This window comes from Rousettus aegyptiacus, unplaced genomic scaffold (assembly GCF_014176215.1).
Source record: "Rousettus aegyptiacus isolate mRouAeg1 unplaced genomic scaffold, mRouAeg1.p scaffold_m13_p_7, whole genome shotgun sequence".
NCBI lineage: Eukaryota > Metazoa > Chordata > Mammalia > Chiroptera > Pteropodidae > Rousettus > Rousettus aegyptiacus.
The window spans coordinates 95,966,624-96,036,914 of NW_023416310.1; the positions used below are offsets into that span (position 1 = coordinate 95,966,624).

Genomic DNA, 70,291 nt, shown 5'->3' on the forward strand with positions numbered 1-70,291 from the left:
AAGCAGCAACAGCCACTTGGGAACTGGCCCAAGCACAACAGTAGATCAGCTCCAACAGCAGATCAGTTCCCATCTCAGGTAGCATCCTGCCTCCCAGAACAGCATCCCAGGGAACAGCTTCTCATCTCCTAGGCAACGTCTGGGCTATGGCCCCCACACAACAGTGGTCCGGCTATACTACCAGGAAATGGCCTCCCAGCTACACTTGAGCTTCAGAGCTATGGCTGCAGGCATAACAGCATTTCAGCTAGAGTCCTGCACACGGTAACAGCCCAGCCACAAGCCCGGGTAACAGCATCTTAGCTATAGCCAATCCCTTTACACTGTCATCACAGCTATAGCTTCAGCACCAATAGCATCCCAGCTACAGTCTTATATACAATAGGAGCTCTGCTCTTATCCCAGGTAACAGTCTGTCTCCCAAGTACAGGCTCCTAGCAACAGCCTCTCATCTCCTAGGTCCTAGGCAATGAATCCAGCTACAGCCCCACTTTACGTCATAATAGAGAACAGCTTTCTCGACTATCGCCAGTTTCAGGTGTGCCAGCCACACACCTATAGCTTCAGGTCCAACAGCATCTCAATTACAACCCTCCTCTCAACATGTACACACACACACACACACACACACACACAGCCTGGCAATCTGATTGTTCTGGCTCTAGCCTAGGCACACCAGTATCACAGTAACAAAAGTGTCCCAGCTGCAATAAAAGGCAACAGCCTTTCTGTTGTAGTGCCAGAGCCTACAGAATCCCATTTCTCTTCGATACATGCCAAGAACACACATGTCACAGCAAGAGCCTTAGGCCACAGGTATTCCAACCCCTCCCACACCTAGCATCCCCTAGGCTCTAATCCCTGGATTCAATTTCAGCTGGAATCTCAGGTACCATCAGTTTCAGGATTCCCCCCAGTGCTCTACTTGCCAACCAGGTCCTCCTCTCATTTGGTATGGGACCAGAAGCATGGCTTTTCTCCTTTTCAGATGTCACATCCCAGTTCCTGCCCTTTGCCTGCCCTGCCTCCTGGGGAAGATAGCCCCAATTCCCATATCTACATTGTAGGCTCAGGAACTCAGCCTGGCAGCCGGGTAGGAGGGGATGGGGGCAGGGGAAGAGTGGGCACACCCTGGTTTGCCCTCACCCAGTTCTGCTCCTACCACTTGGTGCCGGAGTTGGATTTGATAGTGGTGGAGCAGGGAGGACTGAGGAGAACATCTGGGAGATTAGCATTTCCTGCCCAGCTCTGCGGCTGCCTATCTTGCTCAGCCCTGAGCAAGGGAGAAGAACAGAGGAGCCTTTGAATGGCTCCCAGCAAGCAGACTGGGGAGGGTTTGCTGCAGTGGGCAGCAGGCACATGCTGGGGGCAGGGAGGCTGGGGCTGCTCCTCTGTGGAAGATTTCTTCTCTCTGGGCCACTGATTACTTCCTTGGAGCTGTACTCCATGCTGGGGAGAGTATGAGTTTTGAAGAGGACAGAGAAAAGGCACTTAAAGGACAGATCCCCCTTTGCTAGTTCACCCTACCTCCCACCTAAACCCCCTACCTGGGCTCCTGGGGCTGAGGGCTGGGGGTGAGGACTAGATTAGGGCCCAGGCCAGAAAGGGAGTCCAGTTGAAGGGGGCTGTTCTGGGAACAAACAATCCTGGGCAGTCCTTGCTTGCCCCTTAGCAAGCCTTAGATCCCACCCTTATCCTGAAGAATTTTCCACAGAAAGGCCAGGTATGAAAAGGGGAGGAAGCAGAGAAAAGAAACAACAAAAGAGTGGTTAAAATGGGAAAATGGGGGAGGACAAGGAGGAGGAGTTAGAGACTATGACAAATAGAGGTCCAGCAACCAGTCACCCCATAATAGGCCTTTCCATATCCAGCGCCAGGCCTTGCCAAAGACAGCTTTCCTCATTCTTCTGACCTAGAACTCCCCACGGAGGGCTCTAAGTAGGGAAAGTCAAATTGAACTGGGGCACTTGGGAACCTGGGGTACCAAACCTTGAGCGCAGGAAAGGGAGTTCCCAAGCTGCTCCAAGACCTCTAGATGGCGCCAGAGAGCCAAAGCTGAGTGAGAAACTGAGTATCCGAGTGTGAGACACTGCGTGTGACATCGTGTGTGACTCGGTGAGTGTGAATGTGACAGGGAGCGGGTGGCACTGCGAGGGCGTGTGACACAGGCCGTGACACTGCGCGGCCTCGAGGGGCAGGGTCCTGTGTGACTCTGCGTGAATGTGTGTATGTCACTGGTAATGCGTGGGCCACAACTCCTTGCCGCCCTCAGGGCAGGTGTTTGGGGGGGACCCTTGAATAGCCTGACTCGGGCGCGGCACCTCATTTCACACGTGCATATCTCCCCCATCCTCATTCTAGAGGAGCTCCCGGGTCTCATTACCCTCCCCCCTTCATGGTCCCCTCCATAGCCCCACCTCCACGGCTTGCTGCGGCCACCGAGGCTGACCGCTCTGCGGCTTCGGCTTCGGCCAGAGGGGGAAGGGTGGACTTCCTTGGAACGCAGTGGGAAGGGAGGGCCGCACCGGGTGATCCGAGGGTCCTGTCGGGAAGAGGGTAAATCTGGAGAAGCAAATGTCCAGGAGGAAAGGCTCTGGGGAAGATACTACCCCTGCCTTGACTTCCCAGGGGACAGGGTAGGGGACAGGTGTTAGAGCGAGGTTAGGAAGGAAATTCGGGAGGGGTCCCAGATGAGGGCTTGGGTGGTTTAAGTGTGTGTAAGGTGAAGAGCCAGGGATGGGGACGGCCTGTGTATCCGGGCCCCGGGTAGCAGAGAGATAGAAAAGGGGGGTTCCTGGCTTTGGGGAGCGGTGCTTGGGGTCCCCTCCCAGTGGGACCAGAGTGGTCCGGAGCTCCACCTCCCGGCCGGGAGGGGGGGCGGGGAGGCGGGCGGGAGGCAGGCAGGCGGGCCAGGAGGGAGGAGGAGGGAGGGGGCGGGCCGGGCTGTGCGCTCCGCTCGCTGCTGGCTCCGCCGCCGCCGCTGCCGCCGCCGCCGCCGCCGCCGCCGCCGCCTCACACACTCGGGGAGCGGGAGCGCGGCGCGGACGCGAAGCGGCCGGGGCTGCTGTACCTAGAGCCAGCCGGAGCCGGAGCCTGAACCGCAGTGCCAGCCCGAGACGTGCCGAGCCGCAGCCCGGGCCGGGGCCGGTGGTGGCTCATGGACTGCAGGGCCCGCGGCCGGCGCTGCCCCGAGGCGGGTAAGGATCCGGCGGCGGTGGAGGCGGCGGCGGCTCCCAGCCGGGAGCGGCCATGGCCGGCGGGAGCTGCGGGAGGGGCGCTCATCCGAGCGAGGCCACTGGGGCCCTGTTGGCGCTCCGGGGCAGAGGTGGGAGAGCCTGGGAGCTCAGAGTGGGGATTAAGGCCAGAGCACCCTAGCCTCCAAGGCGGCGAGTAGCCGAGCGAGGAAAGGAGGTGCTGCACCGGACCCCAGCCTCGGCGTCCCGCACCCCTGTGCGCTTGGAGCCGCGGGCTTAAGGGGACTCTAGGAGCGCGCGGGATGGAAATGGTTTGGGGGAAGCGCGCAGCCCCCAGTTCTCGGGGAGGAGGCTCCCCGAGGACGAAGCAACAAGGACCCTCATCCACAAGGCACACACACACTTGTTGGGCGACCAGGTCAGCTCACTCGGGTGCTTCCAGCTCCCCCGGGCACCGGGAGGGCCAGACCACGGACATATGTACACACATGCCTACATCGGTACATATGTGCACACAGACGTACCTTCCGCACACCAGCGCCCACTGGGGCACCGTCACTGGCTCAGAATCCGCTTCAATGTCTGCATGCTCAGCAGCATAAACACACAACCCATGGCCATACCCAGCAACGGAACACAACCGGGTGTGACTTTCGGACACACAGACAAAATCCTGTGCCCTCCCATAGGAGTGTCACGGCCATAGTTCGCCAGATGAATACTCAAAACCTAGCCTCACACACACACACATATTCCTATAAGGAACACGCCTTAACATACATTATGTTACCTACTCCTTGGTTAGAACATAGGTACACACATGCATCCCTCGACTGCACCCACAGCAACATAACCCAGTGTCTCAACGCAGGCCTTGAGGGCACACACCCTAGCACAGTAAGTGGCACCTGCAGCAGTGCCTCACGATCACACGCACAGAACGCACTGCTTCACACGTCTTAACAGTGGGTGTCACACACACCTTCCACCAGCAGTGTCACATTCCACTTTTCGGCATATACACACAAACACACACACTCTGCCCCTCTCTCTCCGAGGCCAGATTCCGTCTAAGGAAACCAGAGACGCCTGGCGAGCCCCTAGCGCCCCTTCGCCTTAATCACGACATTGTTATTGTAAATATCGGCACAGCGGGAACCCTGGGGGCGGGAGGAACCGGCTTCCCCCGCCGGCGTCTCCCCCACCCCCACTCCGGGGCCGGACGACAGGGTATTCCCGGAACGCGCCGGACCTGGCAGGCCGCGCCATCCCGCCTCCCCAGGGCGCTATGGCCGTAGTCCCTTTACAGAGGTGCAAGCCTGGGGCGGTGCTTGCGACCCTCTTCGGACCATTTAGCTGCGTTCTTCGAGCCACCTGGGTCCCAGCACACCTGTGTCCCTCTCACACTTGGGCGCCCCCTCTGCCAAGTCCTGGCTGCAGGCTAGAGTTGTGAGCGGGCAAGGCCTTGGGGCCAGAAGGGAGATCGCGGCACCCGCAGAAGCAAAATTGGTAGGTGAGATGGACTCGCACCCTTTCCCCCTAGCTACCCCTTGGTAGCCCAGACTTATGGCCTCAGTTTCCCCAGCAGTGATAGCGACTGTTCCTTCTAGCAGGAAATATTCGGGTCGGCCTTGAGGTCTTTGAAGATTGAGCGCGAGGCAAAAAACCCTTTTCCACGGGCCGCGAGAGGGTCGGTGTATGAGAATGTCTCCGCCCGCCGGGGCTCACGGCTTTGTGATTCCGGCGCCGGCTCGCTCCCCGCCCCCTCCTGGCGCCTGCTGCGCGGCTCCCGCCGACGCGGGCTTGCGGGGTACCCTACGCAGGGGCCTGAGATGTGGAGGAGAGATTCCCCTCGTTGGCCCCTGGGGCCGGGGGTGCAAGGAGCCCGCTGGTCTCCGCGCGTTCTCACCGTGCTAGGCCCCTCCTAGCCTGGAGCTCCCGGAGGCCCAGCGCAGCCGGTGTGGGGGTGGGGCCGCCGGAGCCCTAGGATGGTGGAGACACGGCCACCTCCGCCGGTCCCCAACCCTCCTGCGTCCTCTGGGAGGAGACGCCCGGAGCACTGGGTGTGTGCGGGGAGCACCCGCTGGCCACAGCTGTGTAGACAGGGAGCTGCCCTGGCCTGCAGAGTCTTGGACCTTCTGGAAGACGCAGGGAGCCTTTAATACCTGTTCTGGGCCAACTTTCGTTTGCTGCCTGTAAAGAGGGCACCCAGGTGTTTGTGACAGTCCAGAGATCTGGGTGTGTGTGTGAGAAGGGGCGGGGTGTTACTTTCTTGACGTCTTGACACGGGGGTCTGTAAAGATTGAAATCTGTAATTGCAACTAGACCAGGGTATGGGGTGGAATCAAGGAAAGAGGGATGAGGACCTCCAGAGAGGGCCAGGGACAGCGTGGTAGGGGAGCAGGTCTGGTTTCCCTGCTTCCCACACCAGTCCCCAATTCCAAAAGGGACTTTGGTTGGAAAGGGGTGTCATACTGATCTGGCATCCTCCTGGCAGAGGGGCTGCTCCTGTGGCTACTTCTTTAGCTGAGCTGGGCTAGAGAGAGTGCGATAACTGCGTGGAAGCGCGGAGTGGAAAAGCCAAGAGAGGGCCTGCAAAGGTGGGGGTGCGGCTGGATGGAAATCAAGGCTGGGGGGTGAGGAGATGGAGGAGGTCCTCCCTTATGGGGGTGAGGGCTGCCCCTACCATGAGCAAGGGTAGTTGGTGCTGTAGAAAGAGATTCTTTCAACAGTGTATTGAGCACCCACTATCTGCCAGGGCCCATGATGGGTGGTGAGGATGCAGTACAGTAGTAACATACACATGCCATCCTTGCCATCATAGTTCTTCTGGAAGGGGATTAGTTCATCTATTTATTGAAACAATGAGCACCTACTTTGTGCCCGATGCTGGCAATTAAATGCTCTATTCAGTGATTGAAAGATATATATATGTGTGTCTGTGTGTGTGTGTGTGTACATAACCCTTTACAGTAGAATAGACCTTAATGCATCAGATCTCATTTAATCCTGTCAAATAATTTCAAGAAGCAGGATTTATTGTTTCCATTTCACAATATGGAAATAGGTTCAGAAAGGTGAAGTCACTTGACTAAGGTAACACAGCTAGGAAGTGGTATAACAAGGGTTTGAACCCCAACAATCTGACTCAAGAATGCAGGTGCCTAGAAGCCCTGTGGAGGCTAATAGAGGGTTGTGGAAGAGAAGGGAGAGGAGCTGAGGGCTGGCACTTGTTCACTGTGGGAGGCCTCTGAACAGCTCCACCCCATGCAGCTCTGCTTGCTTACCTTCCTCTCCCAGACATGAGCTTTGTCCCTTGGTGTTTTGTGCTCACAGTATCAGTAGCTGTTGTGTAATAGTGCAGGTGTGTGTGGGGGAGGGGGTCTAGGGCGGACCTGGTCACTGGGACAGTGATAGCTGCCTCTACATGTTTCCTCTCTGGCCACGACGTTTAGCAGGAAGTGGACTATGGTGCCTGAGGTGGGCTGGAAATGAAGGTTCCAGGTAAACCCTCACCACTGTCCTCCTCCCTTCCCAGATGTTGACACAGATGGTGTTTTCCTTGGCCCTCCTTGGATTCTACTCCCTCACACCTCACTATGCTCCTTAGGCCTGAGGAGGATGAGTCAGTATCCCTGCTGAGCCTCTGGGTTCTCAGGGTCCTGGGTGCCCATGTCACTGGGTAGAGGTGGGGACACCCTTGCCAGGAAGGCAGCCAGGGCTTGGGGAAGGGCAGATAAAGCACAAACCACCTCAAAGGCTGCCACCTGGAACTAATGACCCCCAATAACCAACCACCAGGACAAAGTTCAGGGATGTGGGAGCAAGGGTGAAGCCAGGTGTCTAACTGCTGTTCTGGCTGCTCTGATTCCCTGCATCACAAGGGGCCTTGAAGCAGCCTGGAGGGCCTGGGGCCTTCAGTCCTTGAACCTTATGCCCTCCCTTTTTCTCTTGCCCTCTTCGCCTGGCAGGTTTAGCAGCCCAGGGATGGGCGGGGCAGGGGGGGCATATTACAAATGTCATATTCTGGCCTCAGTGGGTAATTTCTGTTGCTTTCCTCTCCCCCATCCAGCCTTTCCCCCAGACTCTGAAATGTAAAGAGGCATTCTTTCTCAAATCCTGACTTCCGCTTACTAATTCTGTGACCTAAAACAATTAATTATTCCTTTTGAGCCTCGATTTTATCTTCTGTACTATGGGGAATGGTGTAATAAAAAATAATACTCATTTCAGAGGGTTGGGAGGATTAGATAAAATAATGCATGCAAATATAGTAAAATCTCAGGGAGTGTTAGCTGGGACCTAGCGATGACAGGAATGATGATGGTAAAAGTGATGATGATAGCGTTTACACTTCTTTCTTAACTTCTAGGACTTAGTGTATCTCAAAGTTGTTCCCGGAAGGTCAGGGCCATTGCAACCTGCTGCCTGGATTTCTCTGGGTCCCCACTTCAGAATCCGAATTCCTAAGGATGGGGCCAGACAATCCTCATTTGAAAGGAACTCTCCAGGTGCTTCAAGGGCCTAAATCTTCTTCAACTCTTGCCACTACTAAGGGTACCCTCATCCAATCCCATTTCCGTCCCCACATTCCTCCCAGGAACTCCCTTCCCCCCCCGTACCTTCCTTGCCTTGGATATTCTTCTGTGGTTCTCTTTCCAACTCAGAAGTTGGATGCCACAGTCCTTTCCTGCCTCCTGTGCTTGCTGGTGGTAAGGAATCTCTTGGGGGTGGGGGGACCACAAGCATGTTTGTGTTGCTTGAGAGCCCTGAGGGGTTAGAGTCCCAGGTTGTGACCCCAAATCAAAGTTAACCCAACTCTGCCAGGCCACAGACCTCTGATTTATAGCCAAATTTTGTGAGAATTCTTTTTTTTGGGGGGGGGCGGAATTTGCACCACAGTTTTATAAAATTCTTAAAGGGGGATGTGACCCAAAAAGCTTACGAATCCTTGATCTGGAGTGAGTGCGTAGAGGCGAGCAGTCCCTGCCATATTTCTCCTCTGTCAGGTTAAGGTAATTGCCTGTAACCTTCACCCTGCCAAGAATCATGCATGGAATTGGTGCGTACAGTAATCCCATGTTGTGTGTGGGCTGTGAGGTGGGGGCCCAGAAGAGAATGAGATTCTTTGGAGACAGGCATGTTTGGGCTGGGGCATGATGGTAAGATGAGCTCTGTACCTGGCCCACGCAAGTAGAGGGTAAGTGGCTGGAAGGTAGATGCAAATGGACTATCAGATAAATTTTTCTTCCTTTGAAGAGATTAAGATTGCAACTGGAAACAAATACACACTAATCTGATAACAGCCTCCAATACTTTGAACACATTCTGAGTGACCAGGGAAGGGCTTGCTGCATTTTGGGCTGACTACATGGAAGAAGGGAAGTGTTTGACTCATGATTAAGGAATCTGCATGTTCAGTGAGCACTACTGAGCGTCTACTACAGGACCTAAACAGAGAGGGATTAAATTGACCCCAGCAGGTTGTCAGTAGGGGAACTGGGCAAGTAAACAAACAAGGACCACACCGAAAGTGCCAGGGTAGGCTAAGCCTGGGAGCTAAAATAATCAATTATTTTACTGAGTGCCTACTGTATGTGGGAGTCCAGGGTGAGGAGTCTTGAGGGTCTAAGATTAAACAAAGCAGAAACTTTCCTGTTCTCTGCTCAGTCTTGTAGGAAAGACAAACAATTCAAAGATTATTTCCCAAACAATTACATAACTACAATTGGAAGTGCTTTCAGGGGCATTTGTTGAGTACTCACATTTAGCCCACATGATTTCAAACTCCCTCAAAAATAGGTAGTATTATCCCCATTTTACAGATCAGGAAACTGAGGCTCTAAATCATTTGCTTTAGCCAGAAAGTGGGCAGCTGAGGCTTGCCTCAGACTGTCTGAGGTCATACTCCCTGCCTTTCTCCATCCTGCTGCCTGACAGGTGTCAAATGGATACAACCAAACAAAATTGAGAAATAGTCATTGAGTTAGAACCAGTTCAGCTCCACGATGGCAATTGCATCCGTCCTGTTTGTTGCCGTGTCCCAGTCCCAGAACAAAGCCCGGCACATTGTAAGTGTCCAATAAATGTTTATTGAATGCATGAATGAGCACCTACAATGTACCCAGCTTTGTGAAAGAACATGGGTGGGGGATGAGTGTAGGGAGCCTGTCTCTTCCTTCAGGATGCTTGGCATTTGCCTGGAGAGGCAGAGAACACAGGAATAGGTGCACGATACTGGAAATGAAGAACACGGGCGGGCGGTGTCCCAGCAGCACGGTGATTCATTGCGGCGGGGCTGAGGCAGACAATAAGCGGCTGTGAGTTGGAGGAAGGAGAGGTCACCAGGGGCTGGAGAGGCCTGAGAAGGATTCCCAGGGGACCAGAGCCTGTGTGTAGTAAGGTGGGTGTGGTCTGTGACAGAGCCTAGGATGGGATTTCCAGACGTAGGACAGGTGTTCCAGGTGCAAGTGGGGAGACGGGAAAAAGAGATGGAACCTCAGCCCTTTGCTAAAAATTCCGGGCCAAAGACTTTGGATTTGAATAAAGGGCTTGGCCATGGTTTTGTTGGAGAGGAGGAGGGAGTCAAGACAGGGGCAGTATAGTAGCTGGAAGGCCTGGCTGGGGTCTGTAAATGCACAGCCTCAAAGCTAGGGAGATGGGCAGAAGAAGTGGCTTATCGTGGTGACGGGGTGCAGCTAATGGACGGCTAGGGCATACAGAACTCTAATTGGAAGATTTGGGGGATGGGCAGGGAGAGATGAAACTGGACCCATTAAGGGGAGGAGGAGCCAGATGTGAAATAAGGGCCAGATGTTTGTGGGGCTAGGAATCAAATAGGGGCCAGATGTTCACTGAGAGACTGTGAGCAGGGGAGGGGGCGTTGTGGTCAGGGAAAGGCTGGCAGTGTCATTGGCGGCTCTGTCCCAGTCAGACCTGCTGGGCTCCCAGGTGCTAGGGATAAGCCAAGGCAGTTCCAGTTCCAGGCTTTGTCATTCCTGACCGTGGTCCTGACCTCAATCTTGACGTCTGCTCTCTCCTATGTATCCCCTCCCCACCGTGCTGCCCCAGTGGAAGGCAGAGAGGGAGCGGGGAGGAGTCCCGGAAATACACGTGTGTTGGGCAGGGAGGTTAGGGAGGACTCCTCAGCCCTAACTTTTTTAGGCCTTAATTGGTATCCAATTCAAGCTGGCCATTCATGGGGCAGTGGGGAACATTGGGTACTATGGGTGATTTTTGTCAGACGAGGGATTTAAGATGCAATATCTCATATACATACATTGACTTGGCATCACAGAAGGGAAAGAAATAAGACGTTGTCACCTGTCTCTCCAGCCAACCTGAGTGGCCCTCAGTGTGGGCAGTAATGATCCAGGCTCTGGGGAATATAAGGTCCCATGTCTCTTCTACCACATGTGGGGGGTGCTCGAGGCCTCACCCTTCCACTAGCTAGCTGTCTCTATCTCAGTATCAGGGTAATTACCGTGGGTGACTAAGGCAGGATGCTGGTGAGAAGGAGGTGTTGGGCAAAGCACTGAGCAGAGAGCAGGGAGGGAAGGAGGGAGTGTCAGTGGGTCAGGGCGTTCCATGGGCGGGAGCCGCTCTAGACCTGTTCCAGGTCCTGTACTGGCTCCTCCAGCTGGGGCTGACATGACTGCTCCACCCAGCTGTGGGTGAGATTCAGGGTTCTGTGGTCTGGAATGAGGGTGCTGTGCTGGGCTGAGCTCTCCTTCTGGGAGAGTAGTGTGCAGGTGGGAGAGGGAGAGCGGGAGGCTAGCTCCGGGCAGCCCTCAGGCCGGATTCCTCCTCCTCGCTGACTGCCTGTTTTGCCTCTTCCGCTTGCAGCCTTCCTGATTCTGGAGCCTGCCAGAATGGGGCCCCTGAGGCCCAGCCAAGGCCCTGGGGGGCGACGGTTGTTGCTGCCCCCCGTGCTGCTGGCACTGTTACTCCTGCTGGCTCCATCCCCAGGCTGTGCCACTCGGGTGGTGTACAAGGTGCTGGAGGAACAGCCACCCAACACCCTCATTGGGAGCCTCGCAGCTGACTATGGCTTTCCAGATGCGGGCCACCTGTACAAACTAGAGGTAGGTGCCCCGTACCTGCGGGTAGATGGCAAGACAGGCGACATCTTCACCACCGAGACCTCTATCGACCGCGAGGGACTCCGTGAATGCCAGAACCAGCTTCCCGGTGAGCCCTGCATCCTGGAGTTCGAGGTGTCTATCACGGACCTTGTGCAGAACGGCAGTCCCCGGCTGCTTGAGGGCCAGATAGAGGTACAGGACATCAATGACAACACTCCCAACTTCGCCTCTCCGGTCATCACGCTGCCCATCCCTGAGAACACCAACATTGGCTCACTCTTCCCCATCCCAGTGGCTTCAGACCGTGATGCTGGCCCCAATGGTGTGGCATCCTATGAGCTGCAGGCCGGGCCTGAGGCCCAGGAGCTATTTGGGCTGCAGGTGGCAGAGGACCAGGATGGGAAACAGCCTCAGCTTATCGTGATGGGCAACCTGGATCGGGAGCGCTGGGACTCCTATGATCTCACCATCAAGGTGCAGGATGGTGGCAGCCCCCCACGTGCCAGCAGTGCCCTTCTGCGCGTCACCGTGCTTGACACCAATGACAACGCCCCCAAGTTCGAGCGGCCCTCTTACGAGGCTGAGCTGTCGGAGAACAGCCCCATCGGCCACTCGGTCATTCAGGTGAGAGACCCCTTCACCTCACTGTGGGCGTGACCCATCTCTAGAAATGGGAGCCCACCCTAACCTGGTGAGAGTTCCTTTCACTTAGATGGAGAAGCACCAGGTTACTGGGGTGAGACCCCTTGTGCCCACCCCAACAGGTGATATTATTTTCCTCTGTCAAGCCACTTCATTGAGAGTGACATAGCATGTGAACAGTAATCCCCCAGCCCCAAGGCAGACTCAAGTTGGAGAAATCTCTGAGAAGTAAAACCCCTCCCAAGTCACTTGATCTCCTCCGAGCTCTGTGAGCCAAGCTGGAATAAGGGAATCACCTTCTGACCAGGTAGAATATCTCCAAAGATAAGGGTATCTTCCAAACTAGAGGCTCTTTAGCCAGATAAGATTTTCCTGAAGCTAGAAGACGGAGCCTTACTTTGCCCCCATCCTTGACAGTCACATGAGATTGTTTTAGACAGGTGAGTCCTCAGAGCTCTAGAAAACTACTCAGATGTCTGTATGCTGGCTTCCTCCGCTAGGTGCTGCGTGGCCATGGGTGTGGGTGCATAGCACAGTGGGGGGTCGGTTGCCTCTGCTGTTCTCAGCACCCCTCTCCATGGGAACTGCCCCAGGGGCTGGGCAGCTTGATAGGGCCAGGGCCTGGGAGGGAGCAGAGAAAGCGTCCCTGCAGACAGGTGGGCGTATCTCCCGCTGTCATCTCAGACCTGGCCTCCTGCCAGCCCAGCTCCTTTCTACGTCTCCCTGGGCTGAAGCTGTCTATCTTTGATGTGAGGGAGCTGAGGAGGGCTCAGCCTGCCCTGGACACCATTACCTGTCCTGGGAAACCCTTCATCCTACATCCTCAAACTGAAGTGGGGCATGGGGAGGAGTTTCAGCCCTTTTTTTAGAGGCTGGTGGACTGGAAACTATAGAAAAGAAGCTGAGAAAGAAAAGAGAGACAGACAGTCGGGGATGTTGAATAATAATAGCCTAGGTGCCAGGACTGCTCTAAATACATTCTGGTATTATACCGTTTAATCCCCACAGTACAAGGTAAGCATTATCCCCATTTTACAGATGGGAAGCTGAGCCCATAGAGATTAGGAAACTTGCCTGATATCATCTAACTCTGTGTTCAGATCCCACCTTGTCCATGTCCAACAGTCTGGCTACAGAGCCAATGTGCCTGTACCATTTATTTATACCCCTCCCAGTAGTGATGCAGGAGCATGGGGCAGAGGTGAGGCCAGAGGTACACAGGGCAGCGACAGAGAATATGGGAAAGAACTGGCAGTGGAAAGAGGCATAAAGAACCGAGCATGTATGGGAGGGAAACAGAAGTCGAGAGTCCTAGACAGAGAAAAAGAGAAGGATGATGTCAAGAGAGGCAGATAAAAAAGCTGGGTGACCAATATAGAGACAAGGTGACAGTGGGAATCATAATAAAAAAGTTGAGGACAGACAAACTGAGGGAGTGGCGGGACAAGGAGAAACTGCTTGGCTTTCACAGGGGTGAGAGTTTGGCTCACAGGGGTGAGCAGAGACCAGGGCAGCTGGGAACCCCTGCCCGGCTGTCTTTACTGTCAAAAAAGTTCTGGCAGGAAGGAGAGGAGACTAGCAGTGGCTTGAGGGCCCATTAGGTTTGGTGCCCACCACTGTGTTAGCTGACATTCAGAGATGGACAGATGGATAAATGGATGGATGGATGAACAAAAAGAGGGATCAATGTTTTTTACGGAGCACTTGCCACAGCCGAGCAGTGTTAGGCATTTACACGTATTATTCCATTTAGTCCTCACCACAATGAAATAGGTTCTGTTATCCCCACTGTCACTTGGGGAGGTTAAATAATTGGCCCAAGGTCACATATTTAGTTGAGAAGTGGGAGCCGGGATCTGAACCTCAAACCCTTCTGCTCTGCCCCTCAGAACTCTGCCAAGTTATGCCTGTTCTGTCCTCCCCGCTCATCCTCCACCCGCACTGCCATTACATTCTGTCGAGCTGTGACGAAACTCCTCCTGTCCAGTGACACCTCATGGCTATTCTCACCTGGTTCCTGTTGCCCCGTTACCACCCATGTTTGTATAAGTTGGGTTGTGTGTGCTTCAGTTGGCGTGGGAGGGCGTGCCCACTGCAAAGGGACAGGCAGTTCATTGTTTGATGCTGGGAGCCCAGCCGCTGCCAGCAGGCTCTGTGGCCTGCACCAACCCCTCCCTCCTGGCCACAGGCTCGGCCAGATTCCTCAAGTCGGTGCCTACCCAGCACCAGCCCAGCGGGGAGGGGAAGAAGCTGCTGAAACAGGTTTCCCCGGTTTGACAGAGCAGTGGCCTGGCGGGCTCCCTCTGACCCACATCCCTACGTGGCTGCTTTCAAAAGAAGTCCTCTCACTTGTAGCCTCCAGGTGGACAGGAGGGTCTCCACTCATGTGCAAACACACATGTTCACAAACACATATACCTTCTCCCACGATCACACATAATCAGTTTCACATACATGTATATGCATGCATACATATTATATATATATATATATATATATATATATATATATGTCATGCACACACACCGTCTCTATTGCTCACACCTTTCCAGCTCTTTAGAAGGGTTGAAGTCCAGTTTAATTGGGTGAAAGGGCTGTACTAATTGGACGATTGGACCCACATCACCATATCTGGGCAGACTAGTGTAGGAATAATAAGCAGAATTTCATTCTGCCCTCTCCCATCTCTGGTAGTCGCTTGTAGCACTGCTGAGGAGTTGCAGGCTGCATCTGCACTCAGGAAAACAAATCAGTAATATGTGCCACCGTGTCAGGATTGAGAAAAGGGCAGCGCACATACTGCCTTTGGAAAGGGTGCCATGCTAGGTCAGTCGTGTCTGCCATGCTCAGTGGAAAGGCAGCACGTACATCCCTTAATTTGCTATCCAAAACTAACCCATCCCTGTTTTCCCTGTTTTGCTCCGCTGCCCTGTAGGTGAAGGCCAATGACTCGGACCAAGGTGCCAATGCAGAGATCGACTATATGTTCCATCAGGCACCTGAAGTTGTGAGGCGTCTTCTGCGACTGGACAGGAATACTGGGCTTATCACTGTGCAGGGCCCCGTGGACCGTGAGGACCTAAGTACCCTGCGCTTCTCAGTGCTTGCCAAGGATCGAGGCACCAACCCCAAGAGTGCCCGCGCTCAGGTGGTGGTGACCGTGAAGGACATGAATGACAATGCCCCCACCATTGAGATCCGGGGCATAGGGCTGGTGACCCATCAAGATGGGATGGCTAACATCTCAGAAGATGTGGCAGAGGAGACAGCTGTGGCCCTGGTGCAGGTATCTGACCGAGATGAAGGAGAGAATGCAGCCGTCACCTGTGTGGTGGCAGGCGATGTGCCCTTCCAGCTACGCCAGGCCAGTGAGACGGGAAGTGACAGCAAGAAGAAGTACTTCCTACAGACCACCACCCCTCTTGACTACGAGAAGGTCAAAGACTACACCATCGAGATTGTGGCCGTGGACTCTGGCAACCCCCCACTCTCCAGCACCAACTCCCTCAAGGTGCAAGTGGTGGATGTCAATGACAATGCACCTGTATTCACCCAGAGTATCACAGAGGTCACCTTCCCAGAAAACAACAAGCCAGGCGAAGTGGTAGCTGAGGTCACTGCTAGTGATGCCGATTCGGGCTCCAATGCTGAGCTGGTTTACTCTCTCGAGCCTGAGCCGGCTGCCAAGGGCCTCTTCACCATCTCACCTGAGACTGGAGAGATCCGGGTGAAGACATCCCTTGATCGGGAACAGCGGGAAAACTATGAGTTGAAGGTGGTGGCAGCTGACCGGGGCAGCCCTAGCCTCCAGGGCACGGCCACCGTCCTCATCAATGTGTTAGACTGCAATGACAATGACCCCAAGTTTATGCTGAGTGGCTACAACTTCTCAGTAATGGAGAACATGCCAGCACTGAGTCCAGTGGGCATGGTGACAGTCATTGATGGGGACAAAGGGGAGAATGCCCGGGTACAGCTCACAGTGGAGCAGGACAATGGTGATTTTGTTATCCAGAATGGCACGGGCACCATCCTCTCTAGCCTGAGCTTCGATCGGGAGCAGCAAAGCACATACACTTTCCAGCTGAAGGCTGTGGATGGTGGGGTCCCGCCTCGCTCCGCTTATGTGGGCGTCACTATCAACGTGTTGGATGAGAATGACAATGCGCCCTTTATCACTGCCCCTTCCAACACGTCCCACCGGCTGCTGACCCCCCAGACACGTCTTGGTGAGACAGTGAGCCAGGTGACAGCTGAGGACATTGACTCCGGAGTCAATGCTGAGCTGACCTACAGTATCGCTGGTGGCAACCCTTACGGACTCTTCCAGATTGGCTCACATTCAGGTGCCATCACCCTGGAGAAGGAGATCGAGCGGCGCCACCATGGGCTGCACCGCCTAGTGGTGAAGGTCAGTGACCGCGGCAAGCCCCCGCGCTATGGCACGGCCTTGGTCCACCTTTATGTCAATGAGACCCTGACCAACCGCACACTGCTGGAGACCCTGTTGGGCCACAGCCTGGACACACCGCTGGACATCGACATTGCTGGGGATCCAGAATATGAACGCTCCAAGCAGCGTGGCAACATCCTCTTTGGCGTGGTGGCTGGTGTTGTGGCTGTGGCCTTGCTCATCGCCCTGGCAGTGCTCGTGCGCTACTGCCGGCAACGGGAGGCCAAGAGCGGCTACCAGGCTGGTAAGAAGGAGACCAAGGACCTGTATGCCCCCAAGCCCAGCAGCAAAGCCTCCAAGGGAAACAAAAACAAGGGCAAGAAGAGCAAGTCCCCGAAGCCTGTGAAGCCGGTGGAGGACGAGGATGAGGCCGGGCTGCAGAAGTCTCTCAAGTTCAACCTGATGAGTGATGCCCCTGGGGACAGCCCCCGCATCCACTTGCCCCTCAACTACCCACCAGGCAGCCCTGACTTGGGCCGCCACTACCGCTCTAACTCCCCACTGCCTTCCATCCAGCTGCAGCCCCAGTCACCCTCAGCCTCCAAGAAGCACCAGGTGGTGCAGGACCTGCCGCCTGCAAACACATTCGTGGGCACTGGGGACACCACGTCCACGGGCTCTGAGCAGTATTCTGACTACAGCTACCGCACCAACCCCCCCAAATACCCCAGCAAGCAGGTAGGCCAGCCCTTGCGGCTCAGCACGCCCCGGCCCCCACCCCACCCCTACCACGGGGCCATCTGGACTGAGGTGTGGGAGTGACAGTGTGGTCCCATGTGGGCGCTGGCCCAAGCCAGTGGTGGGATGTGGGACCAAAGATCTTGGGATGCTGGAGCCCTGGTAATGCACCTCACCCGGGCATGGAGGGTTAGGTCGAGTGACAATTGAGGGACGGTGTGATCTCCTCCTCCAGCTCCCTCCCTACTGGGAGAGGCCTGTGACTTGTCAAATCCTGGGACACTAGACCAGCTGCTGGGTCTTATAGGTCGGGGCTGATAGGCAGGTGAGCAGAAGGGTTTGGAAGCAGAAGGGGGAGGGAAGTGGAGATGAAGTCTTTTCCAAACCTGGGTCTCTATGAAAGACCAGCTCTGGTGCTCCTCTAGAGGGAAATAGGGAGACCTGGTGGCTGACTGGGTGGGGACTCTGTCAGGGAGGGGCCTCCCCACTTGTGCCTTCTGTGTGTACTGTGTATCACCCTCTTTTGCACCCCCGGATCCTGGGGCTGGGCCTCAGTTTCCCGGCCCCAGTCCCAAACACTTATCTTTGACAATAAAGTTCTCTATTTTTGGAGTTTTGGTTTCTTATTTTCCTAGAACTGAGAGAAGGAGTGAGAGAGACTGGAAACAGCCCTTTTTCCTTACATCCTGACCCAATTTCCCCATCTCTTCTTCCTGTCCCTTCCCAAATCCTCGACCCACACATATACTCCAACCCTATCTTAATTTACCATCTTCCCATTCACCCCTATGTTCGGATAAAGTGCCCTTCTGAGAGGCCTTCAAGTGAAGGTGTCCAGCAGTATGTCACCTTACCCCATGTTGGTGAGACCTTCTCCCTAGGAATGACACCCTTCACCAAGAAAGGGCAGGTGGAGGCGTACCCAAGTCCCGCCCTTTCTCCTCTGGCTGGGACTTGACCTTGCCAATCTGCCCACATTGAGCAGCCTCTGACAGAACACAGACCAGAGCGCCTGGTGGGGGTGGAATGCAGCCTGCCTGCCTCAGGTGAAGGCCAAAACCTCTTGATTATATCACCACCTTTCCTCAGGGCAGGATCTTCCCAAGTCTCTTTCCCAGCATCTTCATCCCAGTACCACTAAACACCCAGCAATTTGCTGGTTCTGCCCAGTGTGTCCCCACAATGATCACCATCCTGGACTGCGGGGAGGGAGGGCCCAGGGAGAGGGGAGGGACTCCTCAAGTCTTTCAGATTCACCTGCTCTGTATCCCCACTCTTAGGGTGCTCCCTGACGATGGGCTGAAGCATCCTAGTCCTGACCCCTCCCTTCCCTTCTTTCAGCTCCTTGCTCTGGCCACCTGGGCTGCTGGCTCTCTCTCTCTCTCTCCGTCTCTCACTTCTTGCTCTCTTGGGTCTGCCCTGTCTCTGGCTGTGCCTTAGAGGGAGAAGGCTAAAGTGGGTATGGGCCCTCAGGTCCTGGGTGAGTTTCTGAGGCCAGAGGCAACCTGACTCCATGGCAACCGAGGAGGCCTGAGATACTCCCAAGAGGTCCAAGGCGCCAGCTCTCTGTTCTGATTCTGTCCACAAAGTCCCTGATGCGCTGGGGATAGCCCCAAAGTAAAAACTCCTGGGGGCTTTGGAGGAGTGGGGTGTGGGGACGTGAAATCTAGTTTCATTGCATTTCTCCTAGACAAATTAGCGTCTCCAGGGTGACCGCCAACAACTCCTGACCATCCATTCTTTCTCTTGTTCCTAACCTGCTGCCACCAGCTCTTGTATTCCTTTAGCTCCTTCATCTCTCTCTTTCCCAGGGTCTGAGGGGTTATCTCTTACTTGGCTCCAATCCAACCCATGCATGGCACCACATTGAATACCTTCTCCCACATTCGGATACAACTGAACAATGCCGTTGTCATCACCAAAACACAAAGGCCGAGTTCCTACTGTGTGCTCAGCAATGGTACTAGACCCTGAGGAAACATGGTCACATTTGTATAAGACATATAAGTGAAAAGATGAGGCAATTGAGAGTCTTAAGTTTTGAGTGAGAAGTGCCATAGTAAAATTTTTCCCAACTTGTCTCACTTTTACTTCTGTTACTACTCACTTTCTTTCTTTTTTTTTTTTTTTTTTTTTTTTTGTTTTTACTAGGTACACTCTATGTGAATTAGCTCATTCAATGCTAGTAACTCTGTGTGACGTAAGTCATTTTAACGCTCATTTCACAGAAGTGAAACCTAGTTTGCAATAAAGTCAGAATTCAAATACAAGACATTAGGAAATCTGTTATATAAAAAAGGGGTTCCATGATCAGATTAATTTTGGCAGCAAGAACTACACAATCATACTAGCGGCTCTGTGAAGCCTGCCAGAAAGGAGAAACCTGTTAAACTTTGTGTAACTGGGTTTTCCAAATTTATTGACTGTAGTGCTCCCTCCCTTTCTTTGAGGAGCACAGTATCGGAAAACCTGAGCGGGACATGGGAGTGGGCTCCTGGAAGGAGGATGTGAAACTTGAGCCACTTTTTCAGTGATAAGCAACAGTTGGGAAGGCGGTTCACCCTGTGAGCCAACTTCTGAGGCAGGAGCGAGCATGACTAGGTTGGGGGCAGGGTATTGGCAGAAAGGAGAACATTCTGGCTGGAGCCGAGGGTATAGGAGAGAGCTGAGGGATGAAACCGGAAGGACTGTAGGTTGTCTTGCCAAAAATTCCTTAAGAGGAAATGGTAGTTCTGGAAAACTCATGAGTTTTGGATGGACTGAGTTTTAGATAGTTCACTGGAGTGTGTGGTGGACTTAAAGGGGGTAGAGGTAAAGGTACAGGGTTGAAACTCTGTGGTCTGACCTAAGGTGGTGGCAATGGGAATGATGTATGGATGGATTGGGCTGAACTTAGGGAGAAAAGACCCATAGGACTCATGGAGTAATTGGATGCAGGGTAGGGATGGGGAATAGGGGTGAGCTACCAGGATTCCCAGGTAGATAGACATCATCCTTCTGAGCCTGGAATTTGGTTTCAGACATACATCTGAAGGGCCAGCAGGGACAGCCAATTGGAAATATCCAGCAAGTATTCTGAACTTCATGACTGGAGCTGAAGAGAATATCAGATCTAGGTTTTTTAAGATTTAAAGTACAGAATTAAAGGAAACATTTGGTATTGAGTATAACCCAACCCTCCATTTTACAGAAAAGAGTCATAAGAAAAAGAGACCAAGTGATGTGCCTAGTAGGCAAGACTGAAAACTTAGATTAGCAGGTACGGGTTCTGCAGGGAGGGAGGGCTGCTGGCTAAAGTCTCAAAAGGAAATTGGAAAGAGAAGTACCCGACAACCAGACTGGCCTGTGCCTCTCAGACCCCTCCTGGAGCCTGTCACGCCAACACAAGCTGGACAGTGCTTCTTTATATCCTCTCGGCCCCAAATATCCAGATCACTTTTGGGGACCTCGTCTGTCACTATTCAGACCCTTCAGTGTTTTAGATCACAACAAGGATCCCAAGAAGGGGTTGCCTATTCCTGAAGATGGGGTGGGAGCCAGGATGGGAAGGCAATTCTGGGCTGCCTTGCCATCAGCTCCAAAGCTTCTTGTTTTGACATCCTCCCCGACCCCAACTGCCTTGAATGAAATGGAGATTGTGTGAGGTGTCAGGAAGGTGAGTCTATAATCCTGGAACCACTTCTGGCCATTTGATAACCTTCTACCGAGGGCTTTAGAAGAAATACAAAGCACCAAAAACATCTTAGAGAATTGGCGGGAGCCCGGAGACCCATCAACAGGGCCCTGGGCCTGGATTCCTCTGACCCATGCCCTCCAGGGACCCTGGGTCCTAATTTCTGTTTGGCAGGAAAATTGGTGGCAGTCCCAGGTGGGTGTTTGGGTGACTGGCTGGTTGTGCCAAGTGCCAAACTGAGGTTGCCAGGTTCCTGGGATGATCATTAACCTGTGGCAGGCAGACAGGGCTGCTGGCTGGGAGCAGACTGTGACCATTCCACTCCCCCCAGCCCAGCCCCCAGTCCAAGCTTTTAAGTCCTGGTTCCACCAAGCTGGTGGCACCTTCTAAAAGCTCCTTCCTATTTCCTAGAAAGAGTCCATCTGAGGCCAGGCTTCCTGACCCCTGACAGCAGCCCCCTGTCCCCACCCCCAGCGCCCCGCCAGGTCCAGGTCTTCCTGGGCCATGCCCTCTACAGTTAACACTATTTCCTAATCTGGGGGGCAGAGGAGTATCCATTGTTCTGCTTCCCCACCCCCAACATGCCCTGGTTTGTTATCAGGCTCCCTTTCCTTCTCCCCTACCCAACTTTTTCCACTCCCAGGCCTCTCTGGAGGAGAGTAAAGTGGGGACAGGGGGGCTGAGTGGGAGCAGACTCGGCAGGGAGTCCAGAGGCTGCCTACAACATTACAAAACAGACATGAGGAACAGGATCAGAAAGAGGTTGGCACCTCATTTGGATGGATGCAATGGGAAGTTACAGAGCAATGAGACAGGTGAGGAGCTGGAGTTTGGGGGGTGCTGTTTGGAAATTAGGGGACTGTTGTATTGGTGAGCTGTTGTAGAATTAGGTGTCTGTACTGCTTTTAGGGAGCTGTTCTAGAAACTGGAGGCTTGCTAGCGTTTAAAGGCTGTGCTGGAATTAGGAGAGTTGGCTGGTATTGTGCCATTCTGGTGTTGGCTGTTCTGGAATTAAAGTGAGGCTGTGCCAGTATTGGGAGGCTGTGCTGTAACAAGGGGTACTTGATTAGGCTTACTGTGGTGGCCTGGGGGCTATAATAACATTGGGGCCTATGCTTGTTGGGACTTCCAGTGTGTGGTCTTGGCTGTACTGGGAGCTGTTTTAGAATTAAGGGGCAGTCCTCTGCTGAGGTCTGTGCCTTCTGGGGACTATGCTGTGCTAGGGGGCTGGGCTTCTTCTTGGTTGCTGCTGAGGGGGCTGGAAGCTCTGGGGGTGGGCCTGGCTGAGGCTGGGGCCTGGTGTGGTGGTGGGCCCCCAGAGGCAGGCTGGCTGGCCAGCAGTGACGGTTTCTCTCCCTGCAGTTACCTCACCGCCGCGTCACCTTCTCCGCCACCAGCCAGGCCCAGGAGCTGCAGGACCCATCCCAGCACAGTTACTATGATAGTGGTCTGGAAGAGTCTGAGACGCCATCCAGCAAGTCATCCTCGGGGCCTCGACTTGGTCCCCTGGCTCTGCCTGAGGATCACTATGAGCGTACCACCCCCGACGGCAGCATAGGAGAGATGGAGCACCCTGAGAACGGTGAGGATCATCAGCATGGTTGGGACACCCCAGGAATGAACAGAAGCCAAAGAATGGTGATGAGACCTTAGAAATATCCTCCATTTATTGAGCTTCTTGTATATTCAGCAGTAATCACTGTGCTGAGTGCTTTCAGGTATATATTCATTTAATCTTCATAACCTCTCTCTGACCTGAGAACTTTATCGTGCCCACTTTACAGTGGAGGAAACAGGCTCAGAGAGGATGAGCCACTTACCCACAATCATACATAGGAAGTGACGGAGCTGGGAGGAATTCAAACCCAGGCTTCTCAGACTCCAAAGACCTTGCATTCATCACTACATTGTCCTGCCTCCCTGGGGACTGGAACCTGAGAATGATGGCCAGAGGGCTCAGGTAGTGGTGAGGGAAACTTGAAGGGACCTTGAGGCAAGGAGAGTCCCATAACAGGGTTGGAGAACCCTGAGAAAAAGGAGGGGACCCTGGATGCTTTGAGGATCTCAGGGAAGGGTATGATGATCCCCTGGGGGGAGGAACGGGAGAGGGTTTGGCTGAAGAAATGGAGTGGGGAGGTCTGGGGAGGGGAAAGGCTTGTCTGAGAGGGGCTTGGAGGGTGATGGCACAAGGGAGGTCCTGGCCGGAGCAGAAGTCAGTGTGAAGCGTGTGGTGGGCATGCTGTCAGAAGGTGTGTATGTAGTGTGTGTGTGCACGCGTGTGTGCGTGTGAAGTCATCCATGGCAGCCTGTGGAGGGAGAGACTGAGTAAACCTCCCCCTGGGATGGAAAGACTCTCCAGCTTGGAGTTGTCATTGGGTTTCACCCTTTCCCTCTCCAAATTCCCTCAGCCCCCTAAAGAGAGATGAAAAGTTCTACTCCCACCCCTCAGGCACAGGGCCCTAGTCTGACCTCCCAGGCCCCAGGTCTCAGAGTGTCCTCGCCCCCACCCTGCCCCTCCGTGCTCTATCTCATGCCCATCTCGTCCTTTTTGTGCCCGCGCAGAGCCGGCTGGCAGGAGCAGGCCCTGAGGCGGAGTGCCAGGTATGTGGGAGCTACTCTGGGGTCTGGGATCTGGGGGACTCGGCCCAGCACCCAGCCCCGCCCACCCAATGCCCGTGCTCTGCTCCGTGCCATGGTGGGTCCCCAACTCCACCTGAGCTGAAGGGCCTTGGTGTTTTGAGGGTTAACAACAGAGCTGTCCCCTCCTCACCTTGCACTGGCAGGAGGCCAAGCCAAGGTGGGCGGTGCCAAGGGAGCCCCTGCCCCACGCAGTGCTGCTCAATCAGTCCCTGAGGTGGGGTCACTGCCTAGCACTATCCCTGAGCAAAGGCGGGACAGGGTAACAGTGACAGGAAGTGCTTGTGACCCAGCTGTTCCCATGGAGACTCTGCTGCCCAGCAACCACACTGGTCTACTGCTGATGTCAGGCGGCCAACTCCTTTTCCCGTGGGTGTTTGGGCAGGGAGCCGGGGCAAGGCCAGGGGTGGTGGTTGGCATAGGGGGCCAGAGTGAGGTGGGGGGCTGCATGGGTGTACTTGTGGGTGTGTGAGTGTGAACTCCTCACACAGAAGCGTGTACCCTCACCCTGGCTTTAAAGCAGAACCTTGCTGTGCTGGGGTGGGGTGGGATTCCAGGACAGCTGGGAGCATAGTCAGGCTTGAGGGGTTTCAGAAGGAAGTATGTGCCCACCTTGTCTGAGGATAGAGTGATGGAGATCGGTGATGGAGTGCGTAGGGGAGCTGTGTGTTTGTGCACCTATCTGAAGGCAAATTTGGTGGGTGTGTGTGAGCAGAGATAGAGGGTGAGTGAAGATGGAAGGAATGTGTCTATTTAAGGATAGATCGTGAGTGCGTGAGAAAGTGAGTGTGTGGTGGATGGTGGGAGTATGTGTGTCTATTCGAGGGCGCATGTGCCTCTGAGCTCAGTGGGCAGGAAGGGGTGTGCACCCCTGTTCCGAGGCACCCCGGTAGGAGGCCATGGAGTGGAGCTTTGCGAGGCCGCCCTGCCTGATGACCGTCCTCCCTCTGTCTTCTGCAGACCTGCGCCCTCTGCCTGATGTTGCCATGACGGGCACATGTACCCGGGAGTGCAGCGAGTTTGGTCACTCTGACACGTGCTGGATGCCTGGCCAGTCGTCCCCCAGCCGCCGGACCAAGAGCAGCGCCCTCAAACTCTCCACCTTCGTGCCTTACCAGGACCGAGGAGGGCAGGAGCCTGCTGGCGTCGGCAGCCCCAGCCCCCCAGAAGACCGGAACACCAAAACGGCCCCTGTGCGCCTCCTGCCCTCCTACAGTGCCTTCTCCCACAGTAGCCATGACTCCTGCAAGGACTCGGCCACCTTGGAGGAAATCCCCCTGACCCAGACCTCGGACTTCCCACCCGCAGCCACACCGGCATCTGCCCAGACGGCCAAGCGCGAGATCTACCTGTGAGCCCCCTTCTGGCCGGCGGCCACCCCTCACCCAGCTGCCGGCCAGCTCCCATGCGGGTCCATTCCAGGGCCCCCACTCCTGACCCCTCCAGCGTGGACTTCTTGGCCAGGGCCCCAAGTGGGGGAAATACTGGCCTCATGACCACGCTGGCCCTTCCCCCATGCAGGGTCCAGGTCCTCTCCCCTCACTTCAGCCCCCAGGGAGCCCCTCCTTCCCCTTTCTGGGGCTCCCTCAGCTGATGCCCAAGAGGGCTCTTCTACAGTGACTGGCTCCTGTCCCTCGACTTCCAGGGAGCACTCCCTCACTTTGGGCAGATGGGGGAGTCAAGGGTGGGCAGCACACTTTTAGCTCATTGTTTCCCGCATGGCCGACCGGAGGCGGGTAGGAGGCCCCATTCCACACTGAGGCAGGGCTGAGCTAGGGAGCCCCTCTCCCTGGGAACTCCCAGAGGAAACTCCTGACCACCGGGGGCTCCCCGAAGGGCTTTTGTTACCAAAGGTGGGGTGAGGATGGGGGTGAGAGTGGGGCGGAGGCCTTGTCTTCCCTTCCTATTCCTAGGCTGGCCCACCTGCCCGCCACATGCCCATGCCTGTCCCATCTGGTCCCCCATTCCCTGCTGGTCATGCAGTGTCTGTATATAAGGACCTTGGAATGATGTCCCCATTTCTGCCTGATTTGCAACTTTTCTTGTTGATATTGTGTTGTCTTGGGGGACCCCTCTTGGGGGGACCTGCCCTGTGCCCCCTTCTCCCTGTCGCAGTGCCCCCCACCCCAGGCCTCTATTGTTCCATGTTGTAAATACCCCTGGGGCCGTGGTGGGATGGGGGTGCAGGCCAGGGAACCAGTGGGTGGGTGGGGGTGGGGATGAGGGTAACATTTGCCTATCAGCAGAGCTGGGCTTTTATTTAATTTTTTTTAAAAATACAAATCTCTATTTTTTTGGAACTGTTGCGCTGTGCCCTGGGGGGGGGGATCCCGCTCAGGCTGGCCCCCCATATCCAGATGAGCATCACATAGGGGCCCTGAGGCTGTGGGGGGCAGCTAGACAGGGGTGGAATGACTGTGCCTCTGGCCTGGTTGGGTGAGTTGGGAGCAGGAAGGTTTGCTCAGGGGTGGCTGATTGCTGCCCCCAATAAGGGGGACCTGCACCCTGCTTCCTCTCTGCCCCCTAGCCCCCAGCCCCTGCCATGACTGACCCTTCAGCCTGTAAAACCACCATTGCCTTGATCTCAGGGGGTGGGAAGGGCTGCCTCAGGGCACTCTGGGCTCCTGGACCCCTTCTCCAGTTGGGCTTCCCTTTGCCAGGGTCAGGGGTCCCGTGGGGAAGCAGGTGGGCAGTGGGGGGCAGAGAAGCCCAGTCAGCCATGATGAGGTGGGATTCCTTTCTTCACCTCAGGGGGCCAGGGTGTGAGGGGCATCCTGTAGAGCCCCCATCTCCCACTGTGGCCATCTCAAAGTCTCAGTCCCTCTTCCTTCTAGAAACCCCCACTGCCTTGGCCCATACCTCTCCAGCTCCCTAGGGGCCCAGGCTGGGAGGCTGGAGACTCAGGGTATGGCCCTTGCTTGACTTAGTCAAAGCTTGGGGGATGGCCCAAGGGTGGGCGGGGTGAGTACAGGCTGCTGGGTTGTCTGGTGCCTTTGGGAGCTGTGTTGCTGGGATCTTGACTCCTGTAACCCCAGAGACCCCACCTCTACCCTGAAAAAGCCAGGGGGCTGAAGAGTCACCCTATTTCTCTGCTCCTCGCCCCTAACTTGGCTTGGAGTAACAGTGCTGGGAAGGAGAGCATTGTTAGGCTGATAGCCCCAGCATCCACAGCCCTTCTATGGAGGGCAGGGGGTAGAGTGGGCTGGGGTGGCAGCAGCCAGGTCTAGGGGTTGGCCAAAGGCTCCTTTCCCTGGGGGAGGCCCAGAAATTGGGCTGGGGCTTGTTGAAGAGACAGCCCTTTCCCCCTGCACAAACGGGGCAGGTGCAATAGTGGTGGAGCTGGTAACATGAGGTGCTCAGCTGGTGGGGCAGTGGCCTCAAGGGCTGTCCTGGGAGGTCAGGATTCTGGCAAGAAGATTGTATGAGGTCCATTTGCTTGATGGAGAGGGTGGTCCAGACAGGAGGCATTCTTGGGGTGAGTGGACTCCCCCTAGAAGCCCCTGGTGGCCTGGGTATCCTGCTCTGGTCTTGGAGACCCCAGAGCACTGGGTGGAAGGGCAGAGAAGCATTTTGCACAATGGAGAAGCCAGAAGGAAGGAGTGGCCCAGATGGCTGGGAGGGCTAAGAAGCACAGAGGAGGAGCCCTTCCCACAGGCAAAAGCAGAGCCCCTAGCCCCCTGGTTGGGGTTAGAGCACTGAGTCTGTCACCACCTGGGCACTCGAGAGGTGAAACCAAAGGTGGGCAGGGGATGGGTGACAGCACTGGGGACCACTCCTGTTGGTCCTAGGTCTGTGAAGCCCTTCCCCAATGCCTTGTGTCGCGTACAGTTTTATGTACAAATAGGCGACATTTGGCCAGAGGATACCCCCTCAAACCCAGCCTGACCCAGTCAGTGTCTTCCTAGAGGGGACCTAGTTGGTCCCCGGCCCCCTACTTCAGAGCATGTCTCTTGGTAGGGGGAGGGTATATGGGGACATATTTTCTCTCCTAGGGTCCCTGAAGTGTGTCTCACACCCCGGGGGGGAGAGTCTCTGGAGCATCCCTCACCTCTGGGGGCTCCCTAACCCCTATCTCTCCCCTTGGGAGTCTCTGAGGGGACATGTATTCCCACTGGGGACCATGGGAGCATGTCTCCCCCATCCCCAGGCTCCCTGGGGAGCTTGTTTTCCTCCCAGGGTTCCTGGGCATACTTAAGGCATGTCAGTCTTCCCAGGGAATGGGGCGATCTCCGAAGCATGCCTGGGAAGGATATTTCTGGCCCTCCCTGCATCTCTGCTCTGGGGGGGTCTCTGACCTGCAGCACTTTGGGAAGAGACTGGGCAGCTCTGAGTTGTCTGTTCTCCTAGGGCTCTGAGGTACCTCTCTTCTGAGGGCCCGGCCTCTGGAGCCATTTCTTCCCTGGGTGGGGGCTGTCTCCTGGTGGCGGGAGGGCTTTTGTTGGCCATGAGAAAGTCTCTACGTGGGACTTCTCTGGGAGGGGGGGACTGTGTCTCGCCCATGGGGTTCCCAGGCGGGTGTGTGTACCCGCAGGGAGGGGGAGACTGTGTCTCCTCGGGTTATCTGAGTAGGGAGGGGGGCCGTGTCTCTCTCGTGTGGTGGGGGGTGGGGGTCGGGGAGGGGGGTTTTGGGCACGTCAGGTGCCCACATTGGGGTCGTGTTTCTCTTGGTTCGTGCCACTTCCCACCGCCTCGCTCCTCCTGGGAAGGGCCCCCGCCCCGCCCCCACTCCACCTCCATCCCTGGCGCTGCGAGCACAATCCCGTTGATTTGTAATGATTTCTGTCTCTTTCTGTCTTTCTCTGACCTCCCCCCCCATCCCCCGCTGCGAGCATGCGCAGGCACCGCCCCTACCCCCTCCGGTTCGGTTCGTTTCCGGTTTGTTTGCTGAGCTGTCAATGAAAGACCTGTGTAATTATTCCCGAGCTTTACAATAAAAGTGTGAAAACCGGACCCCACTGGCTTCTTCCGGGCCCTTGGGCCTGTGTTTCAGGGAGAGTCAGGGCTAAATCTGGGGTAGTAGAGACCCCGGAGGCGACTAGGGGATGTGCTTGGGATAAGAGGGACGAGACCCACACTGATTAATCGGTGCCAAACAGGAATAGGGGCAAGAGGACGCAGACTGAGGACATTTACTCCGAGCACATCAAAGTGCCCCCAAGCTGGTCCGCCGCGCCTGACCCGCTCCAGGCAACACAACCTCACCAAGAGCTGAGGTGCAGACTAGGTATGGGGTGGGAGGTGCGGCGCTCGGGAAGAGTTACGCCGTGCTGCCTTATTCCACCCGGGATCTAGCCATTCCCGCTCCCCTCCCTCGTTTGGCACAGTACGAACTGCTGAGCTGGATGGTAGAAGGGGCGGGAGACATCTGTCTGTCTGTCGCTCCCTCCCACGCTCAGGCATTACAGTTGGAAGTCGATATGGGGACCTAAACAGGTCTCAGTCCCCATCTCCGACGGCGATGCCCTCCCCCCCGCTTCCGCCTCAGCAGCCCGAGCCTCCTCTGTCCGGCTCCCGGGTAAACACCGGCCCTAGAGAAGCCGAAGAACAGAGACCGGATCAGCCGGTTTCCCGGCCCCGCCTCCCGGGGCGCCCCTCCCCCGCCGTGCACTTCCGCTTGGCACGCATGACCCCTCCCCCGTCCGCGCAGCGTGGGCCTGGCTCCCGGACCCCGGGGTCTGTTCAGCCGGAGGGATTAGCCGAGCTCACGGACTAATCCTGGATGAGCCTCCGTGTAAACCCGGATCGACCGCGGGTACGGCGGGGGTCGTGGGCGCCCCTTCATCTGCTCCTATAGGCAGGGCTTCGCAGGCCCTGGTGCCCACATCAAGTGCCCTCACTATCTTCGGAGAAGCTAGGCTGGCTCTGCTATGGGGGATGGGTGGGAGTGGGAAAGAGGATACCACCAAGGTCAGGCCTGGATCAGGTGCTCCCTTAGCCTGGTGTTGGGGGCAGGGGTCCAGGGTAAGGAAAGGAAGGGCAAAGGCCCCTCTGGCAGTCTGAATCCACAAGGTCAGGTTAGCTCCCTGGCTCAGCGGAAGACCCCTATGTCCCTCATTAATCCTCCAGTTACAGAATTACCAACCCTCCCTCTACGAGTGACCAGGGTAATTGGCCCCTAACCCAGAGGTCTCACCTCCAGTTTAAAGGAGGCACCGAATCAGTGGGAGCGCCTCACATCGTCCCCACCCCTGACTTGGCGACAGTGGGGGATGAGCATCTTCTGTTAAGGCCAAGCTCTGAAAAAGATGTCAGGGGTCAAGGGACTTGGGTACTAGAACCCTCCCCCTGGTTGGTTTACTCATTCTACAAACATTTCCTGAGCCCCTCCCTTATACCAGCTCTGCACAAGGATACTGGGATGCCCCAAGAATGACACGAGGTCTCTATAGGAAATGCAGACAGGTAAACATTTCCCCATCATGTATGTATTCAGCCCTGCCCTGAACTTTAAATCCAGACTCGAGAGCCAAAGAAGGTGTTTACTCCAGCAAGAGGCCAGAAGGCTTCCTGGAAGGGGTGGTACCAGAGCTGAGTTTCAAGGGGCAGATGGGGAACAGCCCACTGAGGAAGGGGTCAGTGTTGCAGGCTGAGGCAGTAGTGTGTGCAAGGGCCCAGAGATGGAGGAAGAGACTATGAAGTCATTCAGGAGGGCAGGAGAAGTTGGAGAGGAAGGCAGGGGCTAGAACTAGAAGGCCCCACTGGTCAACCTAAGGAGGGCAGGAGGGAGCTATTGCAGCATCCTAAGCCTCTGAAAGAAAAGGTCAGATTTACACTCTTTACACATTCTAATTTACCACTTCCCTCCTTTGCCCAGGTTTCTCAGGGGATGCTTGGGTTGGGTGTGGAGACTCACCCAGAGACAGACAGGAAGAGGAACCAGGCGCAGTGTAGGTTAGGAAAGGTGGTCTGTGCCTTCTTCCATAATACCTGGAGTCAGACACCTGTACATTAGAACTCTGACTGCACTACTTCCTAGTGGTGTGACCTTGGACAGGTAACTGAGCCTTGGTTTCTTCATCTGTAAAATGGGGAGAATGTTTACCATCATGGAGGATTCTTGTGGGGCTTCAGTGAAATAATGTGTCCACTCTTTTATTTAACACATGTTTAACACCTACTGTGTGGCAGGCCCTGTGCCGGGTGTTGGTATTACAGCACTGAATTAGATGGCCATGGTCCCTACTGTCTCTTGGGACTTACATTCCAGTGGAGAAGACAGACAATAAACAAACAAATGAGCTAATTATATAGATTGTGTTAAAGTGCTGTGAAGGAAACAAACAGTGGGACATGAAGGAAGATAACTGGAGGTGGGGGAGAGCCAGGGGCTGCCTTTATTCACTGTGTCCTGTGAAGCTTTTCTAAGGAAACCTGAAGATTTAGAGCTCAAAACAGCATTCCAGGTATGAGAAGCTGCAGTTGCCAAGGCCCTGACATGGGAGCCCATAAAGAAGTTAGCCTGACCTCTTTAAGATGCTAAGTTTCCTGAGGGCAGGAACCTAGGTCTCTACTTCTCCCAGCCTTCTGGATAAATACTGGGTACAGGAAACAGAAACAAGGAGAATTTCCAGTGTGATGGACCAACCTCCTCACCTCCACTTCCTGGTGTAGGATTAGGGGTGCTGCTGGCCTCTTATCAGTCAGTCCATCTGTACAACTTAATCTTTACCCCAGCTCTTCCCTACAGGAAAGGTCTCTGCCTACTCTTGTTCCTTTCCCGAGGTTCCCAGTCCTCTCCTTGAACAGGAGGGGCAGCTTGGGGCCCCTTCAGAATCTGCCAAATCCAGAGCCTGAACTGAGCAGCATTTAGTACTGACCTGTGGGGGCTGAGAGACAGGATGTGTCTCAGATGAATATGCCAAGGGATTTAGGGTTATCGGGGCTTTTTGAAGTCTCCCCCTTGGCCTAGGTTTCACTTCAGGGAAGTCTCAAAGAATGCTTCCTTGCACATAGATATGTTTCGCTCACAGCCACCCGAGCTACAGAGTGCACACAGCTCCTCTCACACACTCACCATCCAGCTGCACACTGTGTCTCCATGGCAACCAGTAGGCCTGGTCCATGGATGTTAGAAATAAGTGCCAGAGGAAGAGAGAGAGGGAGAGATAGAGAGAAGAGACACAGCAGAAATAAAGAGACTCAGAAAGACAGCCTCCCAAGGAAGCCCCCGCTCTTTCCTTGTACCCCCTGCCATGAAGACGTGAATGGACTCAGGGCTTGAGGATGGAGGGGTTCAAGGTGGGAACTAAGCAGTGGGCTGGGGGCTGTCTGGACACAGATAATGGAGGCATAGTGGGCACTGAAGGAGAAGCAGGATCAGGGGAACTTGATTAAAGAGTCTGGGGTCTTGGGCTCTGATACTTGGGTAAAAGGCAAATGAGGAGGTGAATAGGGGTGGGAGACAGGGAAGCTACTTTCCCTTCTTCAGGGCCTAATTGGCTGTTCAGGCTCAAACCACCTCTTAGTCACTTAGTCTAATTAGAATTGTTCCAGAGAGGACAGTGGGGGAGGGGAAGGAGAAGCTGGGATGTGAAGGGGAATGGGTGGGTGGAGACAGCTGGGTGGGGGTGGGGAGTGGGCGTTCTTTCACCTTTCATCCATTCCATCACCACGGGCTAGCCTGTAGCTGTCCAGGCTGCGGGTCACTGTAACACTCCAGTCCTACCTAATGTTGCTAGTGCTCCTTCACAGTCACCTGCTTTCCGCTCTGCCCAAGTCTGTCTCTTGTCTCTCTCTCTCACTCACTCTCTCTCTTGCTCTCCCACACTATCTCCTCATCCTCCTTTCCCCTTTTCCTCAGGGTCTCCCAATCTCTGGCCAATAATGTTTGTCTAATAAACAGGTGAAGTATTTAGGAGTTGTGACTGGGGCTGATCCACTTTGGATTAGAGAAGGAGCAGGGGGAAGGGCTTATGCTGAGAGGAGCTTCATCTTTGGAGAATAAGAGGGAATGGGGCAGATGTGGCCCTGGCGTGACACCCCCACCACATATACATACTTCTCTATTCCCACTAAGCCTTGTCGCTAACTAAGCCTTCTGAAACCTCCAAGGAGTTTGTTGCAGAGAACACAATGTGTGGAGCTTGGCCTCTGGAGCTGGACTATCTGGATTGCCTTGGACTAGTTACTTAACTTCTCTGAGCATTAGTTTCTCTGTAAAATGGACATAATAAATCCTAGATTTATAGTATGGATTTAAGGTGACAACACATGGAAACCACTTAGCACAATAAATAGTAAGTGCTCAATAAAAGGCAGCTTTGATCATCACTCCCAGACCCCTTCCCTTTCCCCAGGGCCCTTCAGGAGCCAGGACATCTGCATCTCCCATAGCCCCTCTTTATTCTGCTTCCCCGTTCTTTCACCAAAAATTACCTCTCAGTTCCTAGACTCACTCTCCTTGCCTGTGTGGGGAGTATTGTGTGGAAGGTCAAGCTTGGATCCTGTGCCTCTGGCCCACAGGGTAGGGACAGACCCTCCTCTGGTCTGGGATCTGATCTTCCCTTCTCCACATCTAGGAGGAGGAGGGGGCAGCCATAAATGATGCAGCGGAAGTGTACTTGCTGAGGGGGACAATAAGGGATGAGCAGCATCCAGAAGCCTAAATATTTCATGGGGCTGCAGTTCTGAGAAGGGCAAAGTTCCGAGCTGTGTTTGTGAATATGCTCGTGACTCCACATGGCTTGGCACTCTTCCACATGCCCAGTGCCCTCTGCACGTGCCCCATCCCTCAAAGTGCTGCACCCACAGAAAACTGCCCCGGAGAACCCTTTCCTGGCCATGAGCCCTCCAAAACCTTCTCAGCACATGCATATTTTATTTCTTATAGCTGTAGTAGTTTGTTTAGGTTTGAGGCTACATTTTGACATGGTCACATTCTTCTTGCCTGTGCATTTAGTTTTCTCCCTTTAAAGTCCCAAAGACTAGAACCTTGCCCCTAATCTCAGTATTAGGAGACCTAAGTAGTTGGAAAAAGCTGGTGGTCTGGGAGCGGGGCCAGGGGTGGGGGTGGCAGGGAGGAGGTCTCCCTGATTTTGTCTCTGTCATGGTTGACTGAGGAGAAAGGTATGTATCCATCAGAGCTGGTGAACAATGGGCAGGTGGTAGCAGAGTCCAGTGGCTTCCATGTCCCCTGCTTACAGATGAGCTGGGGGGGAGGGGCGGGGGAGCTGCCCTGCCGAATCCCTGCCTCCAGGTGGCCACTGTAGCAAGTTCTCCATGACTCTTTTCCTCCATATCTAAATAGGAGATTATAAATTGCCCTTGTGATCTCTTTCTCAACTCTCTTTTTGTCCTTTTCCTTGACCTTATCCCAGTCTTTTTCCTTTTTTTTTTTTTTTTAGGTAAGGCAACCCTTGGTTAACCTCACAGATTGCAAGGACCTTGTCAGTCTACAATCCCTTATTTTTATTTTTTACGCCTATAGCACTTGGTTTTCCTAGGTGGTCTCCCATCCAAGTACTAACCAGGCCTGACCCTGCTTAGCTTCTGAGATCAGATGGGATAGGGCTTGTTCAGGGTAGCATGGCTGTAGACCCAATCTATCATTTTTTCATTTGTTTCCTTGTTTAATTTGTTTCTTCCCACTAGAATAAAAGCTTACAGGAGGCAAGAATCTTGTTTAACTTATTTCCCACCAACCAAAAATGTTTGATGAATGTATGAATGAGTGAGTGAATGAATTAATGAATGAAGGGGAGGAAATCTGCTTGGGGCTTCTGTAGCCAGAACAAGGAAAGGGGGCCAGAGGGAGAATGGGCCACAGGTTGCAAGGAGGTAGCTGAAAAGGACTGCAGTGAAGAGGGGGCAGGAGGTGGAGGAGTAGGTGGGATGGGGATGACAGGAAGCCTGGGGAAGGGGTGCATATGAGGAGGGGGCTGTGATGGAGCAAGAGCCAGGAGGCATGGGCTTTGGAGAAAGGTGTCCGGGCCCCCAGAGATGCTAGAGGGCCATCAGGAAGGAAGAGGTCAAGCTTGGGATAGGGAGCCAAGGATAGGGTCTGCTGTCAGCAAGGCTACACTGGGAATTTGGTTTGGGGGCCAGAGTGGATGGGGTACTGAAGCCACTAGGAACAGCTGAGCCATGGGGGTTTCCCAGGGCCTGCTGGTGCTATCAATGTCTCTCCTTCACCCCCACATCTGGGCCAGAAGCCCAGCCTCAGGTCCCCTCATCTTGCCCTTCTAAGCCCATAAACAGGAAATGCTCCAGGGTAGGCTGGCCGGCATTAGCCTCTCAGAAAGAGCCAGGGATCCTCCCTGGGGCAAAAGAGGTACACAAAGCTAGCAGGGGGTTTTGACCCTTTAATCACCCATGCTATACCCAGGGAGGCCCCTTCAGGAGCCTCTGTCCTCCTAAATCAAAGGTGACCACACTATTAACTCACTAGCAGTAAGCCACCAGAAGAAGCTTGTGTTGAGAAAGGAATCCTTTTGCAGGCTCTGCCTTGCCCGGGTCCAGGGGTTTCCTGAGATGGCAGGCAAGGGACAGGGAGTAGCCTGGGGTGAGGATGGAAAGACTCATATAAGAGAGGTGGTATCTCCCCCAGAACTGGCCAGAGTGGCTATGGTCGGGGGAGTGGAGGAGATTGGAGGTGTACTCCTGCAGTGGTTGTCATGGCAACCTGACTTGGCTCCCAAGAGGGTGGTCTCTTCCCCCAAAGCCCTATGAAGCTTGGAACACAAGAGTGGAGACACACATACACACACACATTCTGGGCTTTGCAGCATTATTCCCGAGGGTGCTATCAGCTTCCTCTTTCTTCTCTCTACTTCCCCAGGTGATGCTGAGACCAGGGCTATGAGACGAGGATGTGTCAGGGGACCAGGGAGGGAAGGCCCTCCACGAGGTGGGATGTGCTTCTCGAGTGTGTCGGTGCAGGATTATGTGTGCAGCGTGCCTGGGGTGGTGTCCCAGTGTGTGTAGAGGACATGTATATACTCAGCCAGACCACACAGGAGAGGGATTTGGGAGGGAGATGACTATTAACAAAGGCAACAATAATCACAGTTAACCTTAATTGAGAGCTTATTAAATCCCAGCTATGTGATTGTGGTAAGCATTTTATAGGCAGTGTCTCATTTGATCCTCACCACAACTACAGGGCAGGCATTATTAGCCCCATACACAGATATGAAAACTGAGATTTTAAGAGGTTCAGTAACTTGCTCCAGGTCAAGGAGCTGGAAAGAGACAGGGCAAGATTTTGCACGAGAGGTGGAGGCAGAGGATGGGTGTTAGCTCCTGAGGCTACTAGTCCTGTCTCCAGGCCCGATGGGCCATTTATCCCCATCTGTCCTCGTGCTCCTTGGCAGGGCTGGTCAGGTACCATGCCAAGAGGAAAGGCCTTGGACCCTCAGATCATGGTGACTGGATGGGCGGGGGCAGCTGAGGGCACCTGTGACAGCGTGGGGACACTGAGCGGCGGGCATTGTGATTGGCACGAGCCAGGGGAGTGGCTGGCAGTCTTGTTCCTGGTAAACACGAGGAGAGGTTACTTCACAAGGAAACAGTAATTAACTTTAATTAGCACCTTGCATCTCAGAATATTATTAACATCTCAATTTCTCTAATCAAGGCAGCAGGAGAGGGGCGGCATCTGCCTTGCCGACTCTTTCTTGGCCGTGCTCCCTGGCTTGGCGTGGTTCCTGCTAGGCCCCTACCCCCTGGATATCACCCAGGAGCACCTCCTCAGAGGTGGGTTGCCAAGGGGAGCTGGGGAATGATAGGGCAGAGAGCAGGTCTAGGTCAGAGACACAAAGCCAGCGACGGGGCAGGAGGACAGGAGCCAGTGCTCTGTGCAGCCTCCTTATCTTTCCAAGCAGACTCTAAGCACCAAAGACGGGGCTAGCCTTGTGTCCCCTGCGTCGGGGAACAGACATGGCTGCCTTGCCATCCCGCTTTCCCTTCCTCCCTCTCTTCCTTCCTTCTGCGCTCTCCTCTCTCCCTTCTTTGAGCCAGCCCTTTCTCCTGCCCTTTCACATCTAACTCCCTTTCTCCTTCTCACCCTAATTTTCCATTTCAGCACACTTTTATTAATCATCCGTTACAGGACAGGCCCGGCTTCTACCACTGGGGACGCAGCAGTGGCACAGGATAAATCCTGCCCTGGGGACTTTAGGATCCCAGGAAAGAGATAGGCTTGGGTATAAAGAACCCTAATTGGGCTCTGTACTGATAGGCATCATAATAGAAGTACAGATAAAAGGCTGTGGGGTCCTAGGAGGAAGGCAGGAATTGGGGAGACCAGGGCCCAACTGTGGGGCACCAAGACAGAGGCCATTCTGGCACCAGGAAGGCAAGAGGAGCATGAGGCCGGAGGGTACTTGGTGCTATTCAACTCTCTTCAGAAGGCCATCATGGAGGGAAGGCCCTGAGGGCGAGGAGGTAACTCTTTATTACAGCCACTCTCAGTGGCTGTTAACCTGATGTCAATAACTGACTGTCCTCCTTAGTTTAATTACAGTGGGCTGCTGCTTACGCAGTTTGCTATTTATTTGACAGCGTCCTCATGGCTGTCTCCCCGTCCAATGAATTTGTGTTTACTGAGCACCTACTATGTTCGGAGGACGAGGTCTGCCCTGGAGCATGCTCTGCACGCTGGAGAGCCTCTCCACAGGGACCGGAGGGGTCACGGTAGAGCTGCCTGCAGGTCTGGACATCTCAGCAAAGCGACCGTGCTCGCAAACGGTTCCTGGTAGGGAAGAGGCTGGTTCCGCATGGGCCTCCTCGGCGCCCCTCACCCCCTGCTGTACTTGTGCCTCCAGTGTCATTTTTGCATCTCCCCCACCTCTATTTTTATACCACCAAGAGGACAGCAGAGAAGATTAAAGTTTAACTGTAAATCTTGTTTAACGTTAACACAGAGGGCAGGTTCAATGTTCAGTGGAGACCCCAATCTCAAACCCACTGAGTTTGGGAGGGCACACACCATTTGATTTTTTAATTTACTTCGGTTCAGAAAACTGATTATACAACATGTTGCCAGGTACAAAGTGGGACCAGTTATGTCTGGCTGCCCTAACGTCCACGACACAGGGATGGACCTTAGCTTTTCCTTTGCCGTCGCTCTATCTGCCAGTTAGGCACCAACTTTAATTCTCTTGCAGGAACCTGAAGAAGCAGGAATTGCTATGCCCATTATTTAGTTGAGGAAACAAGACAAAGAGGGAAAGTCACGCAGCTGGTAAGAAAGTGAAAGCATAACAGGACAAGAAACTCTGTGGCAGGCTCAAGATCACTTGAGATCACTTTATTGGTCTCCCCAGTGAGCCTGCCTTCTGGGGCACTGGGGGAGGCCTGAGTGTGGCCCCCACCCTCAAGGACTACTAGAGAATGGCCACTTGTCTTTCAGCGAACCTTAGCTTTTTCCTCTCCCACCTCTCGACTCCTCCCCGCCCCCGCTCCAGCTCCCCAGGGCCCGGGGCTGGGCCTCTATAATTGCAGAGTAGCCTAAGCAGGGCGGGGAAGAATCTGACGTTTCCAAAGGCCTTTTGGATGTTGATGATTATGGCGATGATGAAGCTGTCCATCTCCTACCAAGACTGGGGCCTTTCTTTGTTTCTCTCTCAATCGGGGTCTCTCTCTGCCTCACTCTGCCCTGAGGACTGGTATTGTCAGAGGATCAGCATTTGCTCCTCTTTGAGGGAGGAAGGAGATGGACTGGGCTGAAGTGAAACCTGGGGAATCAGCCCACCCTCCACCTTCCCGGAGTAGGGGCACAGGGGTGTAGATATGATCATTAGCATAACATTTGCATAAGGAACAATTGAGGAGATTGGAGTCGTGCCTCAGAGGAAACACCTGCAAGGAACTGTGAATGAATGCCTCTCCCGCCCTCCACTCTGAAATCCCTCCCACCCCACCCCCAGGCTGGAGTGGGGGTGGGGGAGTGGCGGTAACCCGAGGTGTCTAATGATGATGATAGCGACCACAGTTATCATTCCCGGAGTGCCTACTAAGTGCGGGGAACTGAAGTGGATGTTCTGTTTCTCTTAATTTCCACAGCCACCCCAGGTGGTAATTTTATTATTTTATAATACAATTTACAGAAAAGGAGGCTGAAGCTCAACCACCTGACCTCAGGTGGCAGATTATGTTAGTGGCAGAGCTCAGCTTTAGAATAAGGTGCTGCAACACAGTGCCCATGCCCTCAAACATCGCAGCAGATTGGGGTGTTCTGGGCTCACCCCAGGTATCAAGATCCATTCTCCATGGGCCTGGGAGATCCTGGGAGGCTCGGAACAAGGGCTGAAAGGCAGGCTCCTACACACAGACACACAGACATACATGCTCGCGCACACACATGCACAGCCGCTCTATTCTGCCCCCACCCCGGCTTCTGGAGGCAGAGGAGCTGGGCTGACTTAGCCCATAACCAGGTTAGCCAAGATCCAATTAACTAGTTAGCGCAGGCAGAGCTGGGGGCAGGCAGGGCACACAGGAGAGCAGGACGGATGGGTTGGGTAATGTGCAGAGACAGCCAGAGACAGCGACTGCGCTCTAACCTGATAAGCAGCTCCCAGCATCGATGAGGTCCGCCTGGCAGGCAAAGTGGCCTCAATCCTGGCGGCTGGTGGGGGGTGCTAGGACAGCCTCTGACCCCCATCTGTCACCCCTGGCTGCCACACAGTCCTTCACAGAGCCCTCATCCTCTGGCCTCCCCTGAACAACACTCACTCTTGCTCTGCCTCTTCTAAGGCCTACAAGAAAGGCAGTTTCTTTGAGATACATTTTCATCCAAATGAGGCTGGAAATATCTGTCATCATGCAAGAAAGATGAGTGAAGCAACCATCTCCAAGTGGGAGGGTGGGGGTGAAGCTGCCCAAGGAATTACTGGAGGAAAGTAAAAATAATAGTAGCCACTATTTATGGGGTCATCATGCGCCTGGCACTGTGCGAACCACTAATGTGTATAGCAGGTCTCAAATAACGTCGTTTCACATCGTTTCATTATAACATCAAGATATCCTAGGAACTTAACTCTTGTTTGTGTCGATTAGCCTATGGCAAAAGTACTTTTGGTATATGTCATTTTGCTTAAAGTCACAGCCTGTGGATGACATTATGTGAGGACTTAACTGTGCTCTCTCATTTATATTCACAACAACTCTTTGCTATTATGATCTCCATTTTGCAGATGAGAAAACTGAGGCTTAGAGAGGTTAAGAAACTTGCCCAAGATCCCACAGCTATCAAGACATCTCTGGCTCATAAAACCTCCACACTTTGTACTACCCCTGAATTAGGTCTACAATCAGCAATGTTACTGATAGCAATACTTCTTGCTTTTGCATATCACTTTAGAGTTTACAAAGGCCCTTTGGATTTATCCTGACACATTATAAGGTAGCTGTTTTATTCCTAATCCCTACTTTACAAATAAGTGAAACTGAGCCTTGAAGGGAAATTGTGGCTTGCCCAGAGCCTCATGGCTGGTGAGTGACAGTCAGGACTTAACCGCAGGCCAGGTCTTTCTGACTGCTAGTCTAAAGCTCGAGGAAACAATGGAAGAAGAAAAAGACATCCTATCCCTAAGTCAAGGTTGGGTAGTCCATTTATTGCGTATTGCAAGCATGTTGAAAGCATGTGTGCGAGGCACTAAGCTGGGCACACAGGTGGAGAAAGCACGTGGCTTCCTGCCTCCACGGAGCAGGTGGAGAGGAGAGGCCTGCAGTTCAGTGTCTGTGCACCTGGGGCTGCCTTGGTCAGGGGACTCCGGGAAACCAAGGGCCAAAGAAAGGTCGCCCCTTAGAGCACCAGACCATCTCTGGTCTGATTTCCTACTTTTTTTTCAGAGGCTGCATCTGAAGCCCAGAGTGAAGTAAGTCCCCGAGGTCACAGAGGGACAGGCAGACAAACCAGGTCTCCTGACTTTAAGGCGAGTTTCCCTCCGTCGGAGCCCTCCCAGTCATCACAAGACGGGGACTTTCTAGCCCTGTAAACTCTGTGATCTGTCTGATGTCCCCTCACCACCCACCAGTGAAGGAGCAGATGCTGTAACAACCATCCCTAAGGGAAGAGTCCCCATTTCCCTCCCTCTGCACTCTGGGAGAAGAGAACCAATGAAGTTCTTGCCCTTCAGGCAACCCGGGTCTTTGAGGTCGGGACTCCAGGATGAGTGTATTGAGCAAGGCAACAGGTGGAAGGCCCACCTGTGTGGGACTCAACATTTGTGTCACGCCCGGGAGAATATGTGTGCACATCTGTGTTGCTCTCTGCTTTCCCTGACACCAGCACCAGAAGGGTTAAGACATCTCTAGCTGGTGGGGAGTTGTGGGGGGGGGGGGGGTGGCGGGTGGAGACCGAGGAGTTGTCAGTGCAGGAAGCTGCTCTCCCAGTCCCAAAGCCCTGGGGGCATGGGGGAGGGGACGGACTTTTTCAGTCTCTTTCCCAGGCTCCTCAGCCTCCCTGGGGATCCAGCTACATGCCAGAAAGGTGACCTTTGACCCATCCCCCTCCGCATGCCAGCCCTCCCCACCCCAGCTGGTAAAGACTCCATCCCTGCTCAGGGTGCTGGGAGAGTGGGATTCGCCTCCTACTTCCTCACCTCATGTTTCCCACCATCCCACTTACTCCCTTTAGTGTCTCACTCCACTCCCATCCCACAGTCACCAAATTCAGGCCCCCGAGCTTCTTCCTCCACTCAGCTCTGGGCCCCCAGGCTTCTCCTCCCAGCCCTTGCATTTGTAATCTTCTAAAAATAAAAGCCTGAGATTCAAGTACGCAACTCCCGGAAATATACAATCCAGCCCAGTCATCCGTTGGGGTGGGGGGCAAGGAAGGGCCAGTGTACAGAGAAATACCAGACACAGCAGCCCCCACACTCCCGGGTAAACACAGGAACACAGTCTGTTGTTGAGAAGGAAGGGAATTGTGGAGGATGGGCACAGCTCTCTGCTGGGTGGGGCTCTTGAGCTACGGTCCCTAACAAAGAGGTCTGGGGTCTCCTAGCGGCCTCCCTTGACTGTCATCCTGAGCTGCTGCTCTCCTATTTCCTCAGCAGTTGCTTGGCAAAGTGGTGGGGCTGCCTACCCCCATGGTCGGGATTAAAACCTAGGGGACTTCTAGCACGAGGGGGGCCTCTCCCCTGCCCTGTTGCTCACTTTGGGTAACGCTGTTCAGAGACATCTATTCCCCATCCCTCTGCCTCCTCCTGGACCTCGGCCAGGACTGAGGCCAAAGGGGGTCCGGGAAGAGCGTCATCTGAGATCTCTGTCGTTCCCAGCTGTGATGGGAAGCGCATGGAAAGGGGGCTCTGCAGTGGCCTGAAGGGGCACTCTGGCCCCTCTATGGCCGGCCCAGGCCACTTCCTCAGGGTGGCAAGAAGGACTGGGAAAAAAATCACACTAGACTTTGGTAAGATCCACTCCCACACTGGTTCTTATGGACTTCCCGGCTGGAATTGTTTTAACTGTTCAATCACAGTATACTTCGGGACCTCACAAACGGTAGTAATAATTAGAAGAATGGCCAATATTTTTCAAGCAAACCTGGGATAAATACTACACCTGTATCTTTCTTACTTAATCCTGTGAGGAGCCCATTTTTATCATTCTTAGCTTATGGATGAGGAAACTGAGGCACAGATTCTCATGGAGCTGGCCCTATCCCTAGATCACACTGGTAAATGGCAAAGCTGGACTTGAACTCATGACTGTGTGATTCCACAGCCTTGTCCTCTTGGTTTCTGTGTTGTGGCCCTAGGATATGGTGCCCTGCTGGAGGGACATCTTGAAATTGACTGGTCTCAAGGCTCTGGTGGTCACCACTCGCATGCCCGGGGTTCTTAGAAGCCTGCTAGGAAGCGGGACTTGTTTCCCGCACTGGCCTGGCTTTCCTCCACTGGCCTGGGCTTCCCCTCTGCACGGTGTGGCACAGACGTGGGCACAACCCACGGGATCAGATGACCCCTGGCTCCTTCCACTCCCAGCTGCTTACGTTCAAGCCTCTGGAAAGCATCATAAAGGCCAGCTTCAGGGCATCTGTGAAGTTGCCTCATCAGCCTCATCCCCAGATCCCTGTCCCCAATGACAGGCATCCTGACTGCCGACCCTTGCTAACCCGAGACAGGCAGCCTCCTGCAGCAGCCTCATGGCAGCAGTAGAAGCCCCCTTTGCCTTCTCATTTCCTTGTGGGGTTCAAAGGGCTGGGCAGGGCTGGGCAGGGCTGACAGCCTGTCTGGAGCTGACCACAGCATGACTGGGAAGGAAACACAGACTGACTTCCTTCTCTGGTAAGCTTCTTGAGGCCTTTTCCTAGCCTGTAGCCAAGACATAGTGCTGTTTCCCCACTTGGCTTTTGCATCTTGGGGAAAAATGAACTCTTCCTCTTTGGGCTGAGGGGAGCTGTCCAGCTCTTCCTATACCATACACAATCCCCATCAGAGAGAAGGCATGTTGAATTGCAGCCTTTTGGTTTTAGACCAAATTTATCTATTCCATAGGAATTAGGAGGTGTGCCTGGCAGACTCTTACCATTAAAGCTGGTAACAGGTAAACACTTAGGCCGGCACTTGGCACATACACGACAAGCGAATTAGGGAGGTGGCTCAAGGGACCCCTTGGATGTGTCACCAATGGCAATAACAATGCTAATGTTATTAGTGTAGCAGCTACTGTTTGTTATCAACCACAAGCCTGACACTGTGCTGAGCACTTTACACACATTTAATATTTGCAAAGACCTATGAGTTTCATGCTATTCATTCTCATTGTACAGTTGAAAAGGAGATGAGGTGAGATTTGAACCCAGGCCCACAGATAAATGACTTTCTTGTGGTCACTCTGCTCCCAGCTGATTGACCGTTGCGTATGCCCCTCAGATAAACTGGCAGGATTTCCCGAAATTCTAAAACTGCTCCAGGCTGTTCTGAAGAGATAGACATGTCCTGCAACCTGGCCTGGCTTTGCTTGAAGCCTCTAATTTGCTGCTGGCCAGCACTCACCTTCCTGTATCAAACTTCTCTGATCAATAACTAGTGGGTACTTTTATGCTCATGAACCCCCCACTGTAAGTCTATCTCATTATTGCAATTCTTGATAAATCTTTACCCCCAAAGAGTCCCTCTGTTCCTTTCATGTTTGCCAGCTGAGCTACTAATTTATATGTTCCCTTTGTCCTTGGCTTTTAAGTCCTACCTGGTCCTCCCTCCCACTGTGACCTTGGGGTTCAGGATAAATTCCATTTAAACTCCTCCTTCCCATTCCTACCAGTTTGGCCTTGATATATAAATTTAATTCTAGCCCCTTTGTCTGCCCAACCAGTTATCTCTCTCTTAATATTTCTCTGGCCACATCATGCCTACTCCTCCTCTGACCGTCTCTGGCATCTCTATCGCAGCCTCCCTCCCCCGAGCCAATGCCACGGAACCACCCAACATGTGTAAGTGTGACTGCCTGGAAAATGTAACGTTCAAGGAGCCTGAAGTTGAGTGACAGTGAACAGAACCTTGGAGACCCAGACATCATCTAGGGTTCGCATGGAATCAGCAGCAGGAACTTAGAAATAAGGCAATGTGGCAGAGAGGAAGGGATTGGAGTGATCAAAAGATGAGCTGGAGGGAGAAATGGGCCATAGGGAAAGTGTTATTGATTCAACCAGGCCAAAAGAATCCTTGACTGTCAGTGTCGGAAGGGCCCTTAGAGATCAACCAGTCCAAGAATGGGAAAGGAGTTTCAAGTCACGCACTAAAGCTGAATGATGAGTAGCAGCTGCTGGGAGTATGTCCTGAGAAGAGAGTGCTGTTATTGATTAGCAATGTCTGCCACAGGCGCTGGATTAGAAATGGTGGCATCTGTGTTAGAATTTACATCCCTGATCTAGCTTCAACATCTTCACTCTGGAGCAGCTGAAGACCCCAGAGGGGAAGAGCGTTGTCCAAGGTTTACATAGTGAATTAGAGACAGATCTCAGGGCTCTTGCTGTCTCCTAAAACCCAGGTGAAAGTTGTACAACTAAACAAGGCATGGGACCCAGGGAAAGTGGATCCTCAGTACACGGTAACCAGCAAAGTCCTGAGTATGGGACAAGCAGTTAAGAACAGTCAACCTGAAGCAGTGAAGACTAAGTGCATCACAGACCGACTCTGGGGCTCAGTTCTCACTAGGTCATCAATCTAGCATCTTGGTTGTGCCTCCTCTAACCTCCAGCTTCTGGTCAATTCCACCTTTGCTCTCTTAGGGAGGACAAGGAGGCTCCCTGGAGCATAGGCATTGGCTCTGTCTAGACCAAGAATGGAGAACCCAGTTGGAGGGAGACAGGAGGAGAGGCGAAATGAGCCTGGGGCCGGACTGGCACTGAGACGGACAATGGCACGGACTATGTGGCAGTGGAGAGGGCTCTTAAAAAAGGTGGCAATTAAGAGGAACCAAAAGCCTGGCAGGAGGCAAGCACAGAGGCACCTGTGTTCAGGTTTGGGGTGTGGGCCAGAAGAGAAGAAAGAACCTCCAGGTGATGAGAGCCACAGAATGGGGATAATGATACCCTGACAAAGCTGCTGAGGCTTGGAGCCCAGCCTGGCCAGGGTGCTGGCACAGCTGAGCTATGACGCACCGCTCACAGGCTGGGGGGTGTGGGCAGGGAGGGGGTGGGCCAAGGTGCCCAGCACCAGCACAGCCTGGGAGGTTTGCTCATGAGCTTCTGCCTCCCTCCTGTTCTTTGTCTCTGTTGCTCTTCACTTCTCTTCCCTTCCCATCCCATCTCTTCCCTTCTCTTTTCTTCCTCCTTGTCCTCCTCTGTACCACAGAGTCTCTACTGGGAGCAGAAATGGGGGAAGAGTGGCAACACAGAAAGATCTGGGAGATGCTTTAACTTGCCCAAGGCTATGAAAAGAAACCAGGCTGCAGGAGTGTGTAAGAGCAGAGGATCAGATCTGGACATCGCACCCAGTTTTCTACAAGAGAAAAGTAAGATCTGGAGAAAGGAGGACCTCGTCCAGTCAGTGTCATGTTGATTTGCCATCCCACTTCCCCATCTTGCTCCTGCTGCTGAGCATGACCAGGTTTCCCCTAGGGAACCATCCATGTCCTCTGTCTGTCCCTGTGGTTTAGAAAGGTCTGGCTTTACTTGACTGGACCCCACCCAGATCTCAGGATGGGCACATGACTGGGGCTGGCTCATCTGTGCCTTCCATCCCTGGGCCACATGATTCAATAAAGGCTGACGTAGTAAGATCAACACTGGATCTTTTGGTAAGTTATCAGAAAAGGAGTGCTTTCTTTGTGTTGGGTTTGGTATGTTGGTAGGTTTAAGTCTGGACCTGCTTACACTACCTGAAGAGTGGCTATCAGAAAGTAAAGCTAACATGAAGGAAGCAGAGCTGAGAGTTAGAGAGAGACACGCCAGATGACATTGTCTGAGTGCCTGGATCCAGCTACACCTGAAGTCTGTCTTTGGGCTTTTCAATTATGTGAGCAAAAAGCTTAAGCCAGTTTGAATTGAATTTGCATCTAAGAGACTCTAAGTCAGCTTAGAGAAACAGGAAAGGGAGAACTGTAGGGATGAGCACCAAATCTGATGGGAAGGCAGGTATGTGGTAGGAAGGGAGAGAGCTGGTCTGTTAGGATAACAACTGGCATTCAACAGCAAAACAGGAATACCAGAGTTTATTGGAGAGAACACACAACCAACATTGATTCTCCAGGCCAATCTGAGGTAGGATGAAACCTTTTTTACTGCTACAGAGGCTGTCTACCTGCATAATGAGAGAAGTTTGTCTGAGTGCCCTCAGTTTGGGCAGGGTCATCTCTATGTAGGTGGGGAAGAAAGCACAGACAGTTGAAGTTTATCTTGACAGTTAGCACGTAGTTGCAACGGCTGTCCCTATAAATACCTCTTATGACGTAAACCTCATCCCAAGACATATCTTTAAAGACAAATGAAAACATTCAACCAACCCTTGTTTATCACATGCATCCCCCGCCCCACCCCTTGACCCCTTCCTTATCAGATGTCCCCAGGTTTCATCTGATTTACAGGATAATAAACTTAGTGATAAACAAGAACCAGAAGGAGGAACTAAGTCACAAGCTTGACTGATATGTGGTCCAGGTTGCACAGCTCCAACATATCACAAGATGCAGCCCAAAGAGAGTGACCCCCTCCTGTCCCCCTCACCCTTTAGCAGCAAGATGCACCAAAACTCCATTGATTATAACCTAATGAAATGACCTCCTAGGACCACTAGCTTCAGGTCTTATTTTCACTGCTTGCCGGAGGTACCAGGTGGGGATGTGGACGGTAGGAGGAAGTCATGCCCGGGGTTGATAAGAAATTCCCTTCCCTTGTCTCAGGCGCACTGGCATCTGCACTGAGAACTCTCAAGGGTGAGAGGAAGATACGGCCCTAAAGGAAAAAAAGACAGGGAGTAGGGAAGGTTGGTTCCTGAGGCTTGGGAGTTATTTCCCTTTTTACCCTTCTCCACCTTTTCCTCACTGGGAAAAAACAAACAAACAAAAACTGATGCCTTAAAAGAAAACTACATAAACAAAATGCATATGTTTTATATATAATATGTATAGATATATACCATATTCGAGTATTATCATTTCCATCCCCCATCACTGTGTTTTAGAGAGCTTTCCATTTCGGTCCGGTTAAAATCTGCCTCATCCTTTCTTATAGCTATATGGTAATTGTGTTATTTATCCACTCCTTTATTGATGGACATTTGGGTTGTTTCTGATGTTATTATGCTTGCAAATAACAACACCTAGCACATTTGGTGCAGGGAACACCTAATACACCTTGTGCACATGTAGGATTCATTCTTGAGGATTCATTCCTAGAAGAGAGATTGCTGGCTCAAAGTGTGTATGAATTTTTCATTTTGAAAGATACTGCCAAGTTGGAGTAGAAACATTTTTCCTGTGAAGGAGCCCTCTCTCGGGTTGAACCAGAGATGAAAGGCACCCGGGGTGGAAAGAGCGTGGGCTTTCAAGTCCAGATTCAGGTTCAAATCAAAGTCTACATGTTCGGGTTCAAATCCTAGCTCTTCTACCTTCTTCCTATGTGATCTTGGATAAGTCGCTTAACCTACCTGAGCTTCTGTTTCCTTAAGTGCAAAGTGAGGGATCATAAGAACCTCTTCCCAAGGCCGTTACAAGGATCAAATGGCATCCTGTAGGTCAAGCCTTTAGCACCAGCCTGGCACACAGTAGGCTCATGGCCAATGTTAGCACCCTTGCCCTGTCTGGACCCCTTTCTGCACTCATCATGGAGGTCAGCTCTGAGGGGAGGCCAGAGAAGGTGATTTATTAGTGAATGTCATGTATAAGTTAGGACTCCATGGTGGCTCCTTCTAAAGGTCACCCAGGCAATTCTTGGAGCTAGGGACCATTTGAAGTAAAGCATAAGGATCTGCTTTTAAGAACACAGCCTGGTGACATCCACTGAAGGACCTTTCACTAAACGTTCCCTTCACCCCAGCCACTGCCCTCCATGTTCTCAGTCTCTGCAGAGGGGGCAGGCGGGTGCGAACCCTCCTGACAAAGAAGAGGCGGATGGCTGGATTGTATCATAGGGAGTGCTGGACTACTCTCTGTGTGGAGAACAGAGCAAGAACACGTACAGCAGACAGGGCTGAGAGTGGGCAACAGCATGACATCTGTGTCCCAGAGAGCCAACACGTGTGTGTGCATATAGACAGCTACAGGGCTGCCCTGCTGGAGACCCCAGCCCGGGAGGTGGCCTATCTGTCTCAGTCCAGGGGAAGCGTAGCTCATGAGGGGGCATGAAACACTGGCACGGGTGGCCATCCTTTGGGGGTAATGGCCAAATTGTGTCCATAGTCCCAGTCGGATCCCTAAGCAGCGCTGAGAGCCTCTTAGCTGCAAGTCTCTGTACTCTACTCTCCCTAAGTTCCTTCCCCCAACCTTCAGGGCTATAGTTTCTTCCTTCTGGAGACTTCACGGGGCATGAAAATCCAGGACTAGGCTGCCCTTCCTGGAAGGGGATGGGCGTGTGAGCCGAGGGGGTGCTGCAGTGGGGGGCCGGGGTGGAGATTTTGGCAAAAAAAAAGAGGTGGAGCTGAGCAGTATGGTGACAGCATAGTGACAGCAATGGTGACAAGGGTTCTAGTAAATGTAGTCATGATGAGTGATGACTTGGTTGGGGAGGCTGTGCGGGCCTGGTAAGAACGAGCTCTGTATTGGGAATCTGCATACTAGGTTTTCAGTCCCAGATTCATCTATTAAAAGCTGTGTGGTCTGAGGAAAATAGCTTATCCTTCCTGATCTCAATTTCTTCCTCAATAAAATGGAGATGCTAATACCACCAGTCTAGCTTCCTCAATGTCTCCAACCAGCAGGTGTCTTTAATATGCAGAAGATAAGATCGAATTCAGGTAGAGCTACTTTGCTGAAAACAGCTTGGAAAAGGAGACAACTAATCAGGACTGGTCACATCTCCAGAATGATTTCTTGCATCCCCTGGAGATTCCTGTTACTGGAACTCTATTTCCTGGTTCCCAATTCCTGGGCTCCAGGGTAGCTGAGATCTCTGGCTCTCACCTCACTTAGCATCTCACAGTGATGTCCTGGCTTCCTGCCCAGGCCTGACTCACAGGTGCTGGTGCTGACCCTGTAGGCCCCTGGATCCTTCTGCTGGGCCTGGAGATAGGGCCCAGGATTGCAGGAAGGAACTAAGAGGAGCCGCGCATGACAGCCAAATGCTGCGTGTAACAGGAGCTGATTATAGTGGCCGAGGGCTAGGGATACTTTTCAGGGGTCAGGGGAGTTTTAGCTCTATGCCTGTGGGGGAGAGAAAAGGCACTGGGTGGGGAGCAGGAAAATGTGTTCTCCAGATGGTCCCTGAGCCCATAATGGACTGGGTCCTAGAGTGAGTGGCTGCTCTGCTTTCCCCATGCCCTACTCATGCTCTAGAGAGATGGGTGAAGACAAACTATAAGAGTCTACCCAGGAGAACCAACTCTCTACGTTGAGATGGGAGACAAAGGCCACTCAGTCCCACCACTGCAAACATAATTTTAAAAAAGACTGGGATTGACCAGTGCTTGCAAATAAATGGGAAGGGACAGGGTGGGGACCATGGCCCTCAGTGGGGGAGGGATGGGAAGGGAACTCTCCTTTACTGAGCACCTAGGAGATGGCAGATGCCACACCTGCACAGTTTCATTCATCCTCATGACCACCTTGTGTGATAGGGCCTATCTCCATAGCTCCATTTAGCAGATGAAGACAATGAGGGTCTGAAAGTTAAGGCATGCTACTAGAAAGGGGCTGACCTGGAATCTGAACCCAGGACTGCCTGGCTGCCAAACTGGTGCTCTGTGTTCCTTATCTACCTTCCCAGGGCTCAGGGCCACCTCTCCCAGGTCTTGCCTCCATGCCCCAGCCTCCTCCAACTAACTGCTCTATCTCCTGAGAGCTCCTTGAATCTTCACTCACTCTTCACTCTGCTTCCTCTTTGGAAACCAGCCACAGGCTTTTTTCTTCCATCTGAAGGAAAGAAAATGGTTTCATACCCCACCCCCAGGTCTTTCTATTCTCTCATCCATCCAAACCTAAGCATCTCTCCCCTGCCCCTCCCCCACCTTTTTTCCCTCTTTCTGTTTATCCATCACTAGAATCCACCCCCTTTCCTCTTGCCTGTAGGTTCTGTGGCTATAATCAAATCATAACTTTTATTAAATTTAAGATTACTTTTTAATGGAATCAATTTCTTGTGTGGTGCTTCTCTGCCTGCCCGCGGGCTCTACCGGCTCTGTGCTCAGCATCCCCACCCGCACAATTGTCTCTGCCGCTGGCATTTCTGGCTAAGCTGCCTAGGAAGGAGGGGCAGGTCTGCCATCCCTAAACATACACACACGCAGGAACACACACGGGGAACACACGCACCAAGATGCACCTTCCTGCAAAGCTCCCCTCCAACCCCTAGCCCCGGGCACCCACGCCGAGTGATGGGGGTAAGGGAGCCCATGGAGGTAGCCAGGGCAGGAGGAGGGAGCTGCAGAGAGAAAGACTGAGGGCGCAAAACAAACAGCAGCCAACACAGACATTTCGCAGCCTGTTAATTTCGCACAGTTCTGTTTTCCAGCCTCAGAAACAAGCTGGTTTCTGCTGGTCCACCCTCCTCCCTTGACTGCATCGTGCAGCTGGTGAGCAGGGAGAAGTTGCTGGGAGATGGGGGTCCAGAGAAGCCACGAGGAGGCTCAAGTCTTCATTTGGTTTATAGATCACGGGCATGATGCAGAGATGTGTCTGAAGCTGGGACCCCAAAGACAGGTCCAAGTGGGAGATTTGCAGGCTGGACCAATATAACCTTTCCGGTCTGGGGCTACAAGAGAAAGAGAGCCTGGGAATGCTGCAGAGAATGTTCTGGAGGTAGAATAGGTGATGAAGAAGAGGGGTGGAGAGTCACTTTGATGGAGAAGCAAGGGCTTAAAAGAAGTGTCAAGGTAGTTCTCAGGGTGAGCTCATGATGACGCCTAAAGATGGGGGTGTGCTGACTCAGCAGAGACTTGGCGGCCTCCTCAAGCTGTCTGGGTAGGCTTGGGCTCTGCTCCAGCTTTCCTGGGGAGCTTCCTGGACAGTTTTAGGTAGATAGGAGATCATAGGTAGACAGGAGGATCCGAGGCTTATGAGTGGCCACTCCTTGATTTTCCATGCAGTCCTCAGCATGCCCTGTTGACTGAGTGTCAGGAAGGAGACCTCATGTCCATCCAGGTGGGTAAGAGCTCAGCCTTGGCATCAGGAGGTATGTAAATCTAGACTCTGATGCTTTTCAACTGTGTGGCCCTAAACAACTGACCTAACCTTTCTAAGCCTGTTTCCTTACCTGCAAATGAGGATTTGGTGAGATAACACATGTGGAGCATCTAACATAAAAACTGGCATGTAGTATGAGCTCAATAAACAGATTGTTAATATTTGTATTATGTCTTCTCAGTACCAACCAAATGCAAAGGTACAAACATCTGCCCAAAGTCTACCAAACTGAAGTGGATTGGGGCCTGGGACAGGGATAGGCTGGAGGGCAGACACCACCAGGCAGGCCTCGGCTTCTGGATGGATATCATGCCATAGCCATAGAACAAACATGAGTGACAATCAAGACTGGAATTCAGGACATGGCAGGGCTCTTCTCCTTTCTTCAGGAGAATAAGAGGCTGATGAGAGAGAGGCCACAGCACCTTGTCAGGAGGAAAGGTAAAGAGCTGCTGAAGGGTCCTTGACACTGAAGGCCAAGCCCAGTTCTCCACCTTTGATTTTCAGGGGCCAGTGAGCCCAAAGCATGGGCTCTCTCTGGGGCAGGAATGAAGAAGGACTTCTATGGTCGATAACTCTCCTGTAGCCTCTGAGACCCACCTGTTGGTTCTGGAGGCATTAGAGGGCTCTGACCTTCTTAGACAAGGCCCCAAACAAGAGGGCTCAGAAAAGGTTTAATTAGACACTGTGCATGAGTGACTTTTGCTTCCCATTTCTGTCCTCTAGCCATAGAGGGAAAAAAAGACTAGTGGAGAATGTGAACAAGGGGCGGAACTGGGAAAGGCTGGTTCTGTGAAGGAAACCCCACATGTGTCCAGGTCAGGAGCAGATGTCAACATGGCCACCGTCACAGTATAACTGAGATCTGCAGCATGGCCCCACTGGGGCTGCACTTTGGGACCTGGCAGCTGCCTTGAAGTGAGGGGCAGCTGAAGACCTCTCCCTCAGGCAGGAGCTCACCTCTTACCTCTCTATTCCCCCTAGAAGGAGGCCAGTACAACCTGCTCAGCATCGTTCTCTGTTTAACCCCTACTCCAGCCATGTCTACTGAATGGATACCTGGACCTCCATATCTCTAGGGGTCCTGTCTGGGCCTGGATATATCAGTCACACATGCAGAGCTTCACTGCTCAGGGGAACTTTTGAGGTCTCAATATTATTCACTCCAATTCCTATTTCACTCACAAGGCACCCGAGGCCTAGACAGGGAGAATCATGTGACGTGAGTGACAGAGCCAACCAAGGTCTCCTGAACGTTCCAACGCTGCCTGCTGTGCTTTGTGGCCCTCACTCTGGACGTAGCTATAACCCCCATCAACACTTGATATCACACAACTTTATACAGTATCTACCACGAGCCAGCACTTTGCAGGCATTCCCAGCCACCACATGAGACAGGTACTCTCACAATCCCTATTTCACCGATGGGAAGGCTGAGGCTCAGAAAAGCTGAATAACTAACCTAAGTTGTAAGTGGTAGAGCTGGAAATTGAACTCAGAATGTCTGGCCCAGAATCTAACCCATGTAGGCTGCTGCTCTTCACCTAAAGCTTGCACACATCTACCTTCACTTTCCCCTTCTCCCCTTCCTTGCTTTCAACCATCATGTCGCCATCACTTGCACCTTCACAATCCACTACTTCTTCATTTTCATTTCAATCTAGACCCAATAATTGCCCCAGGCATAGGGCAGGCTCCAAATAGCTAGCACACTCCTCTTCCTCTCTATTTTCCCTGTCACCTTTGCCATCATCATCTTCAATGTTATCATGCTCACTATCAGCATCCGCTTTACCATCAACCCTTAATTGTAAATGACCGTGGTGAACCTAGAGACCAGTGCAGATATAACTCCTGCCTTGGGATGGGAGGAGAGAGCTTATAGACTCCTCCCACCATATGTACTCCCCCTCCAGTAAAGGTAAGAAGCCAGAATGTGGAAAGACAGTCTTCCTCTTAGAGACTTCTGAAAATAAGAGGGGTAGCGGGGAAAGACATTGCAAACAGCCAAAGAGTGTCTGTTGAGGGAAATTAATCAATGGTCAAGGAGATTGCTTGTCATCTTTCAATATCTATAGAAATAACAAGCCTCCAGGGAGGTGGGGGTGGGGGGCAGGGCAAAGCTTCAAGAGAAAAGAAGATCAGAGGATATTCTGCCCAATCCATTCTTCTAATGAGCTACAAGGAAAAGATGGAATCATAGGCAGCTTCCACCCACTTTGGGTGGTGGCCAATAATACCCCATCTTCCTAGCCACAGTAGCTCCTGCAGTCCCCGGAAAATAGCAGCAAGCAACATTGTCCAAGGGAGTTAAAAACTGATCATTTCCATGACTCCAAAACCCATCCATCCCCTAGCTCTAAGAGCTGATGGTTGGCTCTCCTTTAGTGCTGGCGTCCAGGGGTGCCATCGTAAGGGAAGAGGAACCAGTGGCTTCCCAGATCAGAGCCTCCACCCAGAGTTCCAGCCAAGGCCCCAGAGCTCCCAGGACCTGGAAGAATTTTTCCCCCTGGTTGTATTTGGAATTGGCTGGTTTTCTGGGCACCAGGCCCAGCTCAGTTTAATTTTTGTTTATTTTTATGTACAGATTCTCTTCTGTTTGGGGAAGAGCTTTGTGTAAATTATTATTATTTATATGATAAAGAATAAATCACACCAAATAAAAAAACCCACAATCTCTTTTTCTCAATAGAATTACTAAATTAGGGGCTGAAAGGAACAGCCGATATGCTGGGGTTTGGTTTCAGGAAGCCTTTGGACATGGATTCTCACAAAATCTTTTAGTAAATGGGTTCTGTAATCCTGGATTTGATGCTACTCCCAGCGAGCAGAGGCACAGGAGCAGGACCGTAGTCGTTGGAGCCTAAGGGTGTTGGTTTCCTGGTCTTCCACATATCCCATCCCTTGAGAGATGAGTTGGACATTTTTAAGTGACTCACTAACTCAGAAGGAGAAAAGAAAAGGGAAAATAGAGGAGTTGAAGTTTCTTGCCAGAAACATGATCAAAAGCCCTGAATTGGGGTGGGGGTGGGGTACATAGGAGTTGCTTGAATAGTGGCATTATTACATCAGGGGAAAATGAGCCAATCATTTCTTTGCCTATTCATCAAATTTGCATGCTACCAATCTATTGGTTGGAATGAAATGAGTCAGGAGGCAGGGATGCAGATGGGCAGAGGACCAGCTAGGCCCAGAGAGTGTCCCCAAGTGGCCCCCAACCCCAGCCAGGGTAGGGAGAAGACCAGTTCACCTTAAGTACCTACCGTCCCCACAACCTACAAGTCCACTCTTGCATAAAGAGTTTGGAGACTAGAGAAAGGCATACCTAGGGCAGGAATGCATCCTGAGGCTAATCTGCTAAAGGCCAGAGAGAGGAAAAGGTCTGCAATAGCTGACTTTTCTTTCTTTTTAAAATTTTCCAGGATCTCAGGCTACTAGCAGGCAGACCTGGCATCATTTTGCTCAAGCCATGTCCTCTTCCCAGAATGGACTTCTATCTGCCCACCCACATCCTACCTTTGCTTTAGGCATAGCTATGACCACCATTCTGATTAAGAGCAGGGATCTGAACTCTCCTCTTGAACTTGAAAATCTACTCTGCCGCTTAATAGTGGTTGAAAATTGGGGCAAGTTGCTTAACCGCCCCAGCCATAATCTCCTGATCTGTTAATGAGATAGTAATAGCAATCGCATACACACAGGCTTATAGTGAGGTTCAAGTGAGAAAATCCAGGTAAAAAGGGCCTAACACAGAGTAAGTACTCAATCAATGTGGTCATTATTTTAAGTAATACTGCAATAAGCTATCCCAACTGGGAACTGATCATGCCCTCTCCACCCTGCCCCAGCCCATAGGTATGTAGTCTGAGAACATAAAGTTTCTACTCCTTTTCCACCTAAATCATTTTTCATAATCTTCTTTAAATCAGCTACTATGAATGAGTGCGGCAGTCTCTAGCCATGCTTTGCACTTAGTAGGTACTCAATAAGTCAGTAAATACTTGTTTAAAAAGTTACCCAACATGTCATATTCCCAAACTCTGTAAATCCCACTAAATTCTAAATCCTCTGCTCTAGCTCCCACACAATGTCTGGTTCAGCCACACTCAATTGTATAGGACATGGGAACTGTGGGAAATGGGCTGAGTGGGAATGTGGGGGGTGAATGAGAACAAGATGAATTCTGGGAGGGGCTCTGCTGCTTCCAGGCCACATGGACCAATCTCTTTTGACTGCTCTTCCTCCAGGGCACTCAAAATTCCACCCTCATTTTTGATTATCCAACAGCTGACCTGACACATGCCTGCCCATACAAGTCCTCATCCAGCCAGAGGGTGGGTTTTGAAAAGCTGATCTAGTGCAACCAACTGTGTAGGTCATGGCTCTGGATTGTCTAACCCCTTGAGAGGCGGTCTATGTAGTTGAGGGGTGTCTCTGTGTGATGTGGGGTGCACGTGTACTTGCCCATAAATATTTATATATTTATATATGTGTATTTGTGGGTAAACCTTGGTCCTTTTATCTGGGAATACATTCAGTAATTCATTTGTTTGTCCATTTATTATTCATGGAGGACCTACTGTGTGTTGCCACTATGTCAAATGCTATAATGCAGCATTCACTAAAACAGACAAAATTCCTGCCCATACAGAGCTTTTTTTCTTATTTTCTTAGTGAGAACAGAGAGCAAGAGTAAACATGCAAAGAAATAAATAATTCAATTTCAGTTGTGAAAGTGTTATAAAAAATAAAGGGATAGAGAGTGACAGGGCATGTAGCAGGAGCTCCTTTAGGCCGGATGGATTGGGCAAAGCCCTGAATGATGGGAACAATTCGGCCTCAGAAAAACCTGGAAACAGTGCATCCCAAGCAGAGGGAAGAGCACATACAAGTTTAGAACTGTTTTAGAACCAGCCTCTCTAGGGATCTGTGTCTTTTTGAGACAAATTTCAATCAGCTCTTATTGTCTATATACATTTGAATCCTTCCATTACTCTTGGAATCAAGTTTACTTCCTCACTGAGGCCTACAACCCCACCCTCACACCCCACTGGCTTCTTCAGTTCCTTGAACAAGACAAGCTCCCTCCTGCCACAGGGACTTTGCACGGCCTATTTCCACCATCATGAATGCTGTTCCCTACCCTCTTTCTCTAGTTAAAGTGTATATTTTTAGATGTCAGGAAGCTTAGGGTGGTCCACCCTTCTCCTTCCCACACTAAATCAGTTTCCTTTGTTGGATGCTTTCATATTACCGAGTTCCTTCAGTCAGATCCCTTATCTCTCTTGGTAATTATGTATTAATTTTTGTGCTTATCTGACATTAATATCTTACTTCTCCACCAGGATTACAAGCCTCCTTAGAGATGGGATCTTGTCTGTATCCCCAGCTGTTAGCACAGTGCCTTGTACCTGGAAGGCACATAATAAACACTTATTGAATAAATAGTTATAAATACTTCTGGATGCTGGGATCAGCTCTGGGCCCTACCACTAAGAGTCCCTGGTGACACACCAGGAAGTACAGAGGAGGGGAATAGGATGGGGAAGGGACTAACGGTATCTAAGGGAAGAGGGCGCGGGGGGGGGGGGGGGGGGGGGGGGGCGGTGGCCGTTATTCTTCTCTGGAGAAAAAAAGCCTAGGGGGTGGGGCTACCATGGCAGCCTTCAAATTCCAAGAGGCCTGTCACATGCCAGAGGAAGACCATGTTAATATGTGAGCCAGAAAGTGAAGGACTAGGCTGTTATGGCAAGGTAAGCGGGGCCCCTTCTAAGGAAGGTTTTGTAATAGTGAAAACTCTCAAGAGTCGAACAGGTAGATACCTTATAAGGTAGTGAGTTCCCTGTCCTTAGAGGTCTGTAAGCAGACGGAAAAGAGACTGCGGCCCTCAAGTCTTCACTTCAGTGCAAGGTACTGTGATTAGGGGTCTACACTGCTCGTCAGTCCTTTCAGCTGCAAAATGGGGCCCCGGGCACCAGGAGGTGTGGGAGGGGCAGGGTAGTTTCCAGCCTCACTTCTGGTGGCTGCTCTTTCCCTTCCTTCCTGCCTTGCTCTGAAAGGGCGAGAGAAGGAGGGGACCAGGGTGGGGGCGGGGAGGCTTTTCTTCAAGTCTTAAGTGGCTCCCCAGCTGGAGCGTTGGTGCATATTTTAAGTAGAGTTTACAGACAATAGATCTCTCCAGGGCTTGGAGGGGAAGGAAGCTGAAATTCAGGACCATTCTGTGAATTCCCAAGTTCTTTGTGTCCATTGTATAGGGAACAATGCTGTTTGTTCAGCACATTCGCTCAAGGTGGGGGGTAGGGGGGGTGGTTAGGCCCCAGTGTTCAAAGGTTCTTGGAGGAGAGGGCTGCTGAGGTATGGGGGACTCTTACAGGGAATAATGGAAGCTGGAGGAGCTGGGGGGTGGGCCACAGGGAAGTAGGGAAGCCACCAGAATGATGGGGTGAGTTTGAGTCCCAGCCCCTTAAGTAGAAAGAACTGATTCTCCTTCATCCTTCCCCACCCTTCCGAGGAATTCTAAGCTTCTTCTGACCGACCTTGACTTGTCCAAAGGCTGAGTGTGATGGTGGTGGCTGGGGGTGGGGAGGGTGGGGGTGGGGGTGTTTTGAGATGTACGTTTACCAAGTGACCTTGGATAAATCACTTCCTATTTGAGGCCTTACCTTCTTGTTTTGTTTCCGCAGTTGAACGGTTGGCCTAGAGATGATCTCATAACCCTACCAGTTCAGATGTTTTTTTGGATCAGAGCTAGTCTCCTCTCCTATACCCACCACATCCTCAACCTCAGCAAGCCGTGGTTCCTCCCTCGATTCCCAGACCCTCACCCAGCAGGGTACAGTCTTGGTGGAGTGAAGGAAGTAAGAGATGCAACCCCAATTTCCTTCATAGGACCTCACTAACGAGACTATCCCTACTTTTTGCATATATTATCTCATGTTGCCTGGATTAAAAGTTCTGTTCTTTAACTCTCTGAGCCTCAGTTTCCCCTTAGCAGAAGAGTTATAACAATAATGATATCTACCTTACCGGGCTGTTAAGAGAATTAAATGAGATAACGCATCTAAAGCATCGTGTCTGGAAGAGATATAGGGCTCACAGATGTTAGCCATAGACCCATATATAATTACTATCTCTGTTTTTCAGATTAGGAAATCAAGGCTCAGAGAAGGTAAGCATCACACAGTGAATAAATGAGGGCATTATCATTCAAACCCAGGCCAGTTGATTATGAGGCTGAGTTGCTGACATGCCTAGGGCCTCCTGCAGAGATGGGACTGATGCCTGCTCTGAGCAGCCCTCTCCTGACTTTCCAACAGCACCTGCCAATGACAGAAAGCCAAGTTTCCTTCTTCCAGCCAGGAAGTTGTTTTGTTTAACGAGAGCTGGGGTCTGAGACTCCCCTCTAGCCCTTCCCATAACCCCGCTGTAAATTGGAGTACCGCACCCCTCCCACCCCCCATTCCCTGACACCCTCTGCAAAGCAATATCTTATACAGGCAGCGCACCAGGGGCAGGGGCAGGAGTAGCCTTGATGCTCCAGGGCTGAGTTTTAGGACTGAGCTACAGTTTGGCTGGTCCTGGAGAGAAAATCTGAGTCTGGAGGCTGAGACCTGGCCTTGTTGTACTCTGGGGCCTTGGGCCCATCAAGGAGCTGGTCTGAGCCCTGGATCTTCACAGAGTTACAGCTGGGAGACATACGGGTCCATGAACTGAGACAGAGCTGGGAATCGGAGGAACAGAGGCCTGAGCCTTGGGGTCCCATAGGTTGGGGGTGGGGGGCACTGAGCTATGATTCCTTCCCATTCCTATCTTATCCCTCTGTCTATCCTGATCCAGCCCCATTTCCACTCCCACTCTCAGCCATTTCTCTCTACTGTTCGCGAATCCTGATTGAATGAGAGGAAGGAGAAAGGGAGGAATGGGGGCGAGAGCTGGGGGGAAGCGGCGTCCACTTTGTCCGTGTTAAGCAGTTCTCATTCTACGAATGAGGTGATGTGGGCTGGGGTGGAGGAAGGCAGGTGGAGGGAAGCACTGGGCAGGGCAGCCTGGGATGGGGTTGCCATGGGAACGGCAGCCTGTCAAGAGCCTTGCCTTCAAAGCTGAGGTGCAAGAGTGTTGCAGGTTCCCGGGAGAGGCGGATGGTATGTGTGTGTGTCTGGGGTGGGGGAGGAGTTCTCATGTGAGCCCCCTGAGACTCCAGCTCCTGGATTTCAGATCAAAACCCTAACCTGAGAGGGAAGCGGCATCATGTAATGCTTCCTGGCAGACGCCCCTCACCCTCAAACCGTCTTGCCGAGTGTAAGGCAGGGATGGGGGCGGAATCTACGCTGTGGGGGAAGCTGTGACGGAAGTCCTCTGCCAACACTTACCCCTCTGAATAGGGCAGGAGGAAAAGGAGGAGGGGTCCAGGAACAGGGGCTTTGCTTTATCCTCTAGGCCCAGGTGAGGGGCCAGGCTCCACAATGACACTGCCACCTGAGGCTTCTGGCTCAAAATCCCCAAGGGGGGCCTTAGAGGCTGGGAATAGGGCTCAGAGGGAAAGCCCGGTGAGCTGTGAGCTCGCCCACTGCGGGATCACTGCCACCACACACCATTGTGACCTTCTAGATACGAGGGGTGAGGAATGGCCCAGTATTTATGGGGATTGAGGGACAGGCTAGTTCTAAGACCCAAAGTAGCATGTGAGGCCGGGCAGCTGAGTTGTGGCCTAAGTGATATTTGCCTTTCACGGGGTTGGCCCAGCTAATTCAGACCCCAGTGAAACCTGAGGGTCTTTAGGTGGCACCCAGAATGCTGTAGCTGCCAATTCAGTCCCGCCCTTCTCACACTTGATGCCCAGCCACCCAGTCGGACCTTTCCAGAAGCACCGGCCAATTCCGAACAGCTCTCAAGTGTCTTCTGCTCACCAGAGCTGGGCTGGGCATTGCGAGGGGGTCAAATATGATGGGGGAGGCGGACGCAGATAGTGTACAGCAGCGGGTAGAAAGGCCACATTGGAGTCAGGAAAACCTGTGTCCGAGTACGTTTCTTAACTTGGGCCTCGGTTTCCTCAATTGTCAAATGGTGATAATGAGAGTACTAAGCTCATGGAGTTATGGGGAGAATTAAATGAGAAAATGTGCTTAAAGCTTTTAACGCAGGAAGCCGCCTGTAAAGGTGACTATTGTGATTAGCGTTAACCATGTGGAGTGCTGGCATGGAGGTAGAAGCAAACTGGAGGGGAACCTTGGAGAAAAGAAAACTCAATCTGCTGAGAGAACCAGGGAGGACTTCTTGAATGCAGCACCTCCTGTGAGCCTGAGACAGGACGGGAGAAGGCCAGCTACAGAAAGGTGGAGGAGGAACAAGGAGCTTCAGTGAGGAGAGACATTTAGAGCTCTTGCTTTATTGTATTTAATCCTTACAGCAGAAATCGGCCGCCCGAGTCTCCCTTGGGGTGTCTCTCTCCTACATCCTGGTTTCCAGAGGCTCTCCTGCCCACCAGAAACCCTGCCCTGGGGTCCTTTTTCTCTCACTCCCACTATTTCCTTCTTCCTCCTCCTTCCTTCTTCCCCTTAGGGAAGCCAGCTCAGAGACTGGCAAGTTGCACAAAGGGTGACCACTGTTTTGCAAGAGCTTAGCTCAACCAGTGGCAGTTCTGTCCTTTATGGGAGATTTGACAATGTCCATGCCGGATGGTGGGGGGACGCTATCATCTTCTAGTGGCCAGAGGCCAGGATGCTTCTAAACCTCCTATAATGCACAGGACAGCCCCCACAACAAAGAATTACCTGGTCCCAAATGTCAATAGTGCTGAGCCTGAAAAACCTGCCGTAAGACCAAGAGCCGAAGCTGGGGTGAAGTTCTGGCCCTCTTCTCCAAGCTCCTGATGTGAAACCTCCAAATCCCTACCTTCGGAGTCTCTGATCCCCCTCACCTGGCCTTTCTCTTCTTCTAGTCAAGCCCTCAGCATCTTCTGGCCTCACATGCCCACCACTCCCTGGCCTATGCCCCTTCCCCCAGAGTCGTGCCCCGCTTTTATCTTCTCCCTCAGCAGGGGCTGGGAGGGCCTGTCAGGCAGGAGTCAGCCTGCGGGCTGCAGGAGGCCTCAGAGACCAAGCTGCCTGCTGCACTCGGAGCTTCTGGCCCACTGATTGGCCGAGGCTGCTGTTTCCATGGTGATCCCCAGCAAAGCCCAAGGCCCCCCTTACCAGCCCCCCCACAGGCCCTATTCAGTGGCAAGAGCTACGACAGGCAGGTTAATAAAACAGGAGCTGCGTGAGGAGCCGGGCTGTGGGCCCGTGGTCCCAGCGTGGTGGCCCTCCCAGAGGAAAGCGGGCAGGATGGGGGTGGGGAGTGAGGAGCGGGCTTGCTGCCCAGTCAGCGCCTACCCACTCCAGTCAATCTAGAGGACGCTAACCACGGCAGGTTCTGGGGCTACACTGGGCCTAGGACAGTGGGAGTTTAGCCCCCGGAGTACACCTTCCTGTGGCCTCTGAGGGCAGTGTCCCCTCCCCCCCATCAGAACTACAGAACCCCCTAACTGGAATGGGAAGAGTCTTGGGCATGGGGATGGGGAAGTGGGGAGATGGAGATGGGGTAAAGGAAAGAAATGGCAGTAAAGGATTGGAGTAGGAATCAGGAAGGAGATTGGGCTGAGATCCAGACAAGGTGAGAAGGGAGATGAGGTTGGGGATGGAAAACGAGACAAAAAAAGAGTGAGCAAGGAGTTAGAGATGAGGCTAAGGGAAGAAGGAATTGAGTGGATGAAATAGAGGATGACATATGGTAGGTACTAGGGCTAGAAATGAGGCTGGGATGGGGAAGGAAGGGGAGCTGGTGAAGGGTGCAAGGCGGAGATGAGTTGAAGGTACCAGGCGGCAAAAAGAGATTGGGATGGGAGCTGAGATGGAGATGGAGCAGACAGCGAAGGGTGTGATGGGGAGCATCTGGGGGTAGCCATACCTCCGGCTCGTTCACCATTTACCCCGGCACACAGCCTGTCCAGGGTAGGTGCTCAGTAAGCGTGGGCTCATTACATGGCACACAAAATGTGTGTGTGGAATGAATGAATGGGGACTGGTGGGCTGTAGATGCTGGGAGCGTGCTCGTGTTGGAATCAGTGACCGCAGCGACGCCAATGCCACTCTCATGTTCCCCAATATCAACACGAAGCGCTTTTCATTCGGTGCTTTCAATAATCTTTTCAGGTAAGCACTATTACCATTTGACAGAGGTTCAGAAAGTTTGGGTAACTTGCCCAGGGGGCTCACAGCTCTGATCCCTGCCTCAGGTGCGGTAGACACATGGTCAGCTTCTGTGTCTAGACCTGGGTATTTCTGGCTGGAGACCCAAACCATACAGATTGGTAGCAAGGAAGGAGAGGGAGTTTCATGTCACAGGGGTTCCAAGTGGGGTCTGGCTGTGATGCTGAGCTGGGTTTCAGGCTCCTGGGTTGCATCCCTGACTCAGACACTCGCTGGCTCCATGAATCACTTTTCTTAACTGATAGAAATGCCAGGTTTTCTGTTGCTTGGGGGCATCATTGCAGTCATAGCTCCCTCCCTATGATGGACGCAGAGACCCTATAGCAGTTCTGATAGTCTGTCCTTGAGGTCACCCATTTTGAGGCAAGTGGGGAGCCCAGAGCTGGTGCCCGAGGTCTGGAGTGAAAAGCTTTGGCTTTGGAATAAAACAGACTATCTTGGGTCTGCCATCTTTGGTGTGGCCTTGGGCAGGTGACCGAACTTCCCCAAGCTTCAGTTTTCCCATCTGTAACATGGAGAAAACATTACCTTCTAGGATGATGATGTAGATTACAAGGAGATGATGTCTGTGAAATGCCTGGCACACAGCAAGTTCTCAGATGCTGGTTCCCTGCTCCTGGGACCAGGTTGCCTCTGCAGGTGCTTCTGTTTCTCCTTCTGGGAAATGTCTGATCCCTTCCTCTGGGCCCCAGAGGGGAACAACAAGGAGAAAGGACCTCCTGCCCCTTAGTGTCACCACTTCCAGAGGACTCAATGTAAGAGGTAGAAAGTGAATTTTGTAGGCCTAGAAAAAGAGGTGTGATGGGTGATCCCCAGGCAGTGAGGATACTTTTTTTTTCTCCTCAAAAGGGGTAGATGAATCCAGGCTGAAGGCATGAAGCAGGGAGTCTACCCCATCACATCTACCCGCACTCCACAACCCTGCTCCCATCCCCAGCAGTGCTCAGGAAGGCCACTGAGAGAGGCCAAGCCGAAGGACAAGATACAGAGCCCTCCAGGCCCGTGCCAACTGGCTGCTGTCCCCCTAGCCTGCCTGTGGCCAGTGCCAGTCAGGCTCTGGGGGGCACAGCCGTGCGGCCAGGCCAGCAGCTAGGAGGGCAGAGGCGGCTGCAGCAACCTGAGCACTCGATAAACCATTAATTCTTAATAAACGACAGGCTGTGCATTATTTAACAATAATGATACTTTCTGTTCCATTATAGATTAAAACACCGGCCTCTTCTTATTAATCCTGCATTTCAAAAGCTTGTAAATCCTGCGCAGCCAGAGGAGATAAAAGCCAGCTCATCTCCATCCCAGCGCTGGCATGCTTGCACTGACACGGTGGCTCAGCAGCCAGGCCTGTGTGCTCACACGCGTGTGCCCTGGCCCTCCCACCGCCTGGCGTCACAGGAGATAGGAGCGCAGCTGCAGGTGTGGGGCCGCCTCCTCTCTCTGTCCTGCCTCCTCCTTCTGAATCTCTTCTCTCTCATTTTTGCTTTTCCCTTTCAGCATTTTCCTCTGATTTTTCTTTTTCTGTTTATCTGTTCTGTTCTAGTTTCTTCCTCTCTCTTTCTGTATTTCTCTCTCTGTTTTTGTGGCTCCCCTCTTTCCTCTTCTCCCATTTCTCTTCTCTCTCTCTCTCTCTCTCTCTCTCTCTCTCACATCACCAGCCTCTCCCTTCTTTACCTTCACACCATTCAACTAAACAGACCCACAGTACGCACACTCTATCCTCATATGGTCTTTGCTTTGCTTTTCTCAAGGGTCATCTGAGGGGTGGGGTGGGAGAAGGAAAGAGAACTCCTTAGAAAAGGAGACACACAGAAAACCCCGAGACCCCACAGGCTGGGTGAGTTCTGGTCCCTCCTGACCTATTTGAGAGCTGAAAACATCCCGTGCAGTCCTCGGGGCATGCTCGGTGCCCCTCTGTATTACCACCAGGCTCTGTTTACACACTTCCCAGGGACAAGGAACTCACTACCTCAGAAAGCAGCCTCTTTCATTGCTGCAAAACTCCTCTTATCCAAGAACATCTTCAGTAAGAACTCATAGTCCTTTCAGACCTCCTCTGGCAAGGGATGGGCCTTTGAGAACCTGAAGGCTGCCATTCCAACCCCAGTGCCTCCAGTTTCGCTGTTGACAGTCCTCCAGGCCTCACGTGTTAGTGGATTGAGTTCCCTCTTTATCCTGGTTCCACTGCGCTGTGCCACCAGGGTGTGTCAGAGAACTATTAAAGGTGGCTCCAGAGTTAACCACAGCCCTTCCTGTGGTGTGGCCGGGACAGAGGTCAGCTAGCTCCTTCTCTCATCTGGGGATCAGAAGCCATAACTGAGGGCTTGGGAAGAAATTTTATTCTGACCTTGATTGTCTCTCTCAAGGTTATTACAAAAAATATCTTTCATCACTTATTGAACTTTTATTACATGCTAGGTATACCATTTATATTCCTTATCTCATTCAATCCTATGAAATTTGTTCTAATATCATTCCCATTTTGCAGATTAAGAGACAGACTTGCAGAAATTAAGTTAACTTCGTCGTGGTCACAGCTAAGTAAGTGGTAAAGCCAGAATTTGAACCTGGTACTTACTGTCTGACTTTGAAGCATTTAAATTCAGTAAGAGACTGTAGTCCTTAGAGGGCTAACCTCAGATGTTCTCCCCCAGCTCTTTGGAACTGAAAATGTCTTCTCGGTCCACTGGGCCCCCAAAGTCAGAGGGACCAGTGTCCCTGAAGCTAAACTCACTCTCCAGGATTCGACTAACAGTGTCCTGCCATGGGCTTCCTGGGTGGATGCACACATCACGTGGGGATCTCTGGCAGCTCCGTTGGCATTTGTTGTACATTTCTTCAGGTCGAGGAGGAAGAGACGGGCCCTGACACTGACGGACTGCTCCCACACACCAGGCTCTATCATCTCCTGCCATCCTCATTACAATGCTGTACAGGGGGCGTTTAAACCTATTTCAAAGAGTGGTAAATTGAGGCTCAGAGAGATTAAATCAATGGTATTCATGCTTACCCCTTGCTCAGGAATCTTGCAGCTTGGCTGAGATGCTCCTTTAGTGTAGTATAATGTAGTGTGTGTAGAGAAATTGGGAGAGGAATAGGGGTCAGCTTTGAGAAACAGTTGAGGAAGTGAGCAGCTTTTTATTTTTTTTTTTGATATGCACAAACGGGAAATTTAACTTGATCCCTTGTGGTTTCTGGGCCAACCCCTGAGTGAAGTCAGATGGCTTTTGCAAAGGAAAATTTTATCCATTTTCTAGTTTTTATGGGGCTTCCTCAATGAGCAAAACCTCTCCTGTTGGTGCTTAGAGAGGATTTCTCTGCGTGGCCCACAGTGACGCTGTGTAATCTCCCAAAAAATATGATACTAATATTCGCTGGGTTAGGGTTAGTTATTTTTATGTCTTTGTCATTTTGTTTCTCAGCAGCTCTCTCTGCCGCCTGGAAAGGACGCGGCGGACACTTTATTTCCAGAGTCATATTTTTTAATTTTATCAAAGCAAATTTCACTCGTTCTCTGTATAAATTATTTAACTCATTTCTTTTAGGTTAAATGTCTCAATAGGAAGATAGAAAGTCTTTCCATCATATTTTCTTCGAGGATTTTAATCAGCTCCTCTAGATGGTACGAACGTCCTTCTCGGTCCTCCATCCTTCTCTGTCTTCATGTGTCTCTCCCTCCGTCCCTGTCCCTCCCTATCCCCTCTTCTCCATCCTCTGGGTCCCTTGGCCCCATCCCAGCTTCTGTCTCCCTCTGACTCTGGGTGGGAAGAATTTGGGGGTGGGGGGAGCCTGAATATGCAGTGCCCTGCTGGCACACGGCGGACCCTTGCAGTTGGATGAATTACTTAAATTACCTAACGGCACCCTTCCTCTGAGCTGAGGGGCTTGGCCTGCAGGGTGAGAGCTGAGTGTCAGGCTCTGCTTGCCTCCTCAGCCAGGTCTCTGTGCCATCCCGAGTTACTGCTCCTGCCTCTCCTAGACCTTTGCTCCCCCCACCCCCATTCTCCCTCCAGAGCTATGGTATCCTGATGCAATTAAATACAAGAGCCCCTCCCCAAATTCTAGCTCTGTTTCCTAATGATGAAAAACTCTACCCTACTCAATCAATTACCCCTGTCATGGGCCAGTTTCATCAGTGTCTTACTTCTCTCTGGTCTGGTTCTCTCAGCCACAGGGCTCTTCCCTTTTCCCCCCACCCCCTTAGGCCTGATGCCTCCCTCCGATGATAGCCAGGGCTGGGAGGTAGAGGGCTAAGGCAGAGGCTTGGGCCTGAGAAGTCTGACAGTAGAGGAGGGAGGGGCTCAGCTCTGCCGGGGGCCCTGCCTCTCAAGGCCCCATCTCTGGCCCCAGGCCCTGTCAAGAGAAGCAGAAACCAGCAGAGCAAGCTCATTACCCAGTGCACACTCTCCCTACCCTCACATCACAGTGTTTCAGCCAAGAACAAGTCTCCAGTGGGAATTCCCTTTCCTCTTACTTTTAAAATATCCAGTAATTAACAAACTAATGCTATTAACTGCGACAACAAGGAAATTACAATAAAATCACTGCAGAGTCCACAAGCAGTGGGTCTGGTGGGTCTCAGCTCAGTCTGGAAGGGAGGGGCCCAGACCAAGCCCAAATGTCATCTTCTCAGCCACAGTGGGGCCTCTTGGGCTGGGAACCTTCTGCAGGGGCTGTGAGTTCCTAACAGGTCAAGCCAGGCCTCGGGCACAGATGCTGCATTTCCTGTGCAGGAAGAGTCAGGATCCCGGCCATTCTTCCAGGCCCAGAGGTTTGCGCTTTTATGAAACCCTTAAATAATAAAGTCGTAGCCTGACGCTGACCTGGGCATGTCCCCTGCTCCGGAACAGGACCAGTGACTTCCTTTCAAGGTCACAGTAGGTTCCAACAGGGCCTCCAGAGGATGCAGCTCAAAGAGAGGCTGGGGGAGGGCCTGCTGACGACTATGACCTCTTTCTTTGGCCCTGTGGAAGCATCTTCGGGGTCGCCCTGTCCAAACTTCCAGCACAGTCAGGCTGAGCCGCTCCTTTCAAGGGAGATTTTGCTCAGGTGCAGCCAAAGACCCAGGAAGCAGTGAGCTCGTGGCCCCATTGTCTGGAAGTCTGTGTCCAGTCCGACTTAAGCCCTTCATGCTGCAGGCCCATGCAGTTTCTTCCGGTCAGTGCCCAGCAGGCCTGGTCCATGGATTCCAGGGGCCCTTCCAACCCTTGCCTCCTGATCCTAGGTGTCACGGTTGCCCCTGTTGGTCCTTTGAATTCCCTTCTCCCATCAGGCAGCCATGGCGACCCAAGGGCAACCTGTTCTCATTCTCCCTCCCTAGACTCTGTCCCCTTTCATACTGACAAATGTTGCTCAAAACTTTTAGGAATCCTGTTCAGAAACCCACAGCAAAGCTATATTATCTCCAGGAAGAAATCAAGGCTCAGAGAAGGTAAGTGACTTGTTTGAGATGACACAACCCTGGAGATGCAGTGCTGGGACTTGAACACGGCGTCATGTTTTCCCACGTGACTATCTTCCTTGTCACCTCTTGATTAGGGACTGAATACTCCCAGTGAGAAGACACAGATTCAACTTTCTTTCCGCTCCATGACCATACTGGGCTTGGGGTGATAAAACATTTCAAAAGCGCTCATCCCATCTTCCCCTTACAGCAGCATTATGAATTGGGTGCTATCATCATGCAGATTTTAAATGTGGGAAATTGAGCCTTGGAGAAGCGCAATGCTCTGCCCAAGGTCACAGGGCCGGTAGTGACAAAGCCAGAGCTTAAACCCATTCTTGTCTGCCGCCAGAGCCCACTCCTGCCTTTAGCCACTTGCCTGAAGAATGAGACAGGCTGACTTGAAGTCCGCGACAGTGAGTCCAGCCAGTGTGAGTGGCGAGTCCGAGAACCTCATTAGGAGTAAAGCTGCCACACATGTCAAAACCCCAGGCTGCTCAGCCAGCCCCATTCAGGCTTCCAGCGCACAGTGTAAACATCCTCACTAATTCACCAAACTCAATCACGTTGCTGGGATGGATTTTCCCATCATTACTCCTGAGTGAGTGACAACCTGCTCAAATACTCGCCTTCCCCGCTGCCTTCGGAGAGTTTCAGAAATCAGAACGCTTGCTCCCTAAGTTGATTTCAACTTGTCCTAAAGTCATTTTAATTGGTGAAGCATCAGAGGCAATTTGGGTAACTTTCTGAGAGCCCCTTCTCACCAGCACTGAGCTGGGGAAGGCGGGGGGTGGGGGTTGGGTCTCGAATGCCACCAGGGCCCCAGGGTGGCACTCTCCCTCCTCTGATTGGCCAGGAGACTGTGCTCCCCGCTTTATGTTCGCGTTTCTTGCTGAGGTTCCTACCGCTGGCTCCTGAGGATAACAAGATTCATTTTCTCAATGGCTCTGACAGATAGGACTGTTATTGTTATTACACTCATATACCACCTTTCCTCTGAGGAGCTTAAGGCGCTTTACAAATTTGAAAATTATCTAATAATCTTCCAGCAACCCTGAAAGAGGGGGAGAAGCTGCAGCTAGAGGCACTGCAGTGCAGCCAGGGAACATCCGCACCCCTTGTCCCGACAACCAGGGAGGGTGAGTGCAAGGCCGCTGCTGGTTTGGGGGCACACAGGGCCAAAGGCTTTGGAGGGTCCCACTCCCCCTGCTGAATAAGGAAGAGGAAGATGTCTGGGTGGGAGGAGGGAGAGCGGAAGGAAGAGAGGGAGGGAGACAGAGCCAGCTCCAAAGGACAAAATCTAATGGGAGGGAACTCAGGCAAGAAGAGTTTTTTTTTAAAGACACAAGAAATGAGAGGAAGCAGGAGGCTCCCAGGGGCTTGCGGGTAAGAGAGCTGAAATTCAAAATGGAAATCTACCAAAGCAGCAACTAGGCCGGTTGCGAAGGACCTGGCATGAGAACACGGGCACAAATATCAAGAGAACACAAATTGCATATTTAGATGGCGGCTTTTAGGTGGGTGTGGGAAGCCTCAGCGGACCTTTTTTTTTTTTTTTTTTTTCCACCTGTGAGCCGAGAGGTGTGGCATTAGGTCTCTACCAGCCCGACATTTTGTGATTTTGTCTTTAAATTTCCCCTTGCCAGAGATGGCCACAGTAATTACCACACCTCTACTAAGCTTGAAGGGAAAGCTACTATCAAAATGATGGAAGGGCTCAACCGTATCGCCATTATTTTCTTGAGAAGAAGGCATGCAGATATGCCTTACTTGAGGATATGCTTTTTGGGATTAGGGGTTCGTGATGGTTTTAGGCTGTAGCCTTTTGGAGACAAAGTATACTATTGTAGTTAAGAGCTGGGCTCTGAGATCAGACCCTGGGCAAATGACATAACTACTCTGAGACTCAATTTCCCCATCTGCTCGAGGATTATGATAGTGACTATCTTTTGTGAATGCTGGAGGATAAACTGAGAGGGTGTGTATAAAATCAGCCATGAAAATGGCGAAGGGGATACTGATGACATAATGCGATATTGTGATTTATAATAAAAAAAAAATATGCATTTGATCTTTGTCCCTTTTTTTGGCAAAGAGCTCCTAAAACCTTTGGAATTTCCTAAGTGATAAGATGCAGTAAAATGTTTTTTGTTATATTAATGAAGTGACTTTCGGAAAACCCCTAGGTCACCTAAAGCGACTTTTGGAAAACCCCTAGGTCACCTGAGGATGGCGGCTGGGTGCCAGGGAAACCAACCTTGTGATTAGAGTTGGAACCTTCAGTTCCGCCCCCCTATCCCCGACCTCTCCAAACTCCGGGGAGGGAAAAGAGCCTGGAAATTGATTTCAATCACCAATGGCCAATGATTTCATTGGTCACATCTATGTAACAAAGCCTCCTTAAAATTTGACAGGGTTTCGAGAGGTTCGGGGGTGCTGACTCTGTGGAGGTGCTGGGAGAGAGGGGCTTGGAGAGGGCATGGAAGCTTCTCCCCATTTTCCTTAGCCCTTGCCCTAAGCCTCT

The 70,291-nt window shown here is 52.4% G+C and overlaps 1 protein-coding gene and 1 pseudogene across 5 annotated transcripts; one reads left to right on the forward strand and one right to left on the reverse strand.

The window, feature by feature from the left end:
- The first annotated feature begins 2,097 nt into the window (after positions 1 to 2,097).
- On the forward strand, positions 2,098 to 27,940 carry PCDH1 (protocadherin 1). Of its 5 annotated transcripts, XM_016124162.2 has the most exons (6): positions 3,009 to 3,197; positions 11,040 to 11,902; positions 14,856 to 17,051; positions 22,087 to 22,306; positions 23,287 to 23,325; positions 24,322 to 24,432. In XM_016124162.2, exons 1-5 carry the CDS (start codon positions 3,158 to 3,160, stop codon positions 23,310 to 23,312), a joined length of 3,345 nt encoding a protein of 1,114 aa, XP_015979648.1. In that variant the 5' UTR covers positions 3,009 to 3,157; the 3' UTR covers positions 23,313 to 23,325; positions 24,322 to 24,432. The 5 variants fall into 5 exon arrangements, with proteins under 5 accessions (XP_015979646.1, XP_015979643.1, XP_015979648.1 ...); XM_016124160.2 differs by lacking the exons at positions 3,009 to 3,197; positions 23,287 to 23,325 and adding an exon at positions 2,098 to 2,115 and having other exon boundaries at positions 24,322 to 27,940; XM_016124157.2 differs by lacking the exon at positions 23,287 to 23,325 and having other exon boundaries at positions 3,008 to 3,197; positions 24,322 to 27,938.
- Positions 27,941 to 33,778: 5,838 nt separating this feature from the next.
- Positions 33,779 to 33,897, reverse strand: LOC118606021 (annotated as a pseudogene).
- Between the last annotated feature and the right edge of the window lie 36,394 nt (positions 33,898 to 70,291).

Excerpts from the sequence above, each read along its gene's own strand:
- PCDH1 (XM_016124157.2), top strand. The coding sequence starts at position 3,158 with ATGGACTGCAGGGCCCGCGGCCGGCGCTGCCCCGAGGCGG. Across the intron at positions 3,198-11,039 it reads CCGGCGCTGCCCCGAGGCGG|CCTTCCTGATTCTGGAGCCT; the intron begins GTAAGGATCCGG and ends TTCCGCTTGCAG. Across the intron at positions 11,903-14,855 it reads TCGGCCACTCGGTCATTCAG|GTGAAGGCCAATGACTCGGA; the intron begins GTGAGAGACCCC and ends GCTGCCCTGTAG.